The 71,268-nt window shown below is 46.3% G+C and overlaps 3 protein-coding genes and 1 long non-coding RNA gene across 8 annotated transcripts; 3 read left to right on the top strand and 1 right to left on the bottom strand.

Moving 5' to 3' along the window:
• Window positions 1–30,664: 30,664 nt before the first annotated feature.
• On the bottom strand, window positions 30,665–35,939 carry LOC117864501 (uncharacterized). 2 transcript variants are annotated; one of them, XM_034748628.2, is made up of 18 exons: window positions 35,634–35,939; window positions 34,778–35,556; window positions 34,550–34,694; window positions 34,028–34,078; window positions 33,765–33,940; window positions 33,585–33,662; window positions 33,378–33,489; window positions 33,155–33,239; window positions 33,031–33,082; window positions 32,887–32,948; window positions 32,683–32,798; window positions 32,447–32,568; window positions 32,188–32,250; window positions 32,042–32,099; window positions 31,705–31,778; window positions 31,545–31,593; window positions 31,333–31,412; window positions 30,665–31,089 (listed from the first exon to the last, which is right to left on the bottom strand). In XM_034748628.2, exons 3-18 carry the CDS (start codon window positions 34,668–34,670, stop codon window positions 31,027–31,029), a joined length of 1,362 nt encoding a protein of 453 aa, XP_034604519.1. In that variant the 5' UTR covers window positions 34,671–34,694; window positions 34,778–35,556; window positions 35,634–35,939; the 3' UTR covers window positions 30,665–31,026. The 2 variants fall into 2 exon arrangements, with proteins under 2 accessions (XP_034604519.1, XP_034604520.1); XM_034748629.2 differs by having other exon boundaries at window positions 35,448–35,556.
• A 7,581-nt stretch (window positions 35,940–43,520) lies between these two features.
• Window positions 43,521–44,300, top strand: LOC140223420 (bZIP transcription factor 60-like). Its single transcript, XM_072295258.1, has one exon. The coding sequence runs from the start codon at window positions 43,521–43,523 to the stop codon at window positions 44,298–44,300; it is 780 nt and encodes a 259-aa protein (XP_072151359.1).
• Window positions 44,301–46,183: 1,883 nt separating this feature from the next.
• On the top strand, window positions 46,184–60,328 carry LOC117863535 (NAD-dependent protein deacetylase SRT1). 4 transcript variants are annotated; one of them, XM_034747308.2, is made up of 15 exons: window positions 46,184–46,274; window positions 50,243–50,385; window positions 51,351–51,380; window positions 51,458–51,550; window positions 52,143–52,262; window positions 52,534–52,634; window positions 52,755–52,863; window positions 54,655–54,734; window positions 55,050–55,128; window positions 55,576–55,629; window positions 56,626–56,719; window positions 58,116–58,195; window positions 58,388–58,455; window positions 58,548–58,650; window positions 59,610–60,328. In XM_034747308.2, the coding sequence occupies exons 2-15, from the start codon at window positions 50,287–50,289 to the stop codon at window positions 59,928–59,930; spliced, it is 1,431 nt and encodes a 476-aa protein (XP_034603199.1). In that variant the 5' UTR covers window positions 46,184–46,274; window positions 50,243–50,286; the 3' UTR covers window positions 59,931–60,328. The 4 variants fall into 4 exon arrangements, with proteins under 4 accessions (XP_034603199.1, XP_034603200.1, XP_034603198.1 ...); XM_034747309.2 differs by lacking the exon at window positions 46,184–46,274 and adding an exon at window positions 49,504–49,772 and having other exon boundaries at window positions 51,351–51,371; XM_034747307.2 differs by lacking the exon at window positions 46,184–46,274 and adding an exon at window positions 49,505–49,772.
• A 3,352-nt stretch (window positions 60,329–63,680) lies between these two features.
• On the top strand, window positions 63,681–64,317 carry LOC117865870 (uncharacterized). Its single transcript, XR_004642659.2, has 2 exons — window positions 63,681–63,955; window positions 64,078–64,317. It is a non-coding gene; the product is annotated as an uncharacterized lncRNA (long non-coding RNA).
• The last annotated feature ends 6,951 nt before the right edge of the window (window positions 64,318–71,268 follow it).

Here is a 71,268-nt window from a genome sequence, read left to right as displayed (position 1 = left end):
CGGGCGACATCGGGCTCTGGGGCCGGGATCTGGCGGCGTGATGATGGGCGCGGGAGGCGAGGTTCTGCAGAAAGGTTGCAGGGGGCTTCCGCTGCCATTGGGGAAGGGGGCGCGAGAACCCACTTGGTCGCTCGCCAGAGACAAAATTGAACGGCGGGCATCGGAGAAGACGAGCCACGCGGCAGGAAGACTCTGAAGCGGGCATGCAACTCGAGTGCGCCTGTCACGGAGGATCTGGGAAAAGATCTTGCGGGTCCACCGGGCGGATAGAACGGTGTTTGAGGAAGATTTAGAAGGATCCGACGGTGGGCTATGTTTGCCGGGGTCGGGAGAGGGGCGAAACGGAGAGGGGTCGGGTCTCCGGGGTCGGAACTGGACGGAAGGCTGAGCACTCAGGCACGGTAAACAAGATAGATGACTAGGATCCAGGGTTCCGGTTAAGATTAACTCGGGAGATTTAGGGGTCGGTCGTCACAGCCTACCCCTCTTAAAAAGAATCTCGTCCCGAGATTCAGGCATCAAAAGCAGGATGACGTTTTTACCTCCTTGACGAGATAGAAAACCTGGAAAGCGCTTGTTCAGATATTCGTCCGTTTCCCATGTTGCTTCATCTTCGGTGTGGTTTCTCCAGAGGATCTTGTACATCTTCACCACTTGGCTTCGGGTGTGCCTTTCCTTCTGGTCAAGAACTCGATCTGGGTACTCGGCGTAGGTCAGGTCGGGCTCTACTTGAAGCTGTTCTTGCTCTAAGATTTCTGCTGGAACTCGGACACATTTCTTCAGTTGAGACACATGGAAAACATCGTGTATGGCCGATAGCTGTTCTGGGAGTTGGATCCGGTAAGCAACGGGTCCACATATCTCCACAATCTCATAAGGGCCAATATAGCGGGGAGCTAACTTGCCTTTTACTCCAAACCGTTGCACTCCTTTGGTTGGGGAGACTCTAAGGTACACATGATCACCAAGGTCGAACTGCAGGGGCTTCTCCGCCGGTCGGAGTAACTCTTCTGTCGAGATTGGGCAGCCCTGAGATTAGCTTGAATTACCTTTACTTGCTCTTCGGCTTCTGCCACTAAGTCAGGGCCATAGACCTGTCTTTCTCCTGGTTGGGACCAGTTCAAGGGGGTCCGGCATCTCCGGCCATACAGGGCTTCAAACGGTGCCATCTTCAAACTGGCCTGGTAGCTGTTATTGTAGGAGAATTCTGCTAAGGGCAGACACTTGTCCCAATTCTTGTCATAGTGGATAACACAAGCTCTTAACATGTCTTCAAGAATCTGGTTGACTCTCTCGGTTTGGCCATCGGTTTGAGGATGATAGGTTGAGATTCGGATGAGCTTGGTGCCCATAGATGCTTGTAGTTGCTCCCAAAAATGTGCCACAAACTGAACTCCTCGATCAGAGACGATAGTCTTGGGTACACCATGTAGGGAAACTATGCGGTCGAGGTACAACTCTGCATACTGCTTGACAGTGTAGGTGGTGCGAACAGGAAGGAAGTGGGCGGTCTTGGTCAAACGGTCCACTATAACCCAGATGGAATCATATCGTTGCGTTGTAAGGGGTAATCCAACTATGAAATCCATGCTGATGTCTTCCCATTTCCAAGAGGGAATAGGTAGCGGTTGCAGGGTACCTGCTACCTTTAAATGACTGGCTTTGACACGTTGACAGGTGTCACATTCTGAAACATACCGAGCAATCTCTGGTTTCATTCCACTCCACCAAAAGGTTTGACGGAGATCATGATACATCTTATTGCTGCCAGGATGGATTGAGAACTTGGAGAGATGAGCTTCATCTAGGATTTGCTTCCTCAGCTCGGGGTCGGCTGGTACTACTAGTCGGTTTCCATAATGCACACCTCCCGTTTTGTCCTGCCGGAATTGCTTGTATCCCTCGTTCTTTACTGAGATCTTACTGATGATCCGTTGTATTTCCTTATCTCTTACTTGTGCTGACCGAATTTAGTCTTCCAAAACTGAGTCAAGGATGATGTGACCAAGGGTTCCATGAGGAATAAGCTCCAGACTGAGTTTTCCCATCTCGTGACACAGAGTCTTGGTAGAGGCTGTTGACAACAAGCAGTTGCAATGGTGTTTGCGACTGAGGGCATCGGCTACCACATTGGCTTTGCCGGGATGATAGTGCACTTCCAATTCATAATCCTTTATCAACTCCAGCCATCTTCTCTAGCGCATGTTGAGGTCGGCTTGAGTGAAGATGTACTTGAGGCTCTTGTGGTCGGTGTAGATGTTGCAGTGAGCTCCCATTAGGTAGTGCCTCCATATCTTCAAGGCATGTATCACTGCTGCCAACTCGAGGTCATGGGTTGGGTAGCTTAGCTCATGAGGTCGTAACGCCCGTGAGGCATAGGCAATAACTCGGTTGTCTTGCATAAGAACACACCCAAGTCCAGTGCCAGAGGCGTCACAGTATACGTCATACGGCCTAGAGGGGTCGGGCTGAGCCAAAACTGGGGCTGTGGTCAGCAAGTGCTTCAGGGTCTTGAAGGCTTCTTCACACTTGCTGTCCCACACAAATTTGACCTCTTTCTTCAACAACTCGGTCATCGGCTTAGTTATCTTGGAGAAATCCGGTATGAAACGCCGATAGTAGCCGACCAGTCCAAGGAAACTTCTGATCTGGTGTACTGAGGCAGGAGGCTTCCATTCCATGACTTCCTGCACCTTACTGGGGTCAACGGCGATACCATCCTTGGAGATAGTGTGTCCCAAAAACTTGACACTATCTAACCAAAACTCACACTTGGAGAACTTGGCATAGAGTTGGTGATCTCTTAGCCGTTGGAGAACTACACGAAGATGGTCGACATGCTCTTCTTCGCTCTTCGAGTACACTAGAATATCATCAATGAACACCACTACAAACTTGTCCAGCTCGGGCATGAACACCGAGTTCATGAGGTACATGAAATAGGCGGGTGCATTGGTGAGTCCAAAGGACATGACTAGGTACTCGTACAGTCCATATCTGGAGGAGAAAGCTGTCTTGGGTATGTCGCAGGGTCGAATCTTGATTTGGTGATAACCAGAACGAAGATCGATCTTGGAGAACACCTTTGCTCCGGCTAACTGATCAAACAAGACATCAATGCGTGGCAGTGGATACTTGTTCTTGACGGTCACAGCATTGAGGGGTCGGTAATCCACACACATATGTAGACTGCCATCCTTCTTCTTCACAAACAGGGTAGGGCAACCCCAAGATGAGGTACTGGGTCGGATGAAGCCTTTTTCCAACAGATCATGCAACTGGGTCTTCAACTCGGCTAACTCAGCAGGTGGCATCCGATAGGGTCTCTTAGATATTGGGGCTATGCCAGGAATCAACTCTATGGAAAACTCCACTTCTCTGTCAGGTGGCATACCCGGCAAGTCTTCTAGAAACACGTCAGGGTACTCACAGATAACAGGGAGGCCTTCTAGACGAGCTCCCGGTAGAGGGTAGGCACAAGGAAGTGCAGACTCAGGATGGGTCAAGGATATGGTAGAACTACCATGGAAGGGTGAGCTGATGTAGAGGGATCGGGCTGCTGTATCTAGAGCCACATGATGTCGGGCCAGCCAATCCATACCAAGGATGACATCTATGCCTTCTAGGTCAAGGATGATAAGGTTTTCCTTGAAGAGGGTGGGGCCTAGCTGGAGGGGTACAAGAGTAACAATCTGATCCGACGTTATCCTTCCTCCAGGAGTGGCGATCACATAAGGTTCTTTAGTGTGACCGACATCTAGCCCACATCTTTCCCTAGCCTTACTCCCGACAAAGCTATGAGAGGCTCCCGAGTCAAACAACACAACAACAGCTTGATTTAAAACAAGGAAAGTACCCGTCATTACTAGCGCACCTTCGGGGAGCTCGGTCAAGCTGGTGTAGTTGAGTCGGCCTTGTCGGACTTGCACCTTGGGCCTTCTTCCTCTGGCTGCCATGAGGTTCGGACCTTGCTGTTGATTCTTGTTCCTGGGGCAGTCCTTTGCAAAATGCCCTTCGTTGCCGCAGGTAAAACAACGGTTACTAGCTGCCGGGCGGGGTGGCGTTGGCAGGGTCAGCCGGGGCACTTGCGGTTGGAAGCCTGGAAAACGAGGCATTGTTACTGGCGGGGGGTCGGGCGATCCACCTTCCTGACTGCTGGGGTCGGCCAGGGGCTTGTGGAGGAACCATCCGGAACCTTCGAGTCGGCGGACTCAGAAATGCCACAGAGGCTTTCCTCTTCTGGTCGGCCTTGAGGGCTTGCATGCAGTCCTCCTGAGAGATGGCCAGGTTGACCAACTCATTGTAGGTGTCCACCTTGATGGGGTTCAACCTTTCCCTGAGCTCCAAGCTCAGCCCTCGGCGGAATTTGTCCCGCTTCTTCTCATCTGTGTCCGCATGATAGCCGGCATAACGGCACAGGTCGTTGAAGGCTTGAGCGTAATGCAGCACATCTCGGGTTCCTTGGGTAAGGGCCAGAAACTCATTGAGCTTGCGCTCCAAGAGACCTTCTGGAATGTGATGCGCCTTGAACGCCGTCTTGAACTCATTCCAACTGACCACGTGGCCAACCGGCAGCATGGCATGGTAGTGATCCCACCAAAGCCACGCGGAGACACGCAGCTGCTGAGCTGCAAACCGAGCCTTGTTGTTGTTGGGGCATGGAGCGGTGAGAAGCTCAAACTTGGATTCGATTGTACGAACCCAGGCGTCAGGATCGAGCGGTTCTTGTGTCTTTTGGAACAGAGGGGGCTGTGTCCCCAGAAAGTCCTCATACCGAGCGATATGCGGCTGCTGTTGAGCTCTTCCACCATGTGGCGGTTGCTGTTGCCCTTGCACCAGATGCTTTAGCAGCTCGGTTTGAGTTGCTAGGATTGCCTCCAGTGGAGATGAAGGTGGGGGTGGGGGAAGATCCTGTCGCTGATCGCTACTGCCGGGCACAGAACCAGACCTAGTGCGATGCGCCATCTGCAAGAGTTAACGCTCCATTAAATTCATAACCTTAGATGTACTCCAACAAATGGAACGTATAAATTAAATCCTTTAATGCGACTCTTGCCAATGGTGCAACACACGTCCTCATAGGGAAAACACACTTTTCCCATTCTCAGAGTAGATAACACTTATCTTGACCTGGTACTCAACTTCAGGCAACACATGTCATATACAGACTCCTATGATCCAACTCAAGCCAAGGGGTCGGGCAACGGTCCATACTTAAAAAGGGTCGGACGAGGCGGAAACTGCCTCCAAGGGTCGGCACACTCGGTCTCACAAGCTGGGGTCGGCCAACTGAACAGGCTCTCAGAACACAGCATATGATCATGGCGCAACTTACTTAGCCTAGCATCCACACCATGCACAGATGAAAAAGCCAGGCACCAGCATTAACTTTATATACAACGGTGTTTCAGACACAGGAAGTACTCAACTCTAGGCTAACCTATTACAACTTTTCCAAAATTTAGGCTGCCGAGGAGTACAACAAAAGAATGGTTCCCTGAGAACCCTTAATCTACCAATGGACACTATGAGTAGGAGAAGGGGCGCCATCTTCCTCGATATCCATGCTGGACGCTCTTTCGTCTTCCTCAGGGTCCTCTTGAGCTTCGAGCTGCATGTTGAGGGCATGCATATCCTCGAGCTCAGCTTGATGCTCCCCCAAATGAGCATTGGCAACTGCCAATTCCATTTCCACCTCCATCTTTTCCTCCGATAGCTCTATCATGCCGTCCACGAGGTTGGCGACTTCTCCTTCAAGCTCGGAGATCCGGTCTTGCATGTCGTGGATCTGGATACCCCGTTGAATCAGCTGGTAGGTTTGGCCTACCCTATCTCTTCTCGCGGACTGGAGGTACCCGTGAGCATCTGCTGCCGTCCGGACGAAGAGGGTCATGGCTCTCCCCTGAAGCTCTATCAGCCGGTAAAGAGCTGCCATGCACCGGATATTGGTGGAGATGGTGACCATGGCGCATGTGGTGGCTAACACTTCAATGTTCCCGACGCGGTCGAGCCATGCCGGGTCCAGCCGGTTCCTGACGGGGAAAAGGCCGATCGGGTCGAGCGTGATCTCCACAGGATGCAGCTGACAGAACTGGGTGAGGAGCTGAAGGGCGGCAGATTCCCATGTATCCTCAGGAGCAAGGCCATAGGCTATTATGCCGAAAGAGGGCCAGTCGGGCCGCACAGGGGGAGGAGGTACCACCGCCTGTACTTGGCACGTCTGGATACCCTGCTCCAGATATAACCGTCCGGCATACAAGGGTGGGGACTGGTACCCAAACCACTTCAACGTATCCCACAGAATCGCAGGGAATCCCTCGAAATGCAGGCACGTCGACTGGAAGGTACCGTCCGCTCCAAAAAGAACATGCCCGGGAACAGCCATCTGGAACCAAGAAACCGAAACCACGTGAGATAGACTCCAAGGGTCAGGGGTCAGATAGACAAGCATTCGGTTTTGGACCGAGAGCAACTAAAAGAAACTAGAAATCCTTAGATCCAAAAGAACTCTTCCGAACAAGGTTGCTGTTGAGAAGGAAACCTTACAGCTTTTTAGGTATGACGCATGCACGGCCTACCTTACTCTTAACCAAAAACAACTGCCCGAAACTTTGGGTCTTACGTGGTCAGTGCCGGTGACAAGGCAACACTTACGTCTCTCCCTATAATAACTAGTCGGTTCTACAACGTGTCTTAAACGAACGCGGTTAGCGTACCTGCAGAAAAACACCAACACACAAACATTTCATGCCAGCACCCACGAAAGCGTTCCCAAACATTACCGCTCACTATAGGAACGGCACCCATGCGTTTAAGGCTGCATGGACAGCACTCAACCGTGGAAATAGGTTCCCTTTGAATGGAACCATATAACCCTTCGCATACTCGTGATGCGGAATCGGCACACGTATGACAAACGTGGCGAACCAACCGTGCTGATAGGTTCGTTGGAATCGAACCGTACCAACCTTCGTATGGAGCACATACGGAACCTGCGCACGTGTGATAGACGTGGGCGAAAACAACCACGAAGATAGGGTCCTTTGAATAGAACTCCCTATCAACCTTCGCATGCTCGCGATGCAGAACTCGGCACACGTATGATAGACGTGGCGAAGTGCTGGAAGAGTTAGCAAAATAACCAAGTAATTATTAGTCACCTAAAACAACCCCAAAATCCCCTAGGGCCTCTCACACTAAAGCCATCCTTAACGAGCGTACGAGATTTTTTTTTTCAAAAGTTTCTTGCAACTTTTATCCTTCCAAAGAAGTGTTTAGGGCTTGTTGTGTTCTCTGTATTGCTAAACCTCACTCTGATACCAGCTATGGCGGATCCACTTCGGATTAGCTTGATTAGACAGGGTTAAGCCGCCTAATATGCGACACCCATGCTTAAGTCAAGTTAACACGAAGTGCCGTCGGATTTCATCCGATTTAACCACTTGAACAGGATCGAGTTTAGCAGACTCACACGAAGGTAAGTGGTTCCAGAGAATACAACGAGTCCACTGAGTTAACCGATTTAACCTTTTAGTTCGGCCATAAAATCAACATCAGAGTTTTTACAAGGTTCAAAGGAAACAACAAAAGCAAAACCACTAGCGGAAGAAATCGTCAGGGTCGGATGTCCCTGGTGAGGCCAACCGGGACATCACTGGTTCCTCTCCTCGCCGTCCGAGGATGGATCCCACTCGACCGTCCAGCCTGGCGGAAGCTGGGGCGGCCAAGTGCCAGCAAGAGAGGGGTCGGGAGCAGCAACTTCACCTGAAAAACAGGAGCCACAACAAGGCTGAGCTACTAAGCTCAACAAGACTTAACCGATAGGAGTAAAAACTACTCCTCCCTCTGGACATGCAGGGCTTTTTGGCTGAGGGGTTTGTTTGCCAAAAGCACTAAGTAACCCTATTTTCAAGTTTTAGCTCCGGTTCTAGGTTCATTTACCAGTCTAGGTTTTGCAACCTATTCTAAGCAATCATAGAACCAAACAAGATGTATAGATATATCAACGAACATGTCATCATCAGATTCCTCATTTACTCAGGGTGACATAGCGATCAAGCAATCTCAAACTGTGAGAGGCAGACGAATCGATTCGAGTTCTTTAACCATGCATGGTGAACCTAGCCCCACGACATCCGCGCACCCGGAGGTCGCTTCCTGTGTCGGCCTTCCCCATCAATCCCCTAACCCGTGTCGGGCCCATTTCCTTTGGTGTAAGGTTCCACAGACCCGGCCTCTGCCGTCCTGTGACCACGCTTACCACCACGTGCGACAACCAGCAGGGGAAACTCCGTTCCAAGAACAATGGGGCGACCGCTCACATCTAGGTTCAATCAGGTACTAGGCTTCCTCATCCCATACTAAGTATGAGGCTAGTACTTTCAAACACTTGATCACGAACACCACCACTGTCGGGCCTTAACAAGATTTCATAGACAGACGGGGCAACCATCCATCCACCAAAGAGTTACCAAAACCCTGCCCCGTCCATCGTCCTTATAGTTGTAACAGAAAGATAGACATCCAGCTCCTACAACTCGCGAGTGACAGGAAAAGCTCTCGATGGAAGCTTTCCTCAGCAAAAAATAGGGGATTTTTTCAAGAAAAGCCAAATTTTCAAAGTCAGCGACACCAAGTTCGACTACGCTTCGAACTCGAACCCCAGCTCAGATTAATCGACACAAGTCGAAGCCCAGTCACTTCACAAGTCGACTTCAACTCAAAAACAATTCCCATGCGGACTCCGCAATACAGCTGAAGTCTACCAAGGTCTCCTCACTCGAACTCAACTCGAACACAAGGAAGACAAGGACTGCGACTCCGACTCGGACTACGTCCAAGAAATTCCATTATCAGGGCCAGCCCAAGGTTTGGTAGTAACTTCAACGCCGCAGGGTAGATTCGTTCACTGGCCAGGAATGAGGCCATCTCTCCTTACCCGCGACTATGAGTCGCACCTTGTCGCTCACATAGACAACCTCCTGTACCAAGAAGGTGTCCCGCTCACTTCAAGCCGCGAGGAGAGCACTACAGAAATCGCAACATCAAGCTCCGGAAGCTACTACTACAAAACAATGCCATTTGGATTAAGAAACGCGTGCGCAACATACCAGCGCGCTATACATATGTACTTCGAGAAACAATTGCATCGCAACATAGAAGCTTACGTGGATGATGTAGTTGTCAAAACAAGAAACCAGGAGGACCTAATCATCGATTTGGAGGAAACCTTCTTGATGAGGACATCAACACCAACGATACATCCACACCTACACAAGTACCAGTTTCTAGTCTGATAACTCGCGCCCGTGCTCATCAACTTAATCATCAAGTAAGTTCCCTCTTGAGTTCCTGTCCATCCTATTTAGACCATGGAGACGCGTGCACTCTTGTTTTGGTTAGGAATCATGGAGAAGACCGAAAGGGAAACGGACTCGCGCAGGCTGGATTCGGACTCCAGAACAGTACCAATTTGTGATGGTCACCACGGTCGCATACGGACACGGATTGGGGTGATCAAGTACTTCACGGATTTTTTATGAAGTCTATTTTCATATGGATCTGGACTCAAGTCTATATCTGGTCTGAGGCGGTCGCAATGACCAATTTACTACCGATAGGTTTTCTGGTGCTGCGTCACCTTATTTTGGCCCAATGGGCCGTGTATCAAGTTGGGTCCATTAGGGACATGTCCTAGGGTTGGGGCACGACCCCAACACCCTCCTGGTCGTCCTCCTAGGCATTAATAAGGATTAGAGCCGCCACAAACAGATTGGGTTTTGTTTAGATCAAGTTTAGCTCTCGCTACTTGCTTGTAAGCGCGCGTGCTGGATCAGCCGCCCGTCTTGCTGTCTTCGGAACCCCACCGTATTGAGATTGAGTTGGAAACCTTCATCTTCATCTAGTAAATTCAGTACTTGTTATACTTGTTCTTGCTAGTTCTTCGATTGCTTGCAGGACGAGTGCCCTAGTGGCCGGGTGACGCGCTCCACAAGATCGCGGCAGCCATTGGAGGTGGTGTATCGGTTGCTAAGGCGCAGCTTGGAAGGCTGTAGTCGGGCCGTGAACGTCATCTCCATCGACCAATCGAGTTATCCCACGCCTCTCATCGAAAGATCGGGAATCAACCCTAGCGGGTTCATATCACTTCTCAAGCCTGCGAGCTTTCCGCTGGAAACTTAACCCTACCAAATACGTTTTTTGTGTTCCTTCCGGCAAACTACTCGGGTTAATCATTAGCCATCGCGGCATTGAGGCCAACCCAGAGAAAATATCTGCCATCACAAATATGTAAGCACCAACTAGCATCAAGGATGTGCAGAAACTCACGGGCTGCATGGCAGCCCTTAATCGATTCATCTTGAGACTTGGAGAATGAGTACTACCCTTCTTCAAGCTTCTCAAACGACAGGACAAGTTTAAATGGATAGAAGAGGTAGACAAAGCATTGACACAACTCAGAGACTTTCTGTCAAAACCACCAATCCTCACCACTCCATCCCCAAACGAGGACTTGCTCCTATACATAGCGGCTGCTACTCACGTCATCAGCACTGCAGTAGTAGTCGAACGGTCTAAAACAGGCCACGCTTATAAAGTCCAGAGACCCATTTACTTCGTCTGCGAAGTACTCTCAGACTCCAAAACTCGGTACCCGCCAATACAAAAGCTGCTCTACACAATTTTGCTCACCTCACAGAAGTTGCGACATTATTTTCAAGAACACAACATTTCAGTCATCACCGACTTCCCGCTCAGCGAAATCCTTCACAACAGAGATGCCACGGGTAGAATTTCCAAATGGGCAGTAGAACTCAGAGCTCTATCTTTAGACTTTAAACCAAGAACAGCTATCAAATCTCAGGCTTTGGTCAACTTCATGGCTGAATGGACAAAAAACCAAGTACCAACACCAGTCGAGAGGCCAGAGCACTGGGTTATGTACTTCGACGGTTCCCTCAAGCTCGAAGGAGCCGGCGCAGGAGTACTCTTAATTTCTCCAAAAGGAGACCAACTCAAATATGTACTCCAAATCTTTTGAGAAGTCTCAAACAACGAAGCCGAGTACGAAGCACTACTACACGGTCTTCGCCTCGTGATCTCCCTCGGAATCAAACGACTACTAGTATACGGCGACTCGTTAGTCGTTATTAACCAAGTCAATGACAAATGGGATCGAAACAAGGAAAATATGGACTCCTATTGCAAAAAAGTCCGTAAGCTAGAAAACAAGTTCTCCGGCTTGGAATTTCATCATGTTGTCCACGACAACAATGTAGCCGCTGACGTATTATCAAAAATGGGCTCAACTCGTGCAGAAGTTCCAGCAGGAATTTTTGTACACGAACAACATAAACCGTCCATACCAGAACAAATCACACCACCAGTCGTCAAGACTACTGAAACTAATCGGGAGATCATGATGATAGAGGTCGACTGGAGGTCACCCTTCATCGAGTACATCAAGGACCACAAGTTACCGTCTGACAAAAATCAAGCCGAGAAAATTTCCCGACGAGGAAAAAATTATGTTCTAGTCGGAGACAAGCTATACAGAAAAAGCGCATCATCAGGAGTACTCATGAAATGCGTCACCCGAGAAGATGGCCAAGAAATCTTGGAAGACATACACAAAGGGATCTGTGGTAACCACGCATCTTCACGAACAATCGTAGGCAAAGCTTTCAGAGCAGGCTTCTACTAGCCCATGGCGTTGGCCGATGCAAAACAATTGGTCCAAAAATGCCAAGGCTGTCAATTTTTCACTAAACAGCAACATGTCCCCCCTACAAGTTAATCACAATCCCTCCAACATGGCCCTTTGCTTGCTGGGGACTAGATATGATATGACCACTACCAACTACGCCAGGAGGTTTCAACCGAGTACTCATGGCGATCGACAAATTCACCAAATGGATCGAAGTCAAGCCCGTCACTTGCCTCAAGGCAGACCGAGTCCTCAACTTCCTGGACGAAATCGTACACCGTTACGGTTTTCCAAATAGAATAATCACCGACCTGGGATCCAACTTCAACAACCACAATTTCTGAGAATACTGCTAGAATAGTGGAATTGACGTCCGATACGTCTCAGTTGCTCACCCACGAGCCAATGGACAAGTCGAGCGTGCCAACGGCATGATACTCGAAGCACTCAAGAAAAGGCTACACGACATCGGCAACACAAAAGGAGGCAAATGGCTCAAAGAACTACCTAATGCCCTGTGGGGACTACGAACCCAACCATGCAAATCTACCGGGTTCTCCCCCTATTTCCTTGTATATGGGTCAGAAGCTATCCTCCCCGCAGATGTCATGTGACACTCTCCTGCAGTTCAACAATACGATGAAGGAATAGCAGAAGAAACAAGACAACTGGATCTGGATAGTCTAGAAGAAGCAAGATGCACAGCCCTAATACAATCAGCCAGATACCTCGATGGGTTAAGACGTTACCACGACCACAATATCAAAGAGCGATCCTTTAACTTAGGCGACATGGTCCTCAAACAAATCCAGGACACATCAGGGTTACACAAACTCAACTCGCCATGGGAAGGTCCCTACATCATATCCAAGGTCACACGACCCAGATCATACACACTACAAGAACTCACAAGCGAACAAATACCAAATTCCTAGAATATATAACATCTCTATCGCTACTACCCATAGCAGACATTGTACTTAGGCCTTCGCCCCAAGTCTCTCAAACAAACATTTATTGTCAGCTACTCGGAGCCTACAACCCAACTCCGACTACTGATGCTCTACTTGACTATCAGAACCAGTTCAGGCACCGAAGCCTCAGTACGAGTTCCAAAACTTCAAAAGACAAAGCAATTTTTTACTCAAGATTGCTTCAAACAAGATAAATTTTGAAGTTACATGTGACTATTCATAACGAGAGTAAGCGTACTACAAATACAATATAGCAGCACAACAAAGACTACAAGCAACTGCCTACTGGTAGTCTGCACATAAGCCTCAGGCTTTTGCTATATCACAAGGATACACAGGCCTGGCGACTACTAAAACAACAAAAGTGTAAGCAGCATCAAAAGAAAGGGCCTGCATGCAAGGAAGCTGCGCAAAACACAGCCACATCTAGGTCCTCCTCCAAAGCAACACCAGGTACTCTGTCACCGCCGCTACCTCGACCGCGGCAATGATGAATCCCGAGCGCAGCATAAAGGAGAAGAAGACCAAGACTGCTCCCTTGCTAGCTTCGGCAAGCCGTCCCACACTGCATGCCACACCTCCACCTCTAATAAGAGAGCCGGATAAAGACCACGGCACTCCTCACCCATCACTCGTGAGTTCCAGCACGAACTTAGCTGGATCACGAGCTGCAAGATGAGGCACATGACTACACCTCCTACGAGGATTCTTCTAGCATCGCGGCTATCCCTACGAGCGCTAGAGTCTGTGGAGGGAATGTGGATCTAATCTACGAGGAATCTTCTAACACCGGAGTACTCTTTGAAGGTTTTCTACAATCAAAAAATAGCAACCGAAAACAATCCATCGCTACTCAAGCCTGACCTTGATCGACCTCCATGGCAGTCTATTTATAGCCAAACGCCACAACCACTACCCACTCGGGAGTTACTATTCGCTTGTGTCAACGAGCCTTAAAAGCACTGACGAGTCAGCAAGTTGCTCTCTGACTCCATTCACGTGAAGACATTCACACCACAATAGACAAAAGAGTACAGTACACCCGTGCACCTCTCTCAGAAAGTAAAGGGACACTATTTTCAAAACAGCAACAACAATAATTGACGACCACATGACACCTCGGCTGGCACTCAGACTTACTCCCACCAACAACAAACATTGACGAAGACGATCATTCATTGGACTTCGAACAAAATTCAGAGATTGTTTCGAGTAAACCAAATACTCGGCAAATTACAACTCGAAGACTATACAAGCCTAAGGCTCTTCCAAAGATACAAACTCGGACATCTTCGAAGCAATTGGCTCAGCCTTGTCGAGATATTGCGCATAAGCATCCTCTGTATAGTTCTGAGCAACACTGTCACCAGCCGTTGTCAAATCTGCCCTCGGGTAATATGACTTGACCACCGCAAGGACTTGTTTACAAACAGCCTTGTAGAGGCCAGCAACCTTACCTGGAGCAGTCTTTAGCCGCTCGACTAGTGAACGAGGCTCAGCATTGTCCTCAAGAGGAGCAATGGCATTTACCATGTTCTGCGCAGCATCAGTCAACTCTTGGAGCTCACCTTGAAGGCTTCCTATGGTCCTGCCATGACCTCTACAGGCCACCATGGCCATAGCAAGCATAACTCCATTCTGATTTTTTTCAATCCCTCTTATGCTCACATTCAGCCTGAGCTTCAGCTAGTGATGACCGGAGATGATCAGCCTCGTCAGCTACTCGGTCATGAGCATTCCTCCAGTCAAGAAGTTGGCTACTCGCAACAGCCTCTTTTCCCTTGAGCTCTGCAACAAAGAGACAGATCAGAACCCTCAACTATAGTCAAAAACACTCAAAAATCACAAGTAATCACCTTGATACTTCTTATTCAAGGACTTATAGTGATTCTCCAAATTCTCTTGCAACACTTCATGGTCCCTCCGCTCCACGGCAAAAGACTTCGCAGCCTCCTCATGAACCTTCAAGGACTCGGTGAGACGGCAGCACTCTTGCTCCAGTTGCAGCAATCGTTGCACAGAATCATTCCGCTCTTGGAGGGCCCGAGCATTCCTTTGACCTCTGTCATAAAGATCCTAAAACCAAAAGCAAGTCGTCAAGTTTTCGGCAAAAAAAATAGTTAATCAAAAAAAATAACACACCTGAAAGCTCTAGATAGCTCTCCGAAACTCTGACTCCGACGGCAGCCCGAGCACTGGACCTTCAGTATTTTTAATAATCTGAGGCTCTGAAGCTCCACCCAAAATAGCACCTGAAAAAAATACACACACTAGTCATTATAGGATACAACACACCGAATTCAAAACGAATACCTATAATCCGGCTACATACCCGGTGCACCAACATCACCCGCTTTAGTCATATCAACTAAAGCTAGGGTGCCACCAACAGACAATGAAGACGGCACACCTCCAGAACCTGAAGGGACCGCAGGGCTCTCCGCTGAACGGATGACTTCTTGAAGCATGAAGATAGTGGCACCAAGACGATTCGTATCAACCTCGGGCGCGTCATCCATCATCAAATCAACCAAGGGACTAGAGAGTGTAGTCGAAGGACCAGAATCCACTCCTGTGTCCACAGGGATAGTATCCTTCGCGTCCCTGTATCAAAACACGAAGTCATCACACGTCCTTCAGAAGCTCAAAAACACGATACAAAGAAAGACTTATCCAAAACTTACCAAGATGACCGCGGCGGCAACCGAACATGTTTCCTTTCAGTAACAGACGGATGAGTACTCGGCACCACAGGGTCAGCAGGAGGAACGATATTCTCACCAAGGCCTACAAAAACAAATCAAGGATAAAGACTATGAAAGCTTCAGACTACCAAAAATAGTCAGAAAAACTCACCACTAGCAATAACATCGGATAACAAAGCGCCGGCAGCAATCACCGATGACTTTGCGACGTCTGTCACCATAGAAGATGCACCAACGATAGCCTATTCAAGGACTGGCAACTCGGTAGCTGACGGTGCTGGGGCTGCTCCTGAGTCTACAAGCGGCACCCCCACCGACAACTCTTCAAAAGCGGCGACGCTGACCACAACATCCTTGGCAATGGCGACTACCTCAGCAGAAGTAGCCTCGTCGATGCCAGGAGCAGACTCGATAGCCTTCCCAAACTAAGATTATCAAAGATTCCAGACAACTATACAGAAATTACCAAGAACAACGACTATGTACCTTGGTACTCCGCGACCCTTCAGGGGTCAAACTCAACATCGAAACAGACTGCACAACAGCCCTCTTTCAAACTACTCGTCGTTTTTTCGCAGGAGGAGAAGGCTCATCTTCAGAGTCAGCCATGACTATCTCCTCCCCCTCAGACTGCGATAGATAGCCAAAAAGAACCCGGGACTGCAAACAAATTGTTACTCGAAGATATCCCAACATCTCAAAAAATACAAGTCAAGCAAAAGAACATACCTCTTTCGGCCCATACCAACTGTCAAATTGATGAAGGACTCCGGGAATAACTGGTACCCCCTGATAGTTCCTGAAGCAGGGTCATGATTCCCAATATAAAACCATCTTCTCTTCCAGCCACCATGCGAGTCAGTCAAATTGTAGTCAATATAAGCACCCGAGTTCCTAAGCTGAAACCCGGCACCTCCAAAAACTTCCGTCCTAATCGCACCAGGTTGTGGCTTACAGCGAAACAGCCTCCTAAAAAGCTCAAGACTGGGAGGGACATCCAGGTATACTTCACACAAGTGTACAAAGATAGACATATGAAGCACACCATTGGGGTTCAAGTGAACCAACTAAAGTTTTTAATACGCAAGAATCCCTCTGAAGAAGTCGGAAGTAGGCACTACCAGTCCTCTCTCGACAAAGTGTGCAAGCATGACAGTCTTATTTGGGTGCTCCTCAAACTGCCACGCATTGCCAAAAGTAGGCCTCCACTCGAGTTCAAGCTTTGACTGAAGAAGCTTAGCATCAACCAAAGCCTGAACAGCCATTTCCTTCATCACAGAGTTCAGCCAGGTGATCCCAAGCGGTGGTGGTGTAGTCTGGTTCGTCGGGCCATACTTTGGTGCCAGCATCGCAAGCTCTTTCCCCTTCTTTGATTTGGATCTCACCTTACTGGCGGCTGCAACTTGACCCTATGTTTTCTTTGGTTTCTTCCCCATCTTCTTGACACGCATCAGTCAGCCTCAGGAAAAGGGAAGAACAGAAGGATCAGCGGCAGATCTCACTCAAACATAAGGAGAAAGCAACAATGGCGGTGGCGACACTGGACATCACAACGGCTCAAAGATGAACAAGAACAATGGGGGGGACAAAATAGATCTGCTAAAAAAGAATGTAACCCTAATCATAAGCGGGGCCACCGTTATATTCCCATCACCTCCGGATTCCAAGCGTCAATTAAGCAACGGTCAGATATAAACTGGATTTATCACCATAAATATCCAATGGCTACTCAAATCAAGAGGTTTGACCACTTCATCAACCACGGAAAATCGCCTAAGTGCTCGGGGGCTACGGATACTGTACCCGCTGGACGAAGTTTTCTTTTTTCTGAAGACTACTAAAGCTAGAATAATCAGAACACCGGATTGACCCTCAGCCTGATTCTTTGATTCAAACTAAGGCTCGAGGGCTACTCCATATGGAGTGCGATTGTCATCACACTACCATATAATTTCTCAAGGAAGAAACAACTCGAAGCAAAAATGGATGAAGAGTACCTTCCAGCCACACGACAATATTTGAGTACTCGAAAACACTAACCACTGCACTCAGAACTACTCTGGTACTCGGAACTGTTCCGCTCAACTACAAAGTACTCGGGGGCTTGTCGGGCATGCATCCCAGGCCCACGAGTAGGCCCTGTGCGGCCCACTTGTAACACCTCTGCCTTAATTAGGTGTAATTAAACCTAAATAAGTCATTAGTCATTAAGCAAAAGAGGTGAAATGTCCATTTTGACCCTAAAAATCTCTATTTGGAGTTAAAAATAAAACTTGAGTTTTTATATACAAACTTGAAATTTTCCCCAAATAAGAGTTGTTAAACTTTTAATTTAAAATAACTTTTGTTAATAACATTTTGGCTAATTCGAAGTGGGAGGAGGTCAAAAACAAGAAGCAAACCAGGAGTATATTAAATCTAGGTAGTACCAAGATGTAGCACACCTTTCCAAGTTTTCGATTCTCTCGGGTAGTACCAAGATGTACCACGATCTCCGACAAAAATTTTGGTGGAGTGGGATGAAACCAGATATTGCACGGTACATTTCAGAGTGTGATACGTGTCAACGAGTTAAAGCAAGCCACTTGAAGGTAGCTGGCACTTTGCAACTGCTACCTATTCCCTCGTGGAAGTGGAAGGACATAAGCATGGACTTTATAGTCGGATTACCCAATACCTCTCGCAAGCATGACTCCATATGGGTTATAGTGGACCGACTAACCAAAACAGCGCATTTCCTTCCCGTACACACGACTCACACCATACAGAAATATGCAGAGCTGTATCTTTACCGAATTGTTTCCCTACATGGTGTGCCTAAAACGATTATCTCTGATCGAGGTAGTCAGTTTGTAGCACGCTTTTGGGAACAATTGCAATCTTCACTTGGCACTAAGCTGATTTGTAGCTCCACATAGCACCCTCAAATCGATGGACAAACTGAAAGAGTCAACCAAATATTGGAAGATATTCTACGCGCTTGTATCCTTCATTATGACAAGAATTGGGATAAATGTTTGCCATTAGTAGAATTCTCATACAACAATAGCTACCAAGCTAGGTTGAAAATGGCACCTTTTGAAGCCTTGTATGGATGTAGATGTCGAACCCTGCTAAGTTGGTCGCAACCAGGAGAACGAACAGTGTATGGACCCGACTTGGTAATGAAGGTCGAAGAAAAAGTGCGAGTTATTCAAGAAAACCTTAAGGCCGCCCAGTCTCGAAAAAAGAGCTATTCCGATCAGAGGAGAAGACCTATCCAATTCGAGGTTGGGGATTTTGTATACCTCCGAGTATCACCGACCAAAGGCGTACAACGCTTTGGAGTTAAAGGAAAGTTGGCTCCACGTTATATTGGTCCATATGAGATTGTGGAAATTTGTGGACCTGTAGCGTACCGAGTTAAACTTCCAGAGAAGATTGCTGCGATACAGGATTTTTTCCATGTCTCGCAACTTAAGAAGTGTATTCGAGTTCCAACAGAAATTCTTACACCGGAAGAATTGGAGATCGAACCCGATTTATCTTACAAGGAGTATCCTATGAAGATCCTCAACCAGAAAGAAAGACATACTCATAGACAAATGGTGAAAATATTCAAGATTCAGTGGAGTAACTATACGGAAGATGAAGCGACTTGGGAAACAGAAGAATACCTCCACTAATTTCCGCGATTTTCTTTTCAATCAGGGAGGTACGTTGTACCAGCCACACTAGTTCGTTTCTTTACTTGAATCTCGGGATAAGATTCCTTTAAGGGGGGTAGGCTGTAACACCTCTGCCTTAATTAGGTGTAATTAAACCTAAACAAGTCATTAGTCATTAAGCAAAAGAGGTGAAATGTCCATTTTGACTCTAAAAAGCTCTTTTTGGAGTTAAAAATAAAACTTAAGTTTTTATATACAAACTTGAAATTTTGCCCAAATAAGAGTTGTAAAAATTTTAATTTCAAACAACTTTGGTTAATAACATTTTGGCTAATTCAGAGGGGAGGTCAAAAATAAGAAGCAAACCAGGAGGATATTAAACCCTACAAACAATTTCATATCTAACCTCAAGTCAGACCTTTAATAAAAGTTGTAGTCCCTTGAGTGTGTTCCAACTTTGTTACACTGACTCAGGTCCAAATCGTAACTGAACCTGCTCAAAATCATGGTCAAAGTTAGGAAAACAGTCAACTCAACCATCTGGGCATTCCAGCTCTAAGTCTGGAGACCATCCAGAGTGCACCTCTTGGCGAGTGTACTCCTCCAAATTTTTGAACTAAACTCGAGAAAAACCCTTAATAGAAGTTGAAGTACTAAGATAGAAGAGCAATTCCTTCAATATCACCTTGGTCTAATTCAACTCAGAAGCTAACTAAAATTCGAGTCAAAGACAGCCAAACTCCTGAAATTCCTCCAAATCGGCTGAAATGACTTAAGTTTGAGATCTCCAGCTTTTAGCAAACTTTGGCTCGAGTTATCTCCAAATCCTTTCAAAATCTGAACAAACACCCTTAATAAAGTTTGAGCTACGACCACAGTACTACAAGTTTGCAAAAGGGATATTCAAACATTTAGTTTGAAAATCTTGAGTGGTGGGCCCCCAAAGTTGATCTTGTGCGCTGCCCAGCCTTGCCTCGACGCCAGCACGCCCAGGCATGCTCGCCCATGCGCCGCCCGCCACATGCCGCTGTCCACCGGCGAGCTCGCCATCGCCCTACCCGTGCCCACGACAAGACGGGATGAGCGTTGTGCTGGCCAACCGCCGCTGAGGCCATCTCCCTCCCCCTAAACAAGATCCGCTCTGCCCAACCGGCGCCCACGCCGTCTTCCCCCACGCACGCCACGCCACCGCCAGGCACTGGCCGTGCCGCCACCCCCAATCTGGCGCTTGACGTGACAAGACGCATGCTCGTCCTCGCCAATCCTCCCACCCGGCAAAACCGCGCTTGCCTAACCCGATCTTCCACGGCCAATGGGGCCTCCGGCCAATGGCCGCCTCGCCCGCGCACCAGCTCTCCCCAGCCTTATCCTCCCGCGCCCGGAGCTCCGCCTCGACCCTCTACTCCACCTCTACCCCACAAAAAGGCCAAGCCTGCCATCAGCGCCACCCTTCGCCACCTCCCCTACGCCGCACCCCTATTTTCCATTGCGCCGCCGCTGAGGCTCCCGTGGAGCTCCCACCTCCGCGCCGCCCCGCACTCTGACGACCTCTCCACCTGCTTCGCCACCCCTCCGCGCACGTCCCCGAGCTGCTCGTTGCCCTCCCGACACCACCCGCACCGCCACCCGCTAAGCCAAGTCGCCGCCGCCGCGTTCCGACCCTCGTCGGCCATCTCCGTCACCCCAACTCTGCCAAATCGAGCTTAGGTGAGCCCCTACGCATCCCCGGCCACTTGTTGCCCGATCCCGGCTGGCGAACCGCCGAGGATTTCACCGCCGCCGCCGTCCGCGCCCCCGGGGACGACATTGCATCTTCCCCAATCCTTTCAGGGGCCTAGGTGAAAAACTCAGGGACCCCTACGTGAATAAACCGTACACGTAAGGGGTAGAGTGCAAGTTTGCCTCGGTTTATTGTTTTAAATCGGCAGAAAATGGTTTAAACTTTGGAAATGCCCAGTAAATCATAGAAAAATCGGAAAAATGCCAAATCACTTTTGTTGGAATCCTTGTTCTGTCTAGTTTCTTACAAAAATAAGTTTGCTCATGTTACTATGGTAAATAATATCTTATGGTTTTATTTCTTTCTTAGGCCTTTTAAATCATAGTAAATAGAAGAAAAGTGAGAAAAATGTAAATTCAGCTCTGTGGTGCATATTGCTACGAGTCGAAGCTCAGAAAAATAATTAGGGCCCTGGAGTAGAACTTAATGTCACTGCTTTAACCTTATATTAGAAATCTAGGGTTAAATCTTCCTTTTTGCATAAGTTTTGATTCAGACTGAGAAAAATGTAAAACTAGTAGGGTTGAGTTTGTTTTGCAGTATAGTTTACAGGAAAAATATGGGTTGTGGTTGGAATCAGAAAGAAACCCACCTTCCTTATAGAACTTGTTTGTATATAAGATAAATGTGGGAAATAGTTGTCCTTCTCTAAAAATCATGACAAATTCACCAAAGCATCTGTAACACACCTTCAACCTACTGGTAAAATTTCACCTTTAAAATCATTGTAGGTTAGGAGATAAAAATAATTAAGTGCATGCTACCTTTGGTAGTAAGATGCGTTTAATTCCTTTTGTGGTAATCCAATGGCTCCCAAATTTTTACAGTAAATTTATAATAACTTAAGTAAGGTGCTATATTTTTTTCTCAATGCCTTTTGTTGCTGTTTGCTTAAGGAACCACTGTTGGCTAAGAAATCGGTTAGAAGGAATAAAAGGAAATATAAATCCTAATAAGCTAAATAAGTAATTTTTGGAGAGGTACAAAAAACATTCAGAAATAAATAACTCTTAAATTGCATCCCGAGCAACCTTATAAATGACCCTACCTTCTTTATGCAACTCTCGGTATAAGAATTTCTATATGTACACAATCACCATCAAAAGCTTAGAAAGCTGACTCCTTGCATGTGCATGTCGTGTAGAAGCTAATCTCGCTGACGGAACCTACGAGCTCCAACCTACGCTGGAGGAAGAACCTGCTGCGGAACTTCATCACGTGGAGGTTGAGCCCGAGCTAGATCAAGACCCTGAGGAACCACTGACTTTTCCTAAAGGCAAGCCTCGGAGCATATCCCAGTTTTCTAAACTTCTGCAATGATTTATGATTGATTATGATTGTGCATTTAAGTTACTAGGCTTTGTCTGAAACCGTAGATGCATGAACTTAGTACCTTGATCTGAATATTAGTTGCTAAGGTCGAATAGTTGCAATGCTTAATAGGTCTCGGTAAAAGTCGAGAGATTTTCTGTCACTCGCGAGTTGTAGGAGTTGAGTGCTTTATTTATGTTGCAACTATAAGGATGATGGACGGGGTCGGGTTTTTGTTCGGTACTTAGTGGTTTACCCTGTTTGTCTACATGAAATGGACTAAGGTCGAAACATGTCAGCGCTCGTGATCAAGTATTTGAAAGTACTAATCTCATACCTAGTATGGGATAGGGAAGCCTAGTACCTGATTGAACTGGAGCATGGCATACCCCCCGACTGTCCTTGGAACGTCATTCCCATGGTGCATCATGCGGGTGCAAGTGCGGTCATAGTACGACAGAGGCCGGGATTATGGAGCACTGCATGCCAAAGGAAGTTGGCCCTGACACATGCCTAAGGGATCGATGGGGACGGCTAACAAATGAAGCGACCCTTCGTGGTGCGCAGATGTCGTGAGATTAGGTTCACCATGCATGGTTAATAAATTTGAATCGATTCGTCTGCCTCTCACAGTTTGGGACTGCTTGATCGCTATTCTGCACTGAGTAAATATGAAACATGATGAAGATATTAATCTTGATGCTTGTTCTTTAATTGTTTGGAAACCATACTTGCTTAGTATAAGTTGCTAATCTAGATTGGTTAATGAACTTAGAATCTGAGCTAAAATATTGAAAGTAAGGACCAACTTAGGCGCTTTTGGCAAAAACAAACCCACCACCAAAAAGCCTTGCATTTTTAGGGGTCGGTGAAAGTATTCATCACCTATCGGGTCAGTCTTGCTGAGTATTAGTTGCTCAGCCTGGTTGTGGCTTAACTTTTCAGGTAATGCCGATATTTTGGTTGCCAGCCTCACTTGGCCTACCCAGCTCCCTCCGAGCTGGACAGTTGAGTGGGATCCCTTCTCGAACGGCGAGAGCAGGGATCATTGATGTCATGATCGACTTCGTCATGATGTCTTGTATTGACATTTAGCTTCCGCTGGTTTTACTTCGTCTTTGTAAACCTTGCAAACTTGTTTGACTTTCGAAATACTGATGTAATAAAATTTTTGAACTATGTTAATGTGATGGGAATATTGTAATCTCTGTGCTACTCACCTTCGAGTGAGCAATGCTTCTCAATCCTGCGTAAATGGTTTATCGGATGAAATCCGACGGACGATCAAGTTAACTTGCTTAAAGTGCATAATCGCGTGACAGGCGACTTAAGTGCATTTTAGTCAGGTTAATTTGGGCGGTTCCGCCACAGCTGGCATCAAAGCTTGAAGCACGGTATGGAGAACAGTAGACCTTAAAAACACCTTTTCCAAATAAAACTTGCAAGAAACTAGTTGAAAAATTCATAAGCTCGTTAAGGATGAGTTTAGTATAAGAAGCCCTAGGGGAATTTTGGGGTCATTTGAGGTGGCTAGTAACTATTGGTTATTGTACTGACTTCCAGCACTCGTCGTCACATTTATCATATGTGTGCAGAGTTCCGCATCGCGAGTATGCGAAGGGTGATAGGAATTCGATTCCATCGAGCCTATCATCACGGTTGTTTTCACCCACGTTTATTATACGTGCGCAGGTTTTGTATGTTAACTCATGCGAAGGATGGTATGGTTCGATTCCAACGAGCCTATCGTCACGGTTGTTCGCCCACGTCTATTATACGTGCGCAAGATTCCGCATCACGAGTATGCGAAGGGTTATATGGTTCTATTCAAAGGAACCTATTACCACGGTTGTTGCACTGTCCATGCAGCGTTAAACGCATGGGTGTTGTTTCTATAGTGAATGGTAATGATTGTGGACGCTTTCGTGTGTGCTGGCATGAAAGGTTCAAAGTGTGATGTGATTTTCTGCAGGTACACTAACCACGTTTACATACGAAACGATGCTTAGCAACTCGACTAGTTATTATAGTGAGAGTCGTATTGTTGCCTTGCCACCGGCACTAACTACGTAAGTCCAAAGCTTTTGGCGATTGTTTTGGTTGTGAGGATGACTAGGACGTGCATGCATTGTGAAATAAAAATTGCAACCTAAAAAGAAAGAAATTTGAGCTCGTGTATGTCGTAAAAGAAGTACCCCGCGATAAGGATTTTGCAGCTGTCCTTTTTCCACCATGCAAGTCTTGATAAAAATCTTTCGGGTGGTTCCAAGTGATAAATCCAAAAACTGTGTATAAGAAAGTTGTGTTAAATATCCTAAATAACTTGCTGTTTGGCTGATAACACTGAGTGTACACCAGTTGGAGTTTTACTGTTTTGACAACCTTAAGGACTTTTTCTACTAGGATTCCTTTAATTAAAGTTTCTAAGAACTTATTGAAGAACTTGGTGGCAAAAATTCAGCTTCATCGGGTCTCTGGTTTCGGAGTTATGCTCAGTTTACTTCAGCTCGGTTTGAAAAATTCCAGCATGTGTCACTTAGTAGAAACCTGAGCTTATCACCCTGTTAAGTTCTGTTTTAGCTCTACCTTTAAATATCAAACTTGTCACACACTACCACAGCTCCTATTGAGAAAGGAATGTACGAATAGAATGGCAAAACTTAACGAGATATTGGAACCAAGCGTCCGACTAGGATAGCTAACAAGTACCATTAGATGATCCTCGAGATTAGAATGTGCACAGTTTGCATCAAATTCCCTAAAGAAAGTATGCCAATCTTCACATCCTGATCAAGCGAATACCTCTATGATCCCATATCCACCACAGATGATTTATTATCCATCAGAATCATTACTAATTCTCCGATGAAGCAAGCATGAAGCAAGATTCTAACAACTCTAGCTCCCCATTTGAACATCACAACACACATTTCCACTATTGTGCCAAAATCACTGACGAAGACATTGAGAAAAACATATCCACAAATCCTCACCTTGAAGTACCTGAACAAGGGAAACTTGACGAGTTCCTGTAGGATCGGATGCAGGACCTCCTCATTGATGGAGTCCACTGTCTCATATTCGCAGCAGCAGCCCTCACCATCCCCGTGTACTTCCTCGCAGCCTGAAACGAACCACACCACCACCTCAGAAGTCAGGACCACATCAACCAAATCAAAACCCCCCAAAACAAGCCAACCAAATCGCACAAATCAAAACATAAATCATTACAGGGCAGCCGCATTGTGGCGGATCCACCTCGGATTAGCCTAATTAAGGCACGGTTAAGTCGCATAACATGCGACACTCGGCCTTAATCGTGCTAACTCGAGATGCCGTCGGATTTTATCCGATTTAACCACTTTGACAGGACCGAGTTAGCAAACTCACACGAAGGTGAGCGGTTCCAGAGAATACAACAAGTCCACTGAGTTGAATAAAAAAATGACCATTTAGTTCAACAACAAAACAACATCAGAGTTTTACAAGATTCAAGGAAAACAACAGAAGGTAAAACAAGCGGAAGCTACTTCGTCGGGGTCGAACATCCCTGGTGAGGCCAGCCAGGATAGCAGTGATCCCCCTCCTCACCGTCCGAGGAGGGATCCCACTCGACCGTCCAACCCGGAGGGAGTTGGGGCGGCCAAGTGCCAACAGAAGAAAACTCGGGAGCAGCGACTTCACCTGAAAAAGAAAGTCACAACAAGGCTGAGCTACTAAGCTCGACAAGACTTAACCAACCGGGAGTAAACTACTCCACTACTTCTAGACATGCAAGGCTCTTTGGCTGAGGGTTTTGTTTGCCAAAAGCACTAAGTAGATCCTTATTTTCAAAGTTTTTAGCTCAGATTCTAAGTTCATTATCCGGTCTAAGTTAGCAACCTACTCTAAGCAAACATAGAACCAACCAGAGGGTATATAACAGCATCAAGACCATGTCACCATCAGATTCCTTTATTACTCAGTGTAGCATAGCGATCAAGTAGTCTCAAACTGTGAGAGGCAGACGAATCAATTCGAGTTCTTTAACCATGCATGGTGAACCTAACCTCACGACATCCGCGCACCACCGAGGGTCGCTTCCTGTGTCGGCCTTCCCCATCAGTTCCCTAACCCGTGTCGGGCCCATTTCCTTTGGTGCAAGGTTCCACAGACCCGGCCTCTGCCGTTCTGTGACCACACTTGCCACCACGTGCGGCCGCAGGGGAACTCCGTTCCAAGGACAATGGGGCGACCGCTCACGTCTAGGTTCAATCTGGTACTAGGCTTCCTCATCCCATACTGAGTATGAGGTTAGTACTTTCAAACACTTGATCATGAACACCACCACTGTTGGGCCTTAACAAGTTCCATAGACAGACGGGCGATCAGCCGACCACCAAAAATTAACCAGGACCATGCCCCGTCCATCGTCCTTATAGTTGCAACAGAAGGAGAAACAACCAACTCCTATAAACTCGCAAGTGACAGGAAATCACTCGGCTTTTACCGCTTCCTATTTAAGCATAGCAACTACTCGATCCAACAAACTAGTGTTCAGATCAAGGAACTAAGTCATGCATCTACGGTTGCAATCAACTCCTATACGTAAAAGCACAAACAAGATGAAGAAGGCATGCGCAAGTTTGGGAAACTGGGGTTCATGCTCCGGGGCTTGCCTTCAAGAGAGGAGGAAGGGAACGGGTCTTCTGCTGGGGTGGCTTCGGCTTCAGGAAGCGGGAGCTCGGCTACAGCTTCGTCTTCTGGCGCCGGGTACAGCTCGTAGACGCCGTCGGCGAGATTCAACTCTACACGAATGCAAATGCAGGGGGTTAGCACTTAGATGGTCATTTCAACAGCATCACTTGCAAGTTAAAGCGCGGACACTAGTAGCAAAGCTACAGAAAAGGTGGGGAAGTGTACTTGGGTTGGTGGAGAGCAAGGTAAAAGGGTCGGATGGGAAGAAACTTATGATCTGACCCTTAGACTAGAGGAATAGTTGTGCTGGGGGTCCTCAGACTTGGCGCAGAGAAGTCCCTCAATTTTACACATATACCCTCGGGTCAAGGAAAAAGATACAGCGGAGTCCTCGGGCGAGGCGGAGAAAGGGTCGGCGAAACAGACAGGGTCGGATGAGGCGGACAAGGGGTCGGACGAACAGAAGGGGTCGGACGAGGCGAAAAAAGGGTCGGCAGCTTACCTTCGGTTCACAGGTGAAGCTTGGGGTTAGGAAGGCGCAGACTTGGGCGGAAGGATGGAAGCACTAGGACTTGGGCAGGCGACGAGGTCTGGCGGTGCTCCGGCGGCGGCGGTGCTTCTTTTGGACCACAAGCAAGCTCTTGCGCAGCGCGGAGGAGCAAGCGGCTGGGTGGATTGGGAAAGGTGGTGTTGGGCGGGGAGGAGAGTTCCTCAGGAACTTAGGCGGTAGCGCTCGAGCACGAAACAGGGAGCAAGGTGGGAGGGCAGCGATGGCGAAGGGGACTCCGACGGGGCTCTGGCATTCCCTTTTATAGCTACGCGGAAGAGAGAGGGTTGGAGCGGCACGAAGACCGGGAAGAAGCGATGGAGTGCGCTATCGGGGCGGCGATTGAGCAGCGGGGCGGCGGAGCAGGACTTCGGGGATGACACCGTCGGCCATTGGGCACCAGCGACAGGGCGGCGCAGACACGGTTTTGCCGGTGGTTGAGATTCGGCGGAGGCGGGCGTTGTCGTGCGACGGATCTAATGGATGTGACTGGGGGAACGGCGTTAGAAGCGAGGTTGCTCAGGTGAGAAGACAAGCGAGCTGCGGTCGCGCGGGCGAGCGCGAAGCAACAGTCTGTCGGGGCGCAGCTCTGGCAAGGCGGAAAAGGGGCTGTCACTGCCGGGGTCGGGGTTGGCGAAGGAGGAATCGTCACATAGCACGGACCGGGGCGGCACGACTGTGGAGGGGCGGCGGAAAAGTCGGGAGGCATCGGGCTTTGCAGCCGGGGGTCCGGCGAGGTGATGATGGGCGCGAGCTGCGAGGCACTGCGGAAAGGGTAGCAGAGGAGCTTCCGCTGCGATTGGGGGAAGGGGCGCGGGAATCCATCCGGTCGCGGCCGGTGACGGGGCGGAGCGGCAGGGGTCGAAGAAGTTGAGCCACGCGGCAGAGAAGCTCTGAAGCGGGCATGCCACTCGAGTGCATCTGTCTCGGGAGATCTGGGGAAAGATTTTGGGTGGGTCCACCGGTCAGTCTCGGTTGGTCCACTGCTCAGATTGAAAAGAGACACTGTGGGAAGACTTAGAAGGATCCGACAGGATCGGTTGGGGTCGGCAGGGGTCGGAGCTGGGAACCAGCGGAGAGGGGTCGGATTCTCAGGGGTCGGGACCGGAACTGGAGGTTGAGCACTTAACTTGGGGAAGCTGAGATAGGGGATCAGGGACTCGGATTAGACTAACTCGAGAGATTTGGGGTCGGTCGTCACACGCATCTTCCTTGCGATGAGGAGGGGATGCCCGGGAAGCTGCGGGAGCTCACGGCCACGGCGAGAAGCGCCACGAGGAGGGCACCCGCGGCCGCATACCACAACCGGCCGCCCCGTCGGCGCTTGGCCTCGCCGGCGCCGGCCGCGGCATCGTTCGCCGCTGGGGCGGGCTTTGTAGTCATCAGCCGCGCCGGCGGGGAAGCTTCCAGAAGCGAGATCTGAGAGGACTCGGAAGGAATTTTCACCCCGTGTTCGAGTCGAAGCAATGGCGGTCTGATGTGGGGACGGACAGGGGAGTTGGAATTTAACGGGTAGTGGTGGTACACTGGTGGGGACATTATACAGGGTGGATTAGGGGAATCCGGGTGTAGCTGTTATTTAGGTAGCAATTGCTAGTGCACTAGATGTGTTGTTGTATTTCTTGTGATGGAATCTATTCACTAAGGTTCGAGTCCTACGCTCGATACTGATGTTTGCATTTTTTTTTATCTTTTTATGTGTCTAAACATATCATTAGAACATACTATTAGCATTTTCTATGTGCATATTGTTCACCAATATCGATAAAATAAAATTAGTTCTACATAGGTAGAGATAATTAATACTCTCGTTCAGTTATAGCTCATTTTAGATTTAACTAACGTCTAACGTTACTAACTTTGACCAATTATGTTCACTATATATGTTAATATATTCTTTCAAAGCCATACTCAAAGCTAAAATCTAACTAAAACGAACTATAGTTTAAAAGTAAGAGAGAAGTAGTCAAATATAATATTTTTTCTTTTGCAAAGCATTAGTGCATCGCTATGTCGGCCGGGCCTTCCTTGTGTATCCTTTTCCCCAGCCGCCGTGTGCACGTAGCCTTTCGCGACGGGATTAAGCGAGGGAACACGTGCGGGGCATGCTGCAAACCGCCATTTCCCGAAGAACGGACAGGGATCCGACGGCCAGCGTCAGCCTACAGCTGATCGGACAGCTAGGGACGTCCCATTTGACGTGGCACTGGACCGTGGGCCGCAGCTTTGACTATTGGCGTTGACCCACACCCACTACCCCTCTACGTCAAGTGCTTTGCCTTTTGCCTATGCGTACGTCGCACGGAGCACTGACGGTGAGATTTATTTCGCGGGCTCCGCGAGCATTCATAGCATCTAGAAGAAGCAAAGATATCAGGAGTCGGAAATCTTCTTCTGTACAGCGGGCAATTCAGCATTGTACGCATTATAAGTCAATTTTGCTGGCTGCTAAAGGGTATAATAATGTATCAGCAACTTATGGGGTATTTGGATACGAGATACTAAGGGCATGTTTGGGAGACAGGAGCTAAACTTTAGTCCTATCACATCGGATGTTCGGATGCTAATTAGGACGACTGAATATGAGCTAATTACAAAATTAATAGCAAAACCGCTAGACTAAATCGCGAGATAAATTTATTAAACTTAATTAATCCATCATTAGCGAATGGTTACTCCATCATTAGCGAATGGTTACTGTACCATCACATTGTCAAATCATGAACTAATTAGGTTTAATAGATTCGTCTCGCAATTTAGCAAGAGGTTGTGCAATTAGTTTTGTAATTAATCACTATTTAATACTCCTAATTAGTATCAAACATCCGATGTGACTGGGGCTAAATTTTAACCCCTGTGTGCCAAACAGCCCCTAAACTTTAACACGATCGAATGTTCGGATACTAATTAGGAGGACTAAACATGAGCCAATTACAAAACTAATTGTACAAATTAATCCATCTATTAAGATTAATTAACATGATCGAATACTAATCAGGACTAAAATTGTACAGATTAATCCATCTATTAAGATTAATTAATCTATCATTAGCAAATAGTTACCATCTATTAAGATTAATTAATCTATCATTAGCAAATAGTTACCGTAGCGCCACATTATCAAATCATGACCTAATTAGGCTTCATCTCGCGAATCCATGAATCCATCTGTTCAATTATTTTTATAATTAAACTATATTTAATACTTCCAATTATTTTTATAATTAAACTATATTTAATACTTCCTATTAGTATCAACCATCCGATGGTGCTAAAATTTAGTGGGATGTATAACACCCCTTTAATACCCAAAACATGCATCTGGATTCTCTCTTTAAATTTAATTGCTCAACATATATATAGCCCAAGTTACAGGGTATAGCTTTGGCACCGTCGACCAGCAATGAAACCCACATATGCCTACAGGTAGGCATCAGCAAATCCTCACAAGTACAAGAAAACTCTGATCGCACTCGATGGCTATAGCTTGGAACTGACATGGTACAATTTCGGGACGCACAACACCAACTGGCAGCATCATGGAATAATCGACTATTCTTCCATGCAAAGAGCTTCGTGTTCAGTTGAAATACTCTTGGTGGGTGCTGATTGAGGTCGCACAGGTGGAAATATGGGTTACTGGCCTACCGAGTTGTGGTGTGCCTGCACATGTAGATTTTACCAATTCAAGGAATTCTTGGACTGCTGGAGCTTTGCATTGTACGTGCTTTCCAGTTCCTCCTGCAAAATTTCATGGCCAGATAAAATTCAGACACGTGGCTTTGTAAATGTCCTGGATACCGATATAGCAAAGCGTTAATTTCTTGGTAAGAATATGTTCAAGCTCAAGATCAAATGGTTTCAAGCATAGCTTTAACTTTTGAGGAGAAGTTATGTTATATTTGCCTAAGATATTACCGCCAAAGATCTTTTGCAAGGTTTCAATTATCCACATACTTGCTATGAATGAACTGCCACTCATACCTTGCACGCTTTCAGCAGCGGTTGCAGAAACGAAGTTCTGAAAAACCTGATGGATTTCTCAAGGGACGTTCTTTCCCAATCTGTAACTCATACAAGGATTATGCAAAGAGGGTGTATTAGGCAAGGTTGCATGGTACTACAATGCTCTTTTTTGCAATTACAAATAATACACTTTAATACAAATCACGGAAGGTGCATACATAATCACTTACTATTTTCAGAATCTGTCTGAAAACTAGCAGCATTGAGCTCTCCTAAAAGCTGTATAAGTAAGCTTTCACAGATCAGCATTGTACCATGATGCTCAGAAGAATATGAAATGTCAGGGCACGGTCTTAATTCATGCTAGGCATATGGAGTTATGGACCATACTTGTGATAGAGTAGGAACAGCTGTAGGATCAAAATCCTCGCAGTTATTGGGATCAATTGGAACACAAACACGACCTAAAAAAGAAACAACAATCATTTATCAGCAATAAGGTGCATTGTGTGACAAAAATTTCCAGCAGTTCTTAGAATAGTAAAGTTGACTCATCAAAATAAACTAAATTTGTTTCTTAGAATAGTTCAGTTAAGTGCCCCATTTGTTCTGCAGTCTAGAGGTTTCAAATGGACATGTATGTATAACCTTCTCTTGAGATGAGAGATGCCACCTTATTACCACATTACAAACTAAAACAGGAATTGAATGCATTATGACTTTTTACCTGTCTTTGGGTGTATACAAAAGGGAGCTTTTAGTAAATGATTCATGTGCTTTGATACCTGGCACATGTATAAAGTTGATTAGGAGTGAGAACAACCTTCGATAGTTATATTACTGCAAACACATACAACTGATGAATTTCCTTACCTCCATGTCAAGTCTAGGATATGTGTATAAGAAGACAATCTCTTCCACACATCTCCGAAGCCCCTGAGCATGAAGCATATAACAATTAGTAATATAGAACATAATAGCATGAATCAGCAGATGCAACTGTAATTGAAAATGTGGAATATTACACAATATGATGAAATAAAAAGAAATAAATAGTGATTGATAAACAGACATTTAAACAGACAAATGTCCAAACAAAAGTGAATAGGACTGCAGGAGATTAAACATGAACCTTGTGCTTTCCTGACTGTAAGGTCGTCTTCAATTGCTTCCATCTGGCTGCATTGACATCTTCCTTTGAAATAGATGTTGATCTATTTCTCTGCCACTTGTCATGGAGCTCACTAGCAACATCTAGAAATGAAATCCACTTCAGAATGATGAACATATTTATGCCATGCAAAACAAGAAATGGTAGATTTCATCTATATCAGACAAATGTTCATTTCTTATGGCGCATTTTCTTACTTTCATCAGGGATGAGATCAAGTATCTTCTGACATCTATCCTCTGACGCAAAGAGTTGTTGGCTAAGTAGCAACTTATCTTCAAAGAAGCTTTCAAGAACATCCGTGTACGACTGTCTGCAGGCACATAATTACATAATAATCAACTTAGCTCTTCTATTTGTGTTGGTAGAACAAACAAATTGACGAGACAATTAAGACATACGCAAGGAAAGGATGGAGGACAGGCCCAGCCAAGGATACTTTCTTCAGTGCGTTTTCACCACCCTAAGATAGATTCATAGAGTTAAATATATTTCCATAGGGGGATAACAAATGGCATCTAAAGTCATGAATGATGAAGCATCACCTTGTAGACTCGAAAGTAGTCAGCAACCGCAGCCCTTTGTTCATTGCTGAGCCTAACGGGAGAGCACAGGTGTATTTTAGGATCATTAGACATAAGAAACAGATAGAAGTTAATTCAAACATACTTTCTTGCTCTGCTATCACAGACCCAGCAATGGACACCACGACGGCCACTGTATACCCACAATATGTGATTGAAACCAAAATCATCTGCAAATAACAATTATAGTTAGTAAACAAATTATACTACAGTAGAAGTAAACCAACTGCAAATATGAACGTCGTGCAGATAAATCTGCAAAAGTGGGTAGTTCATGTTATGACTCATTGCATGATAAAATGACATGCCTCTAAGCGAAGTATCCAGAATTTTGATAGCAATGGTCATTAAGGGCCAGCAGTCCAAGCAGACATCAGCTCCAGAGCAGCAGTAGCGAACATCATCATAATCAGATATATCCTGGGATGAATAAAAATGTTGACAGCTTGCAGTTGCACAAGAAAGCGTGCACAGATAGAATGAAAAGGGAAAGAAAAGAAATGCAAGATTCTTACAATGTCAAAAATTAGTTCCCTTTCCACAGGTACAAAGACATTATTGCCAGATTGGGCATAAGCATGACGCTTTGCAGGCTACACAAAAACCACAATTCATCAGGAAGTAGCAAACAGAGGGTAAGGTAGGAAATTAGAATGAAGGAAAAAAATGATATGTTCAGTGATGTTGCATCATACATCTACGCTGTAGACAGGCCCAATATCAATCTTGAAAGGGCACTTCTCCTTAATAGAACTCTCCAATTCAGAAGCACTATCAAAGGACTGGAACCGCAGGTAGATGTCATTCTCTAGTGTAAATGAAAACTCCCGACGTCCAACATATGACTGATCACATCCAGGGTGCTTTCCATCTATAGAGAAACAAAATTTGGGTTAATCAAGACATAGACAGAGAGTAAGCCTAACCCTAACCAAAGAACCAGGATGTGAGCACGAACCATTTCCATAGCAGAGCCATTTAAAGAAATCACCGTATGGGAACAGCTTTCCTGCAATCGTATCACTGGTTGTTAGCAGTTAGCACAAGCAATAGCAAAAAATTGAAGACTTAACTAGTATCCTTACATAGTTGAGTAGGTTTCTAAATGCAAAGCCTCAATCAGGTAAAGAGCATGTCTAATTACACAAGATGAATTACAAAATGTGCTAGGTCTGAAGGAAAGGGGTATGGAAACAATTGCAAGAAAGTGGAAGGAGTTAAAGAACAATTCTTGTAGCAAGCAACTATTAGACATTGCTTCCACATCTTTCAGACGCCTCAATCACAGACAACAGGGAAAAAAACACAAATTCATTAAAAGAAACACACAGATCCTCTACAGTGAGATGCAAGATCACAACCTTGTGCAGAATTAACAACAACAAAAGAAAACACATGGTTATGGACATATAGGAGGTACGGATCCTGTTTCAGTTTATCTTCCCCATTCCACGCTTTAAAAGGGAACGAATCACTTTACCATAGTAGACTCGGAGGTAGTCGGCATTGAACCCCTCCGGCACGGCAGTGGAGGCTTCTACCTGTAGCTTCTGCTGGCAGTCAATCTCCATTGGGTCAACCTGCTCATCGTCCCTTCCCATCCTCAGATCAAAAACTGCCCGTGCCTAACAAAACAGAGAAATTCAGGTTAGATAAAAAGAAGCATGGACTGCATTTGCGGGCGGAAATGTCAGGAAAACCGAAGGACCTCAGCTGACAGGGTTGGAGGCGGGGGTGGAGACGTGGAGTTCGCGTTCCAGGCGCCAGCGGCTTCGGATCCACGAGGCGGCAAAAGGAAGGGACGGCGCACGAGACCGAGTGGAGAGAACAAGGCGAGGTGCTGGTGGGTGGAGCGGGGCTGTGGCGCGGTGCGGGCGCTAGCGGCACGGTGTTCGTTCCTCGAGTTGTGCCAAGGATGCGGAACAGAAGAAGGGGAAAAGAGGAGGGGGAATGGTGGGAAGGAGGGCGCCACTCCCGCCAAAAAGCCGCCACTGGCACTCTGGTTCTGGGCCTCGCTTAGGATCTGGGCCTTGTTGTCTTAGTTTTGTTTTCTAACTAAAGCAATGTTTTCATGCATTATCGGCCCAGCCCATCAACACCTCAGCGTGAAATACGCGATTTGACCAGAGTTCCAGGATTGTACTCCCACATATGGACAGAGCCATCAGGATTGTACTTGAGTTGGAAACATAGATCAATCTTACAGAGCACAACACATAGATCAATCACAAGTAGTAGTATTATCAGAGGCTCAGAGCACAAAACATAGATCAATCTTACAGAGCATAAGACATAGATCAAGTAGTAGTAGTAGTAGTAAAACAGAGCGCAAGCCATAGATCAAGACAGGACACAGGAGCTCAGATGCTCACGCTCACCTCGCCCTCGACCTCGAGCACACCCGGACCACACCCTCGAGCCCGGCGCCGTTGACGTCGTCGCCTCGGCGGCTCCGTTCCTCAACGACGCGCGGCCCCCTTAGGAGACCTGCAAGAGGAGAAAAGTGAGGGAGGCGGATCTGCGAGGGGTCGGAAGAAGAAGAGGAAAGAGAGAAGGTTGTTTACCTGCGCAGCCGGAGCCCGGAGCCGGAGAAGGCGAACCGCAACGGTCGGGAACCAGAGAGTGGCGGATCTGCGAGGGGTCGGGGGGAGGAGCCGGGGAGGGAGGCGGAGGGGCTAGGGGAGGAGCGGGGTTACGGGGAGGGAGGCGGAGGGGCGACCGGCGAGCCGGCGGCGGGCGAGGACGCCGGATCTGAGAGGGGAGGAGGCGCCGAGGTGGAGGCGTCGAGGGAGGAGGCGACGAGCCGGGGGGAGCGCTGCGGGGAGAGGCCGAGAGAGACTGAGAGAGGGCGAGGGCGGCGAGGCAGCTCGATGCGGGAGGCGGGGACGCGGGGGGTAGGGTTTTGGCCGGGGTTTTACACGGCCTGCGGACGACGGGCCGAGGCAGGCCTTAACAGGCCGTGCCGGCCGTTGCTGGCCCACGGGCCTATGGGCCAGGCCGTGCCCGTGCCAGCCCACGGGCTGAGGCAGCGGCCCAGGCCTGGCCCGTGGTGTAGGCCGGGCCGGCCCCGCCTGCAAGGCTGCTGTGGCGGGCCGTGCTTGGACCGGGCCAAAAACCCGTACCGTGGGCCGACCCACGGGCCGCGGGCCAAATGGCTCACTATCTGGGACTCGCTCTGTTAAATGGCCTACCGAATTGTCTGTTAAACGGCCTACCGAATTGTCGTGGAAGCAGTGACAGGATATTATCTTGGTGCAGCCACGTCGTTCAGTATTTTGACATCTATAGCAGATGCATGACGCAGGGATGAACAATCCAGATCGACCCGTACGACCACCATGTCCGATGCTGCTCTCAGTTTCAGTGCCTCGTAGGGCCGGGGATCCACTTGTCGTCTCTCCTTCCGGTGCGCTGCGAGGCAAGGGACGCCACCGACAGCCAGGCGCGCACTTGTCGTCAGAGCTCGAGGTTAACAGCTTCGGGATAGCTAACTGCTTCGGGCACGAACGAGGGAGCTCGACCTTTGGTCTGTGTCAGGATAAGAACAAGCAGTGTAGCAGTACCCTGCATGTACGTGGGCGGGCTTGTAGGCCAGGGCAGACAATTCCCTTTCGTGCCAACAGAAAGGAGACAAGGAAAACTCTGGTGGTGATCTGCAGTCCAAACTATGAATTGACGAATCCCCTGAAGTGGCCCAAAGGGCGATGAACACTTGAATCCTTTGCAGGTTGGTCAGTTAGTACATGCTACACGGTGGAGCTGGGCTTGCCGTCCTTCAGTGGGTCGCTCCGGCGCGGGGAGTCTCTCTCATTCACGCTTCCAAGTGCAGGACACCGACAGCCCCGCCGTCTCGGTCAGCCTGTGCCCGTGGCTTATCTCGAAACCGATGGCCTCCGTGGGCTTCGGCTGCCTTCAAGTGCATCTGCTTGCAACTCTTGGTGTGCTTGCATGCGTGCCTGGCTTCGTGACGCAACTTCGGGACGCTGGTATGCGTGCTTGCATGTGTGCCTGCCTGCATGCATGTGCCTAGCTTCGATAGAGTTCAACTTCAGTCGATGGCTTGGAACTCGAGGTTAACAATTTCGTGACGCTGGCACGTCGCGAGAGCTTACAGCTTCAGGCTGCCGACTTGAGTTGCTCAGTATTTCGATGCTGCTGAGTGACGTCGTGTCACTCTGGGTAGCTTTAGGCAAAATACAAAGTGGACTGTCAGTTTCGCTTCAATCGGTTATAATCTCTTTGTTTCTTATGGTGTTCGTGAATTTTATTTCATATCGAAACATGGTGGGCGCCAAATGTTGGGATCTGGTCTCGGGAAGAGTAAGATCACAACACAGAATGAGCTCTTTCTTAGCTTCGGACTAGAGAAAGATAACCAGTTGAGACAAGTGACCGAATGAGCAAATGGCCAAGAGTCCTTCCTCCCACCCCTTGGGCTTCTTTTATAGGGTGAAGGAGGTGAAGGTTATTTACATTTATTCCATTAGTGGGGTTTAATATTAGGTCCTTAGGCGTCACAAATGAGTCCCTAATCCTTACAATCAGGCCCTTAGCCCCCCTTTTCGGGTATCTTCTACACACAATGGGGGTCTCTAGCCTTAGTCCACCTAAGGCGCACCCCCAACAAGTATAATCATTTAGATGGAAATATTCTCAAATCAAATAAATATATGAACTGTGAGATAGTAAATTAAGAATCTTTTTGTGCCTAGTCTTCCACATTGAGGAACTTAAAATTATGAATAAAAAGATCATTAAGGGAAAGAAGAATCTTCGTCTTTGTTTGCAGTTGTTTGCTCTCTGAATTGGGATTCTAAAAGAAAGAGAACCTTCAACGACTGAAAACAGGATCAGATCAGAGCTTTGTTTACCTTTTCAGACGTAGCTGAAGTTTTTTCTTTTCCTGTCACACTATAGTATAACACGTTCTCTTTGAGAAAGGCATAATGGATCTGGAAAAAGAAACCTGTCCTATCTGAGTCCACAGAAGGAAGTCACATTTATGCACAATTCAACTTTGGAAACGGTTCCTCCCATTTTGTCTCCCTTATTAGCCAGTATGACATGATCTCTTTTGTTTTTTTGCAATATTACCATGACTTGATCGATGTTTCTTGTTCCTCATTTAAAGTTGGGTGCAACCACCGTTTAACGTTTGTGAAACTTGTGGTTGATGTTGATCTTTTGATGCATTGGAATCTGAGAACCGGTCGAGGTCGATACAGTACTTGTGGTGTTGTGGCTCCAAGTGGGTCTGAGTCATTCGTTTGAGATAAAGAACAATAATACGCAGAAAATGTTAGCCAAGACCCGAGATTCTCTTATTGGTATGGTAGTTTGTAGGAAGTACTATATTCCCAACAGAAGTTGAAGCAAAGTGTAGTCTGACCTCTTCCTAGTTTTTTGCCCCTGGGGCAATGACTCATCTTCATATCTATTTGTCTTGCAGCTGATGTTTAACATTTTTTTTCCATGCCTACTGGATCTATCCGCCTCGCCTCACCGCTTATGTACACCTTGGAATCATCTCAACCGTGGTGCTCGAACATGGCTCCAGCTGAGTAGTTGTGCTGCAAAAGTGGCTATGTATCTGACACGAAGGTTTCTTCGTGGAACTTTACTAGGATCTTGACATGAAACATAATGGTAACCAGAAAAAAGATAGCCTTACTCCCGTAGTTAAATGTAGTTTACCGAGTAATATATTACCAGCAGAAGTAGAAGCAAAAGGGTGCCCTGCCTCTGTTTATTTGTTTATGCTGTTGTTCAGCCGACGTTTCAGGTCGTTCTCCATGTTCGCTTTTGCTCTGCTTCGCCTCGCCACTTACATGCACCATGGAAGATGGAACCACCTCATCTACGGCTTCGAATTGGTCCAAATTCTATCTCAATTTGTAGGGTATTACAAAAATCACCATATGTATCATATTGTTACTCCCTCCATCTATGTTTATAAGCTATGGTACGATTGGCATGATTTTCCAAATAACACTTTGACCATTTATGTATTTTATATTATATTGTTTATGGTTATAAAGCTATAATTATGGTCAAATTATTATAGAGTTTATATTATAAAAAAATAATAGTCAAATTATTGGTCAAAAATATTGATATGCGTGTGCACCTTATAAATAAAAATGGAGGGAGTATTTGGATTCGATCATGTACTCCCTCGATCCTCCATGTGAACACCGTGCTTTGACTAGTTGAAACCGCGATGACCACTTTTGTGGATGCCATTTTTCTTGCTGATGACATCGTTGTGAAGGATCCCTTATCGATGTTGTGTGGCGGTTAGGCTATGGTTGTGGGGTTGGCATGCTTGCCCGTCCTTGGGATGTTGAAGCTGTTGCATCGCCATGGCAGAATTCTGGCAGAGGTTGTTCAGTGGGTGTGATGAGAGGTTTCTTGAGGCCATGATCAATATCGACTCAATGCTGTTTCTATGCGATATGGATCGTCAAGCATCAAATAACTGTTTTCTTGCAGGACATTTCGGACATCAAGAGTTTCTAACTAGACAAGTGACGTGGAAATTTGTTGATGGACAAGTATAAAGCAAATTTGAAGCAAGGACATAGAAGAAGTTTGAAATTTAGCATTTCTAACTCTTTCTTAGTCTTCTAGCTTTCTATTTTGTTTTTTTGTCTCCTAGCTTTATATCTTGTTTTTTTTTCTTGTGTTCCCTTATTTTGAAATTTAGATTCTATGAATTCCTGTAACTTTTGGCTATGTATATCCACGTGTTGATATAGAGGTAGGATGTCTATCCATTATTTAAAAAATATACTCCCTAAAAAGAATATAATTCTAATTTCTTCCTAAGTCAAACTATTCCAAGTTTGATCAAATTGATAACGAATGATATCAACTTTTATGACAGAACTTTTATGACACAAAATGGTTATACTATGAAAATATATTTTTTAACCTATCTAGTGGTACTTAATTGTAGTGGTACTTAATTGGTATCATAAGTCTATATATATTTTTGTATTAACTCAGTCAAACTTGAGATTATTTGACTTAGGATAAAATTAGAATTGTAATCTTTTATGAATGGAGGAGTATGTTATTTTTTTAACAGCCCACCCTAACAACCTTACCACACGTGCACTAAGATGATTCTACTCGCCTATTAGCCGTTGATGTAGTCTTTTCTCAAATATATATATTTCTATCGGTGTCTAACATTTTTGTATGGTTTTCACCGGAATAATCATATATGAAAAGCTTAGGCACAGTAGTAACATAAAATAATTTCAACACAAACATGATGACTAAGCATACTCCAACAACCAGAATAAACTTAACTCAGATAACATGGGTTGCAGTGGTTTCATGTTAGCGGGGATCCCAGATGAGGGAAGCCTAGGAGAACCGCCTACTCCAACTATAGTACATACTAGATCTGACTAACAGCCCATCCTACCTCCTCTACCTGATATGACTAATAATACCGAATCCAGGCAGAATGAGAATATACACCTCTGGATGACCGAAGAACCAAAAGAGATGCTGCGGAAAAAGGGTAAATAAGTTGAGCAAATGTGAGGCAGGTGGTTTTTGCGACAAAGTCTAATAGGAGTAGGCATTTGCCAGGTAATACTTTGAAATCGTAAAATCCAAGTGGAGTGGTCAAATAATTTTTTGAGCGGATTTTACAATTTTTTTCATGTTAACTTAGTAAAGTGCACGTGCGACACGCACATGTTTTTTTAAAATCTATTAAACATGCCTTTTATTTTCATAGAACACACGTAGTAGGGGAAAAAAAGGACTTAGTCAACTTATACGTAGAAGAAAACAATTAAACCCATCCAGATATCATGATAAGATAATAATTAAAATTCCAATATAACATGAAGTAGCAGAATTAATCGAACAAAAGGAAATAAATGATCGAAACAGTCATAAAAAGTGCGCAAAAATTGGCTAAATATCTGAAAGAGTTATAGTCAGGTACAAAACTTAGGAGGCAGCGAAAAATTCTGCATCATCATCGTTTCAGCATCCCCACGCAGTCTCCTTCGGCGTCCCCAAAAACTATAGGAAGCTTCCATTTCTCCTTCTGCAGGTGGCATGCAGTCAAACATTCTCTCTTGCTTCCACCATCCCAAGCAAAGTATGCATATATCACAAAGAGCCTATTGTAACATCGTATCACTACTAGAGAACTGACCTTCCATCCTACCCCTTTTGTCATGGTTAACATTGGATCCGTGATTAAAGTGGCTTTAGTTCCGGGTCAAAAAAGAGGAACTGGAAGAACAACGATAGGAGAGGCTTTAATTCCGGTTGAAAAGATCTGGCACGGACGCCCCCTTTTGTCCCGGTTAAAAATTCCAACCGGGAGGCTTTTGTCTCGGTTGGACCAACCTGGACAAAAGGGGCCACGCGGCCCTCGAGGCATCGCCCTTGACCTTCTTATCCTCCCTACCAGCGTCTTCCTTATCCACCCACTCTTTCTCTCCACTGTGCTCTCCTCATCTCCTCATCCCTCTCCTCTTCTCTCCACTACTCTCCTCCACTGCTTCTCCACCGCCGCCCCCTCCCCCTCTACTACCCCTCCCCTTCCCCCACTACTCGCCTCGCACTGGCAGTGAGGAGCGGCAGTGGGATGAGGGCAGGTGGCGGCGCGCGAGCGTAGGTGGGAGGCCAAGCGGCGGGCGGCGGGCGGAGGCCAAGCGGAGAGCGGCGGCAGAGGCCAAGCGGCGGGCGGCGTGGAGGTGGGCGCGGGAGGAGGCTGGTGGCAGCGGGGCGGAGGGGCGTGTGGCGGCGGCGGGCAGTGGCGGGGCGGAGGGGCGGGGGTGGGCTGCCGGCACGGTGTTTTTTATTTTTTTTCCCAATCGGGACTAAAGGACCCAGGACTAAAGGACCTCCTTTTGTCTCGAATAATTAGTTCCAGTTAGGCATTGGAGAGATATGCTCCTTCCCAATCGAGACTAATAGTTAGTTTTCTACTGGTTTATGTTTGTTTAAGTAGAGTTTAATAGACAACATAAGTTCTCTACCTAAGGGAAAAGTTAGACGCACTCCACCAATACTACTTAAGTTTATATCTATATCTGTACTATTAAAAAAATGAAAAGGCCATGTTTTTTCGTACGTCGTGCCTTTCGGTCTGCTTCGTCCCACCATAAATTAATTTTTAGTCGTCCGATACACTCCTCCCTCCTCTCCCTCTCTCTCCTCCCTCCGCTCGCTTCCTCTCCTCCCCACTCTGCCTCACCCACGCCCCAAACTAGCCGCCGCACCTACCGCCCTCCAGTCCCCAGATCCATCCATCCCCCACCGGCTGTCGCTTCTCCTCCTCCTTGCCATGACCTCCCCTGACCTTCTGCAAGCGCGCGTGGACCCGCGCCGCGCACTCGCTCGACACGCCGCTGGCTCCCTCGCCATCTCCCCCGATGGCTCCATCTCCGCTGAGCTCTCCCACTCGACCCGCTCGCGGCCTCTCCTGCTCCTCCTCTCCATACTGCCCCTGCACGCACTGCATCTCCAGATCCCAAACGTCCTCCTCTCCCCACCAGGCAGGCGCGCTGCGTGGCCGAACAGAGCGAGGCGGTGTAGTAGTGCCGGTTTGCCCTGAGGAGGCGGCACGGCTGGGACAAAGTGCATCCATGACCATGCCGGGTTGTTGGACCAAGGCTGTAGGGGCGACCTCTTTGTGCTAGCCTCCCTCCAGCTGCATCGGCTTAGTGGCGGCAGCGGCACACGGGGCCAAGAGGAGGCGGGCAGCCGCTGGGCCTTGGCAATGTGGCCTCTGTGCGCTGGCCCCTTCCGGTGTCCCATAGATCCTCTTGCTACCGGCAGCGCTCATGGCGGAAGGGCACGGCCACGCGGTCGGTGATGCACCAAGAGGATGCGACTGTGGCGGTGTGGCCCCACCTCGGTGCATCGTCATCCCTGTCCCCATCTCATATACAATGCTACTACTACCGCGGGATATTTAACTATTTGCTATCCTTACAGATGTCACCTCTCCATTTGCCATCCTTACGGATGCATTTACATATTTGCCATCCCTCTATAAACGAAGCAACATATTTGCTATTTTCACTGATGTGGCATACCAACTCACCCGTGCCAGCGTGAATCAGGATGGAAAAAGACCAAATGCCTTTCTCCTGCCATCCGCGCGCCCAAGCCCCACTGCTCGCGCCAAGTGCTCCCTGCCCGGCCCCCACCACGCCCGGCCCCCACAGATTCCGATGACCAATTCCCCTAGTCCCTACTTTTTTTCTGGCGAACCCTGCATGCTTCCGCAACCACGATCTGACCCAATGAGACCCAACACCGCAACTTCCTCGGCGTCGTGTATGCGCATACGTCAGCCGTGATCTGATCGGCGAAGGCGAAGCCAATGGTGGAGCCGACCCTCCTCGCGTCGGCCATGCCGGACCCCTTTGCGGACCTCCCCTTCCCCGAATTTCAGGTGCCTGTTGATGGTGACAACTTCGTCTTTGAGGAGGGCGAGCGGTACGGATGGCATCAGCAAGGAGAAAGGGGAGGAGGACGAAATGAAGCAGCGCGCGCGGCTGGTGCGCAACCGCGAGAGCGCACACCTGTTACGGCAAAGGAAGAAGGAATACATGGAGGAGCTGGAGGGTAAGGTGAAGGCCATGCAGGCCACCATCGCCGACCTCTGCACCAGGATCTCCTGCATCACCGCTGAGAACGCCGCTCTCAAGCAGCAGCTGGGTGGTGCCGGAGCCGCCCCGCCGCCGCCGATGCCATTGTACCCCGCCGTGTACCCTTTGCCGATGCCATGGATGCACCCGGCGTATGCCATGCATGGATCGCAGATACCACTCATGCCAATCCCTCGGCTGAAACCCCAGCAGCCAGCACCTGCTGTAGCAAAGCCACCTGCCAAGAAGGCTAGGAAGGCAAACAAGGTTGCAAGTGTCAGCCTCCTGGGATTGCTGTGCCTTGTGATGCTTTGTGGGTGTTTAATTCCTACAGTAAATCGGATGAATGGCTCAGTTGATGCCAGAGAAGGTGCTAGATTTGGTCCATCTCATCATGGGAGGGTTCTGGCTGTTGAGGGTCCTCGTGATAGTGCAAATTGGATGTCAAAATCCAGTGCGCATATTGAGTGTCAAATATCAAAATTTCTCGGAGAGGAGCGAGGCGGGGAGGACTTCCGACGAGGGCAGAGGGGAGCACAGTGGGGAGGAGTCCGGTGGCGCGACGGCAGGGAGCGGGGGTCAGGGAGAATGTGAGTATAGCAGTGGGTAAGGAGCACTCGCGGTGAAAAAAAGTAATTGGTTTTCGGCAGAAACATCCCCCATCTCGCGATTTTGATGGGTCTGCACCCTATCATCTTTCTTAAATACATGACACGTGGGTGCGGCATAAGGAGTACGGTGGTCCCGATTCGAGTGAGAAAAGTTTTCAAATGTTTTCGATCTTTATAGTAATCTATACCTATACCTAATATTAAAGTGCGGTTGTTTCTTTCAACCGTCATGGTTATTTTGCAAAAAAAGTCCCTTAACTTTTTCGTAATCAACCCGCAATCCTAGGAGTTAAGCTGCCGTAGTTCATTTTTCTCTCTCTTGTTGTCTTCTTTCTTTCTCGTCCTGCACTCCCTTCGTGAGCCCAAGCCAAGCAAAACCGGCAAGCGGCGAGCCTACCGCTCCTCTTTCTGGCAGCCCCTTTGCTTCCAGTGCAAATTGCTGCAGGTGACGGCGGCTGAAGGCACTGGTGACGATTCCCCCTCCCTCAACTCCCCCAGTGATGCAGGATACAAGAAATCTATGGTGCAAGGCCATGGCTGCAGTGGCTGCAGAGCGCAAGCGTTGAGGGAGTTGCCACTTCCTCTTCCTGCGCCGACGCCGCGGGCGGCGGTAGTTGTGCCCTTCTAGTCCATCCTCACAGGTAGCGGGGAGCTCAAGCTTGGCATCCGAAAGATCGATTTGGGAAGCGAAGAGCTCGAGCTTTGTGTCTGAAGCTCAGTTTGGGTTGCAGGGAGCTCACGCTCGGCATCAGGAAGCTTGATTTGTGCTGTTCTTCGTCGTCAACCCGGTCATGTTCACCATGACCAACACTAGTGGTGACGACTGCGAGCTGCGGCACCACGGACGTGCGGGCTGCAGCATGAAGCACGTGCGGAGGCAGCACTAGAGATGCACGGGCCGTAGTGGGAGCTTGAGGGGTAGCATAGGTCAGGGGCAAGGTTTAGGCGGGCGGTGGCACGACAAAGGTGAGCTCGAGGAGTAGCGTTGGGAGGTTGGGCGAAGTCGTTGCGGCGTGGCCATGGCGAGCTCGAGGGGCGGCAACCCCTCCTGTTCACGTCCCGTCCTATGGCGGCCATGCAAGGCTAGGGGCGTGGCGGCAGGAAGGTGCCGGCCGGCGGCCGCCATGGATTGCCAGCCTGATGTGAGTCCCACAAAAAAATCTGGGAAGAAACGATCGAATGCTCCAACAGGGATTTGGCCAAGTCTTTGTAGGTAGAACATTCAGTCATCATGGACTATATTATGAGAAGCAAATTGCAGAAGAATACTTGCATTGGTTGATTGCTCATGTTTTTTGGAGCAACTAGACCATGATGTCAGGCTGTCAGGCTCATGCATGAATTATTGAACATATATAATCAAGGACTGAACATTTATTTTAGCCTTGCAGTTTTTTTATAGGTTGGAAATTTTATGGATAATCTCTTATGTTCATAATAACTTGTATATTCATAAAAGCTAAGACAGAAGTTGCATTAGTACTGAATCTTACCAGAAATTTTAATTCATGTTTGAACCAGATGTAGAACACATTACATATGTATAAAAATTGAGATTCCACCGTTCAAATAGGCCATGCAGAATTCAAAGGAGTTGTCTGCTTATTATTATCAGAGATATATACAAATATTATGAAACATTCTAAACCAGATTAGGAAGTGAAGCAAGAGAACTAGGAGCTAGTGGATGACAACTTGGAAGCTAAGAAACCATTGCAACGTACTGGTATTTATACTAGTAGATTATAATATAGATAATGTGTAAGGGTCGAAGCGCTATGGGCCGAGCCCACCGTGAAATCAAGACCGGCCCAAAACCGTCGTCTCCTCCATCTAGAAAAAAAAAGACGCCGTCTCCTCCCGTCAGGCCGTCACCGTCTTCCCCGGCGGCCGCCAGATCCTTTTGCCGGCACCCTCTCCAGTGGCGCGCGCCTCTCTCGACGCCGTCCTCAGCCGAGTAAGTGCCTCTTCGCCCGCGCCACGGTTGAGCACTGCAGTTCTTGTATGCTTCCCGGTGAAATCTCGAATCTCTTCATGTGGCCGCTCCTAGGTATTCGTGGATCTTTTGTACGAACGATGCTCTCATGGAACTGGGGTTCCGGTATCAGATCTGCTGTAAATTCTCACCCGTCCGGGTTTAGTAATGCTTTTTGTAGTCCAGCTTGTGACAAATGCCAGGCAATACATTCCATTACCGAATAACCGTGTAGCATCTTGTTGAACTATGAACACGGCCCACTAGAGTTTTTTGTGTGATTGCTTGAAATCTAGTCTGCAATATCAGAAAGGGAAAATACATCTTCTGAGACAGTAGTATAATGGTTTTAATTATTAATATTTGATGCCAAATCACTGACCTATGGTCAATAACTTACATATTCAAAAATGAAGCATGAAGGAAGCTAGTCTTAACTAGCAGATGTTTCAATAATTTATAAAGTTAGAAAATGGATGGTAAATGTCTGTGATGAATCTTGATCAAATTCACCCAGTAGGGGTACAATCACAACCATTTGAGCCATCGTATATGACTATATTGTATTGTATGGAAGGGTGCTAATGCTTTGTAGGACCATAATATGCCACATTTCGTAGTTCATGTGAACCGAGCAACCCAGACGCAGACTTGTCAGAGGCTTGGAGCACTCATCATGTCAGCATGATGCGTTTGGCTGTGGCATTGTACCAGCTAGATGCTAAATCGTTTTCTTTTTTCTGTCGCGACAATATCTGGCTGTCAGTGATCACCATTTGGTTTAGATTTGGTTCCACGGACTAAAGTTTAGTCCTTGTCACATCGAATGTTTAGATACTAATTAGGAGTATTAAACATATACTAATTATAAGACCAATTGCACAGATGGAGGCTAATTCGCGAGACGAATCTATTAAGCCTAATTAATTCATGAGTAGCTCCTATTTACTGTAGCATCACATTGTCAAATCATGGACTAATTAGGCTTAATAGATTCATCTCGCGAATTAGCCTCCATCTGTGCAATTGGTTTTATAATTAGCTCATGTTTAGTCCTAATTAGTATCTAAATATTCGATGTGACAGGGACTAAACTTTAGTCCGTGGAACCAAACACCCCCGCAATGCCTATAGCTCGACCTTTACCCTTCATGTATTCATGTAAATAACCTTTTTTAGCACATGGATAATGACACATTTTGTTTCGGTACTCCTCTAGCCTAGACTGTATTAGTGACCCAAGCATTGTGCATGGAAATAGCAGTTTGTTTAGATACTAATTAGGAGGACTGAACATAAGTTTGAGCAATGTTCATCTTCTTGGAGGCATTATCATAGCCAGGATCCACTTCCTCTGGTAGACCTGACAAGGGTTGAAAGAGAAAATGTGAGTGGCAAGAGTAAAGAATATTCATATTATAATATCAAGCTTCACATGGTAATTCACCAATTCCTGGAGGGACTTAACCTACCTATCATTCTGATGCCTGAAATTCCAAATGGAGCCTAGTATCTTAACTGGATCAGCGGTCACCTTACTGATGTGCTTCTTCTGTTCTTTCTGTATATTATGCTGACAATGTGACTGCGGAATAAAACCCTGTAAATGGTATAGTCTGAATAATGATTTGGGGATACTGGTAAATCTTCTGCTTTGACTGATGTCGAGATACCTAAGGTGCACCAGATGCTCAATATTGTCTGGTAGAATACCATCTGGATGTTGTAGTACCAATACTCATAAGCTTAGCGCACATAGCGTTTCTTTAAGAACTTTGTTGAAGTTATCTGGGGGGATTCTTTCCCCGGAAGGAGCATCATGCTTGCATATTATTAGGCTCAGGTTTTTCTTCAAATCCTGGGATTCTACCAAACTCATGCACACCTTAGAAATATTGGTTGCATTGACATATAGGTGGCGGACATTCCTTGGAATACTAACATGGAAATCATCTTCAATTCGGAACTGTTCTCCATTAGATACTGATTCTGCCATCTCATACAGCAAATCATGAACTATATAATGGTTATCATGATTATGTGCTTTCTTAATGAATGAAAGCTGTTAAGAAATCATTGATGTAACGATATGCATTTTCATCTGATGTTTCCTTTTGAATGTAACCATGCTAAGAAATTTATAGTTGACGAGATTGTCACCGGCTCCGGTCAAAAAGAAAAAATGCTGCCGGAAAGAAATTAAATTTTAAGAAACGAGAATGGGGAAAAGCTGGGAAAAAAATGCGTATTGGGCCTAGTACTAGTACGCCGCGTCACTCTGGGCCTAACGAGTGCACGTTCCTTGTTCACGCACACCCGACGGGATAGTGGCAGGGCTGAACGAAAAGCTCGTGGCTCGTTAGCTCGCTCGGCTCGTTACTTGCTCGGCTCGGCTCGGCTCGGCTAGGCTCGTTACAATTTCATCCAGCGGACTAGCCTAATTTCCATCGGTACCTTAGCCATCCCTGAGCCTGCAACTGCGATCCTCTTTGCTCACTTCCACCTTCTCGCGGAACACAAGCCACGGAGGCGGTGCCAGAGCACTGGATCTCGTGTGCGCTCGTCCTACTTAATTCGCCTCCCCTTTCCTCCTCTGCTATCGTAGCCTGTCTTCTTTGGAGTCTAGATTTGAATAACTCGAGGCAGTCCCAACTCCCAAGTATCGCTACTGCTCCCCGCTTTCTCCTTCTGATCGACGTTCGGCTTAGTTTTTGCTTAAGATTTTTGGTGGCCTCGACCGGAAGTTTCTTGGTTATGGAAATTTGGGTCATGGCGTATCAATGGATTGTATCGTGATGTGCATGCTGTTTTTACTAGTTGCGAGCTTGGGACTTGATTTTTTGAATGAAGATTCTACAAGCCTCAAGTTTTAATTTCTCATCCATTCTCGCTTGAGAAATTCACGCAGTTTTTTCCCATTTCCTTGCTTGCAGCGACGGCCGAATGAGGTGGCCTCTTGACCTCCGCCTTCACGCCGTCGCTCGTGGGGCCTGCCGGCCATAGCCACTGTGGCCTCACGTCTTTGTCCCTCTAGCTCGCAAACCAAACCGAGCTGGCTCGAGCTGCTAACGAGCCGAGCTGAGCAGCGTTTTCTGCTCGTTTAGATAACGAACCGAGCCGAGCCAGCTCGTTATCTAAACGGGCTGGAGCGAGCCGAGCCGAGCCGAGTCGAGCCAGCTCGATATCCGCCTAGATACTGGCCTCATTTCCTCCCTCCCGTCTCCTCCGGTCCTCCCCCGTCGCCGTTGCCCTGCTCGTGCAGAGGGGGAGGCGCAGAGCCTTCACCGACCAATCCCGCGCAACCCTAACTCGCACTACAGTGGAGAGCTCGGGGTCCAGCCAAGTCCCCAGAGGCGGTGCCCAGCGGCACGTCGCAGTGCAGTGGGGCCGCGAGGCGAAGTCGCGCAGGGCGGCAGGCGGCAGGGCTCCGCACCTGCGGCAAAATCGGAGCAGGCTGGCCAGTACGGTGGTTGGCGGCAGGTAGTTATCTATCCATCTTCCCCCTAATAATTGCTTGGTTTAGGAATTGGCGGGTTGGGGATTTGGATCAGTGAAAAAGCAACCGAATGGGGAATGGGGAATGGGGTTTTCTAAATGGTCGTCTTGCATCGGCGATTCAGTGCTGAACTAGTATTGGTTTTTTCTGCCATGAATATTTTGAATTAGGAGCTTTAACCAATTGATAGGCCTGTTTGCTGAGTGGCACATTTTCCCTGAAGGTTAGCAATGACAAATATAATCAACCGTGTCAATATGAGCGTGATGCTAGAATTAATCTTTTGTTTATGCGAGTGTAATGCTCTTTTAATTGTTTGAATCGTGGTGGAATTGTGACACTATGAGTCTACTGTGTGAGACATTGGACTTATGGGTCCCGCCTAGCATACACCCTATTGCAATTTTATCTACATCATCCCCTGACTAATGGACCAAATTATATGGTGTCTTAGACTGAACAAAAAGGCAGCAAAGGAAGCTTGAAAAGGTTTGAGAGATGTCATTGGGTTACGCGAAGAAGCTGTCCTACCGGGAGGAATTGGGTACTGTGGGAATGCCCGAGATCTTCGATCCACCTGAACTAGTCCAGAATAAGGTTAATTTCTCTGGCTCAATTTTGTCCTATTTACTTAGATTTATGGATACAAATGCTTCAATATGCCACGGTGCAAGCAAAATATTAGTACTTCTTTTTTGCCCTTTGTGAGTCTCTTACCATTGGTACACTTTAGTTTATGATAGTAACTTCTAGGCACTTGTTACCTTGGGGCTATAAAATGAGCTATTGAAAATGCTTTACTGATGATAGGCTTTGGTGTAATTATGTAATTGAGTGTTTCTAAATCATATGAGAATAGGTGATGTTTTGGAGCAAGAAGGTTGCTTGGAACATATATGGAACATTATGATGTTCATACGAGAAAAACATGCTAGGTTGTGTTTTCTCACCCTCGGAGTTGTTGGGGATTGTATAGCTATTTGATATAAGGTGATATTCGATATATTCTATCAACAAATGTCGTAAGTGGAGAATGATGATGACACAGCAGAACCATAGTGTTTGGGAGTCGAATGGTTATATACCATCTGCAGACGCTGGAAGGAAAAGCCGTTCCAAGGCTGAGCTGAAGCTGCTATTTAGAATTTTATGGAAAACTGAACATAAAATTTAGATGCTAAACTTTCCATGTCATCCTATTCCTTCAACATAAGCCATAAGTGGTTCTAAGGCTGTGCTGTTATTTATTGATCGGAATAGGATTTATGGAAAGTTTAGAAGGGAACGTTAGTTGTCCTATGTGGGAATTTTCTGGTAAGGCTGCTGCTCATGCACCAGAGTTACTGCTCTATTGTCATCAGTGATGACAATGTCATGGCTCCAACTAGAGCACTTCTGTTCATAGGCCATACTATGACACCCTTTTTTTAAAAGATGTTGTAAAATGAACTCATAATGGTACAAAGTTCATGTTGTGTTAATTATTTTGTATAATGATGGAGGGAAATCAAATAATTTCTGTATTTTGATATTTTTCTCTTTTCCCTGGATTGTTGGTGCAGATAGAAGAGCTTGCAGTCATGGTACAAAAGGTTGTGCTAACTTTTGGGTACTCATTTAAACTCAATCATGATTTCTGAACCTCAATTGCATTGCCTTCCCAATGTAGAGTAAGCATTTAGTGGTGTTTACCGGAGCAGGGATATCAACTTCATCAGGTATACCTGATTTTCGAGGGCCCAAGGGTGTCTGGACCATGCAGGTAGTACTGGTGTCTATGTTACTTGCTCTCAGTATGGACCTCTTTAGCACATGAATCTATTTATTTTACATGATTTTGTGATGCTTGGTTGCTAGCTAAACATCGCTGCATTGCATGCCATGCAATCCACATTTGTGTGCATGACAGATAGAATATGTGGAATGTGTTCCTGTATGGTTATGATATCTGACTTAGGTACCTGCCAAAAAGTTATACTCTTCTGGTTACAAATACTTGATGTTTTGGATAATATTCAGTCAAGCTTCTGAAACTTTTACAATTAATAACTTTTCAAATTTTAGGCTGGAGACTCGCAAGTCATATATGCAGTTTTGTCTTGAGTTTGTTGGATTATATAAATATATTCTAACATAAAGTAGTGATCCGAGGCGCTCATTGGAAACCATCTAATATTCAAAACATCAGTTATTTTGGGTTTTTTACCAGAGAAAGTACATTATGAAATGCTTGCTGTTTGACAATGTTAACAAACCACACTTACAATTTTTCATACCTTCCCCCATGTGAATATACTACATTTGTTGACAAACCATTATTTGAAAAAACAATTTCAATTTTATATATGTTATAGCGTGCAGGCAAAGGTGTTCCTGATGCATCACTCCCTTTCCATCGAGCTGTTCCAAGCTTGACTCATATGGCACTCGTTGAATTGGAAAGAGCAGGACTTCTAAAGTTTGTCATAAGCCAGGTGTGCACTAGGTGTAGTGCTTCATTGATTTGGTACCTATTTCCAATGTGTGATGAGAAGAACTTCTGCTCCGTTGAAAGATCAGTAGGAGCTGCAGATATTCTTCATTCTTTCATCATACTGCTAAGGAGTTTGACATATCAAAATCTTAAATATATACAATATACCAATGCGCTCTTATTCATTTTGTTTATTGCAGTTTTTTTCTATGTGAATGTTGGATCACTTCTGACACCCATTTAATCTGAGTCTCTAATTCTGTATCTTCCAGAATGTTGACAGCCTACATCTCCGTTCTGGTTTCCCAAGGGAGAAGCTGTCTGAATTACATGGAAATTCTTTCAAGGAGATCTGCCCATGCTGCAAAACTGAGTATGGTTTACTTTTACTTTTATAGTACACCTTATTTGGGAGTATATATCTGTTGCCCAAGTAGTTGCATTTTCTTTTCTTGGTTAGTTGGTTTATTCAAGGGACAATCTTCTTTTTAAGGTACCTTCGTGATTTTGAGATTGAGACAATAGGACTGAAGGATACTCCGAGACGTTGTTCTGATAAAAATTGTGGAGCTAGATTGAAAGATACAGTTCTTGATTGGGAGGTAAGTACTACATCTTCAACCTGTTAAGCTACAAAATTTCTATCTAACTAAAATGTTTTGTTTGTCAGAAGTAACCTTTGGCAACTGGAGGTTGCATGAAACAATACAAATTCTGTTCTTATAATGTTGTACTTGCTTAGTCCCTGCTATAGAAATTGGGTTGCGTATTTCTTTTGTTATGGACCTTAGAGCATCTCTAGTAGCATATGTACATTTGGATACCTAAAACTTGTTTTAGGTATAGGAGAGAGAAGATTTTCAGAAATTTTTTGTGCTCTTCTCCAGCAGAATACCTAAAACTGGATACCTATAAAGCTTCTAGGGACTAATTCGTAAGTGGGGATCATTCTTGAGGACTAATCCGCAAATGACAAAGAGCCCTCTATCTTCTTCCTGCAGCGTGTCCTCTCCCTGTCCAAGCTCACCTGCATCCATGGCTTGCTCCTCTTCTTCTCCCCCCAATCGAATCGAGCCTCTTTCTCGCTGAACCAACCTTCTTTTATGCTGAATCGGCGGAGGGCGTGCGCATCGACGCTCGTCGGCCCCTCGCAGTGCCCGTCCCACAGGGAGATCCTCGCCTGCCCGCGTGCGGCGGAGCTCGGCCTCCCGTGGCAGTGCACGCCTGCCCGCATGCGCCGGCGCGCGGCCCACGCGGCGGAGCCTGGACCCGGTGGCGGTGTTCGCCCTGCCGCATGTGCAAGTGCCCGCCCATGTGGTGGAGCTTGGACCCAGTGGCGGTGCTCACGTGCACTGGTGCTCACCCCCTCGAGGCGGAGCTCGCCGGCCCCTCGCGGCCCCCGGCGAATGTGCAGATGGGACGCAACGCCCTCGGAAGTAGGGTCCGCCGGCTGGAGGCGGAGCAATCAGAGCAGGTCGCGGCGGCGAGTCAGCGTGGAAACATCCGGTACATGGCAGTTGCGCTTCCCGCCTCCAGTTGCAAGTTTTAGGCTATGACCCATTTTGGCTGCTTGGATTGGTATATTTGGGTCAAGGAGAGAGAAATTTAGGTCATAGCCTAAAATAGCAATGCATATAGGTCATCCGCTGGAGCTGTTTTTTTGCTAGTTTTTAGGTATTCTGGCAGTTTATAGGGATAGCAATCCATTATACCAATTCTACTGGAGATGCTCTTAATGGTTATTGTTTGATTAATGCCGAACCCTAGCCATCACTGAAGCCATTAGTACCTGAAAGTTACTTCATAATCCATAGTTGACACAATATTTGATGAGGTCACTGGAATTCTTGAAATATTATCAATTCACGTTGTGTTTTCATATGTTTGCAAATGTAAACATTTTTTGTTGCAACAGAAAGCATTTTGAGTGGTACTTAAATAGTTCTATGTCTCTAGGAAGGTTAAAAGTACATTGATGACTTAAGTTGCAAAAGTCACTGCTGCAAATACTCTAAATACTTCTTCAGGGATTGTGTTTTTGGGTTCAGGTGTGCATAGCAGCAGTACTTGTGTTTTCTTGTGATAAAAAATATTATGCATTACCACTAAGTTTTACTTGTAGTTACAGTGGACCACTCTGTTGCTTCGTAAGGATCAGAATTCTAGAATAGTGGCATGCTTAGCATTATATTTATTTGAGAAGTGTCAATTTATTTTCTGTGAACTCCATACATGTTCCCTTAGCTACGTGTTTTATAAGAACTTGTATGTTCCACCCAGTAGTAGGTTGGCTTTCATCAGTTTAGTGATGGTTTGCTGAATGCCATCTTGTATATTCTTTGAAGTTTTGTAATTTCATCAATTATATTGGATGGGTAAACACCTTTTTACAGGATGCTTTACCTCCTGAGGAGATGAATTCTGCCAAGGAGCATTGTCGATCAGCTGATCTTGTCCTATGTCTAGGAACTAGGTATTGACCTTACTACTATCATGTTATTGTGGGAACTGTTTTTGCAGGTTCCTTTGTTGAAATTATTATCTTTGCAAACTTTTTGACCTAGTAATTAATGTTGATACTTTGGTGATAATTGATACTTGTAGTTTCGTTTTCCCATGCCCGAACACTCTTTGACCAATTTTATTAATTTGTTCCACATCAATTCATTATGCTACTTTGGTTCAGTTATTTAGGTTAGCAAATATCCAATCACCTTTGCTTGCTGAATGATTTCATGCCAATATGCCTTCCATTCTTGTTTTCATTCCTATATCCAACACTATGCAGCTTGCAAATTACTCCTGCATGTAATATGCCTCTGATGTCAATCAAGAATGGGGGGAGGGTGGCTATTGTAAATCTTCAGGTGCATGCAACTAATTCATTCTTGATTATCTTTTATATACAGAACATAAGCACTAAATTACATGCCTAACTCAGTATACATTTTAAACTTTCCTTTCATAAAGTAAGAAATTTTCTTTGTATCACTAGACTCCACCTGAACTCGTAGGTTCCATTATTTACCATTGATTAAATTTGAACCATTGGAATATATGTTTCTTCATTTGAGAATTCTGATTGTTGCTCCATCAAGAAAACCATGGAAATCTAATGGCTCAAAACCTATCATATTAAACACTAAAATAAATATTTTCACTGTTGATTCTGGGAAGTTAGAATTAGGTGACATGCAATTTAGGTTTGGTTCTATTCCAAAGCTAGAAATTAAAAATATGATACTACTATGTTATTATTGCCGACAAATGCATTTTTCAATGGTCTTAAAATGTTATTTCCCCTTCACTTTCAGGCAACTCCAAAGGATAAAAAGGCAAGCCTTGTCATCCATGGTCTTGTAGATAAGGTAGCTGTTGTTACCTTGTCATTGAGGACTTGAGGTTCCATTGTTCCTATCACTGTTTTCCATGGGGTAAACAACACACAAAGGAGAGCTGGAGTGACGACTGTAAAATTCTTACTTAGTGATAATAGTTTTACATTCCCACAAAAATATCTTTGGACCAAATATTATTTCTTACTACCTCCGTCCCAGAATATGTTGGCCCAAAATGATCTTCTATTCCATTAACCACGCCATACATGGCAGTTTGGGTACATATATATAGCCAACCTTGGGTAGGTGGCTTAGAGGCTAAGCAAAGCATCTAAAGAATAAGATCACCTAAAGAAGCTGAAAAGTACATAGATGATAAGATGCTCATAGGCATCACCCCAAAGTGCTCACAGGCACTAAGTGCACATAGGCACTACTAACAGATTATTCTATCACCATCAGGACTTAAACTATCACAGTATAGCTACGTTAAGAGATTTTCAGACAGATTAAGAGGGAGGTTAAAAGGTCTAATTTACCCTTAGCTAATCACATTCTGGTACAGGTGTGCATGTCCCGCTTAATCACCGAGCATCCAGCATTTGCATGCAGCCATGCACCAACGAAGAAAAAAAGCCACTATGTGTTTTTGCCTTGCCATCAACACTTGCATGCAGGTGAAAGTGAAAAAGAAGAAAAAAAGGAAAAGATTGTAGAGGCCGCTCATCCATTTGCATGGCGCCAATGCATATGCAACAACAATTCCGCCAAAACGAGCCGCATTGGCTGGTTCGTCAGCTCTTAGGGTGAAAGGTCTAATAAGGGGCACTTTGGTCAGTTCACAGGGAAAAAGTGGGATGGGAACTCTAAACGTAGTTATATTTGGAACAAATTTTGAATCCTTAAATGTTGCTATATTTTGGGACGGAGGGAATACTTATCCTAAATAAACATAGACTTCTTATAATCAAACTCTTAAATCTGGCAGCTTATCTCCTGACAATAATTTAACTGTGCTGAAAACAGGTCATTGCTGGAGTCATGACCAAGTTGAATCTGCGAATTCCTCCATACATACGTACTGACCTCGTTCAGCTTACTCTCCGGCATTCACTAAAAAGTGAGCTCATCTTACTGTTTCTCACAACGTTGTTCTTATCCAACTTTTAAAAATGCCTTAACTGCGTAAAATAAATCAATTTAGTGAATAACATGGAATGACTAGTGCATAATCACAAGAAATGGGTTCGTGCCTGCGTTCCACGACCTAGGCGTAAAATAAATCAATTTAGTGAATAACATGGAATGGCTAGCACATAATCACAAGAAATGGGTTCGTGCCTGCGTTCCACGACCTAGGAACTTCATCCTGATTTGTGGATCGACGAGGGTCGACGCCCCATTTCATACAGGTTTGCCACACTGTTGCTGCAGGATTGACTTGTGAGATAGAATGAAAAGTGCAATACGAATCTCCCTTTACAAACTAGGTGAAGTTTTCGCAGGTCGAGAGAGTTCCCTTGAGCTTCCATTTTCGATGAGAAGCCATGAACTCCGGCTAAGGCTCGACCATTCTCCAGCGAAGGGATGAGAAGAGTAAGTTGGAGGGGATATTGCAACCAAGGTCGAACGGTGACCTGTGGTCGCATATTTGGGAGTGACTGAAGTAGTATTCTGGAGGTGGAGGGAAGGAATGAAAGGGAGGGTGGTGGTTCCATTGTGCCGGGAGGCGGTGCTTTTTGGAAGGACAAAGGACTGAAGGAGAGAGAATGATAACTGCTAGCTCCATTTTTGGGACATGTTGGGTTAGGGCAACTGATGGGTTGTGATGAGCCAATATGGTTCCTTTTCCTTCTCTTTTCTGGTGGCGGTTTCATTGTGACGGGAGGCGGCACTGTGTGGAAGGACAAAGGACTTCAGGAGAGAGAATGATAACTGCTAGCTCCATTTTTTGGACATGTTGGGTTACGGCAACTTATGGGTTGTAGTGGGCTGGATGAGCCGATATGGTTCCTTTTCCTTCTCTTTTCCTTTTTAAATATGCTATAAATTACTTGTTAATCTGATTACACATATATATGTGCATCAACCCCGCTCTTTGTACTGGGTTGTCGACTCGGATTCCTTAGTGTCGCGTACCACATTGCAAATGAAGTGTCGGCGCGCATCCCATGATCCGATGCCTTGACCTGATGGACCTGGATTGGTGACTCCACATGGCCAAAGTGATCTACTGACATGATTTTGAGCAAGAGGAGATTTCGATATTTTCTTTTGGAAACTCTGTAGTCTTGGAGCACATTTGAAAGGCACTACAAATTGTGGTAGTAACTTGTATTATTTTTTCACCCGTGATTTGAAAATGATTTTTTTGTCTGCAAGATATTTCTGTTCATTTATCAACACCATTTGACTAACCTACTCCGAGAATTAAACGTTTTAACTTCTTTATCTTATGCAAATGCGTACCAGTTGCATTCCCCCATATATTGCATTATCATTTCTATGTTTTGCAGAGAAATGTGTTAGATGGACTCTCCGAGTAACCAGTACTCATGGCCTCCGAGCACCATTACCATTTATTCAGTCAATTGAGGTTGTGGCATCATGACACCTGTAATTTATAAACATTCTTATCATCTTATGTTGCAGTGTTCTTTGTGCACTTTGTTGACATTAAAAGCTTGAGTAAGCAGATATAGCCTATGAAGTTTATGGAAACCTGGCACTATAGGATCCCAGCATATATCTGTGTTTAACTGATTAAAATTTTCTACTCTATCAACAGGTTTCCTTTCCAGAAAGACCTGACATGAAGCCTGTAGTGCTTAAGGAGCAACCATTTTCTTTGCAGAGGTAAACTAGATGGGAAAAATTTCCAATCAATGTATTGCTCCAGTATGTTTTATATGGTGTGATTCAGAGAGGTGATTTGCCTACTTTTGTAGGGAAACATCAATGAATAGATCATTTTTCATGATGTTGAAATTGAACTTCAGTGATGGCTGCAGCTGCTTGAGCTCATCAATTGGATGGCCTGTTGATTTTCAGGTGAGTAGCTACTGTACACTCTGTCTTCCAGTTTCTATTGGCATAGTTGGCACTCTGTCTTCAGTTTCTATTGGCATAGTTGGCATTGCAATTATAATATGTGATTTTTCTCGAATGTGATTTACCGTAATTGGTAACTCTTGCATTGGAGGGCGTAGTCTTAGAAAAATTTAACAGCCAGCTAGGTGTTGCTGCCTGTAACTACTAATTCTGCCAGTAGGTACCATATTTTTTAACAGCCATCCTGAAGTCCCTTTCTGTTCAGTTATTGCCGTGTAGCCCTTAGTGTGACAAACAAAAAGATAATTGCATAAGCCATGGGTGCACTATTGCAAATATAGTACAAATTTGATGATCCAAATTGCATTATGATACATAAGTAAAACAGACTGGTGTGTCAGTGAGGGAGCTAGGATTAGAAAATTAGGGAAGCTAATTGAGTTAATTGATACAATTTCTGAATAACAAGAGCCAAATACTAGCATATGTACCAAAATTCTTCATAATATTAATGGCTCCAACAGGAAAAAGGGAGCATGAGGGATGCCATGGCTCCTGCCAACCTACTAGCTGTGTACCTCAGTAGTGTGTTCATGTGGACTAGTATAGGTGCACCTATGGATTAAGTTTTCTTTTTTCATACGCGCATGACCACACATGTATGTAGTGCATCCCTTACTTTATCATATTTAACACTAATGTGTCATGCATGTGCTGAAGTTGGGTAGCCAGGTATAGTGTAGCAATTGCTTCCTTCTTAAATGAAAGTGGGGGTGCTGTGTGCACCTTCCCGTCTCATTTTAGCAATTCGGTTGTGCCTCCTGTCCTCGATTGTTTGGTACCTGCTACATTTTACATTTTTTACTAGTACATGATTATCTTATGAAGGTTTTGATTATCACTACGTTGATCTGTTGTTTTGTGCAACGTAGATTTGACAAGAAATTTTATCAATGCAGAAGCAAAAAGACAGCTTTGTCAGAGATAGAACTCTAGTCATGCGAGAGTTGCAATGTGCTGCGGAGCACAAGTCTTGTGCCGGGCAACAAGAGATTCTGGAAAGGGAGAGCCTGCCAAGAGCCGAGACTGCTATCCATGCAATCGTGACAGATATTGTTACTTACGACATGGGAGATGACAAGGTGCTGCTACCCAGGGACAATGGAATGAACAGCGGGAGCAGCAACACTGCCAAACGAAACTTGGAAGGAACTGGTTGCTACCCAGCAGCGCCTAAGAAGCTCAAGTACTTTCTGAAAGATGAGAAGCTGAACTGCTAGAAAGTTAAAAGCATAGAGCATGGATGTTTGTTTTGGTTGTTAGATGGGTTAGATAGCATAGATGCATGAGAAGTTAACTAGCAAAGAGTAGATTAAGAAACGGTTGAACATATCTTTTGTTGCATAGGAAAGTTGGCAGACATTTTGTATGATACAACTAGCGTAGGTTACCTACCTCCGGTTGGGAACTCGGGCGAAACACTTGGTATCATGTTGTAGAGTGTTAAGATGTTTGCGAATCGAGTACTGCGGATGCTAATCCTCATATTTTGGGTGGTGGCTATCGATGAACTTATGAAGCGTCCTAGGATGTGTTTGGATGAGTGAACCAAATTGATCATGTATGAGATAGTTCACCTGGATGGAATGGTTCTGAATTAAATGATACAATTATTTTATTTGGTTGGCTGTATATGCAATTGCATGAGTTGGTACACCTTCATGTTTGATTGCCTGAACCTGAATGGCAACGACGATTCGGCAAAAGGGCAGCACCGTTCTCCTCTCGACCGCGCTCGGCCCGTCCTGGACGGCATGGTTCGGTGGTTCGGGAGTTTTGGACGCACGGGATGGTTCAGCATCTGGACGGCATATTCCTGTAGCCTGGATGAATGTGTCCTGGATGATCTGGTTCGATGCAGGAAATCAAACACGCGGACGGCCACTCATCCGGGATGGTATCGTGCATGTACGTATTGATTCAGTAAAACAAACATACGCCTAGTCTTCTATCCCTTGTGCGGTGTTCAATTATGCACATTTTTCTTACCGAGAAACCTATCTTATAATGAAGGAATAGGCATGTGTGCTGTGTGCAGAAGTGAACGTTGGCGTTCTTCGTGAGCTCGTGCATTGTGCGATCGCAGCTCCGACTGATCAGACATCGAGTAAATGCGCAAGAACACTCTTGCAATTTTTGTCTTCATTCTGTACTGCGGGATATTCATCGTGATGAGCACAAAAAGTCAGAAGAAAACGATGTTCGAGTACATGGCCTTGTCCGTCGACTGAAATTTGTTGAAGTTTCAGTTGTGTGGTGAGACGCCAAAAGAACCGAACAGCCCACGTAGGAACAAGAAAATTAACCACAAAGTGCGAATTGAGCGTAGCTTAACTGGTAAGGATCCTAGCAATCCCGACGAATGGTTGATCGCGTTGAATCTACGTAACCTGCACCTACTCAGTTACGCATGAGTCATGTTACGTGGCACAACCGCCTTGGTTACACGCACTGCCCTAGACATGGCTAGGAGAGAGACGCGCACAGTCCGGGTTACACATGCACCAGCCCGAGATACGGCTGGGAGGGACGTGCATAGAGGGCTAGAGGCATGCGTAACCTGCACCAACTCGTTTACGCATGAGCCATGTTGCATACAAGGTAATAAATAGTGAATAGCGGGTTGGTAGTGGATTGACGTCGAGGTAACGGATTGTGGATAGCGGGCGATATTGCAAACGATAAGTTCTAATTATATATATATATAATGATAATCTCACATAATTTCAATTATATATATATCATGAATAATAAGTATAAATAGATATTTAATTGCATACAAATAACTGATGTCTCGCATGCTTAAATTAAGAAAACAAACATGTTCCACATATTAAATCATCACGTATAGTTTGCAAAGAAACATATTATGAGCCATAAAATAGTTCACAAGACTATCATTCGTTGTCACCATAGCAATCCCGAGGAACGGCTGGTCGTGTCAAATCTGCATAACCTGCACTCACTCGGTTCTGCATGAGCCATGTTATGTGGCACAACCGACTGGGTTACACGCACCGCCTAATACACGACTGCGAGAGGGACACACACAGCCCGAGTTACGCATGCACCTGCTTGAGATACCACTGGGAGGGGAGGAATGTGCACAGCCCAGGTCTCCCAAGGCATGCGTAACCTGCACAACTCAGTTCTGCACGAGCCATGTTGCGTGGTACAATCGACTAGGTTACATGGCATGCTGCCATCTATGGTAGATTGGCTTACCACCCATTTGTATCTACCTCTCCCGAGGCACAGAACATGTCGAATCTACTTGCGTAACTCGGTTATGCACGAGCCATGTTGTGTGGTACAACCGCCTGGGTTACACGGCATGCTACCATCTAAGGCAGATTGGGTTACCGCAATAGCAATCCCGAGGAATGGCAGGTCGTGTTAAATCTGCGTAGTTTGCACCAACCCGGTTACGCATGAGCCATGTTACGTGGTACAACCGCCTAGGTTACACATGCCACCATAGACACGATTGGGAGAGTGACGCGCATAGCCCGGGTTACGCATGTATTATGCGTAACCTGCCCGAGATACGGCTAGGAGGGGAGGGACACGCATAGCTTCGGTCTCCCGAGGCATGTATAACCTGCACCAACTCGGTGACGCACGAGCCATGTTGCATGCTACAACCGCCTAGGTTACATGGCATGCTATCATCTAAAGCAAATTGGGTTACCACCATAGCAATGCCAACAAACAGCTGGTTGTGTTGAATCTGCGTAACCTGCACCCAATCAGATACGCTCTCATCCTGCAGTCGGCGGCATACATGCAAGTTGCACCTTTCGGTTACATCGGTGCTGTCCCCCTGTGCCTACATCGGTTGCAGCAGGCTCAGAATGGGCACCCTGACCGTGGAAATGGTGTAAGCCAAGCTACTAGTCGCAATGAGAGAGAGAGGAGAGAGAGATTTGGTGAGCAGTTACGCTCGCGTGAGTCTTGGTTACGAACGCCATGTGCATGCGGAATTTGTTTAGATGCGAGTTTGTGCTTGACAAGTAGGTAAACACGGGATGCACCCGCAACATGTCATGCCGGGTTAGGCCGTGTTTGGATCGTGCCACTGATATGGGCGTGGCATCTTGCACTTACTCGTAACCTTTCTTGGAGTACCACGTAAGATGGCTTATGGCTACCTACAATCCTCAAGGTCGTAACATGGCAACCCTGAATGTGTAACCACGTCCCGGGTTACCACCATGGTCGAGGATCTGGTGACTTTACATTCTCCTCAACTTTCCTGGCAGGAAGGAAAGGCTATGGAGCTCACAACGCTATAAACGATGGGCCCTCGACTGGGATTTCACGGAAACAAGAAACGAAACCAAGCCTTTTTTCCATTCAATTCAGTGAATTAACTTGCATTATTATTTCTCAACAGAATTGCAAAGGAAAAAGTTTAAAGTTTATTTTACTCCCCTCACCTATTTACTTTGTCTGCTTAACCTTCAGAACGAAATTTAGACTCACTTTACTCCCCCAAACTATTTCATTTGGTTCAATCTAGCCCCTAATTAGATTTATCTTTTTCTATTTCTTCATGTAAAAGTTGAGTTTTAATTTCATACTTTGTCGGTTAACTTATAACATAATGCTCGACATTAGAAAAAGATATTAGAATTTTTTTATGATAACTTTTCATACAGTTTTATATATCTAAGATCAATTTTGCATTAAATATTCCTAACCTATGAAAATAATCATGAAAAATTCTTAGTATAATTTTTTTAACATAAACCGTCATGTTTTGCCTCTGCTCACAAAATTGAACTCAAAATTCAACTCATGCATAAAGAAACAAAAAAGAGAAATCTAATTAGGGGGTAGATTGGACAAATGAAATAGTTTATGGGAGTAAAGTGAGTCAAAATTTTGTTCAGAAGGTTAAGTGGATAAAGTGGAACGGTGAGGGGAATAAAATGGACTTTTTTCTATTGCAAAAGCAAGCTCTATGATGATCCTCATTACAATGATTGCGAATCTGTCCGCACAGTTGTTTAATAAAAAAATTCAGCGAAAGTAGTGTCCAAAGTACAGTAAACGCCTAAATACATTATGATATGCTACTCACTAATGAAACGAATGAAAACAGCCACTGGATTATGCACTACTAGCATGTATCATCAAGTTGTCGTTGCTGCTCTTTTAATTGGTCGCATCTTATTTGGACTCTGACGACCTCCACTATATCCAGATTTCTCTTCCGACGCTGGTCGCAGAAGTTGTATAGGTCCTTTGTTGTAAAGCCTACTCTGTCATATCTGCCGTGCTGCTTGTTCATGACGTCCATAATCTGTTTTTTCTTGAGCCCTGCTATTTCATAGGAGCTGATTTCTGCCATTTGTGTAGCAGTGATACCGCGGTGCCCATGGAGGAAGCAGGTGAGAGCAGGTGTGGATAGATCATGGCCATGTTCAACGACGAAACTGCTCACTGCCCACTTGCTCGTTTCTCTAGCTTGACGATCAGTTTGGCCATGCAGCCAGTCCTGGTAATGCTCCTGTGCTTCTTGGACAGATCTTGCAGATTCAAATCCATGTACTTCTCATCACGCCACCCTTGACGGGAGCGAAGAAAAGTTCTTGATCCACAGACTCGGTCATCATCGTTCTTCATTCATGATTTCCTTACACCGAAACCTTTGGCATCAGCATAACTTTTGTAGAACTGAAACTCTTTGTCCTCGCTGTCGAAAGTCTGGCTAGTAACATAATCGCGTTCAAGTTGTTGATCGCCGGCGTGGATGTCAACGCCAACCATGATCCGCGTTGGAAAGGAGACGTACAGGTGAAGGTGAAGCAGATCCAATAGTAAATTACTAGCAGAAATGCCCGTGCGTTGCTACGGGTCATTACTTGCTCACGTGTTGGCGTTGATGGAGGTGATCTCTGCGCGTGTTGCTGAGCAGTTTCTCGATGGCGAGGAGGTCCTGGACTCCTGGCCACAACCCCGCAGCTACGGCAGATTCATTGGGCAACGGTGCGAGTGACGACGGAGGTGGGGTGGGATGAGGTGCACGAAAATGGGAGCTTTCCTCTTCACCATGCCATCACCCTAACCGCGGCGGCACCAGCCGCGCCGCTCGGTGGCCGGCGCCCAGAGGCCCACGGCCGGCGTGGGCGCGGTGGCATGGCGGCTGGAGCGGCACGGGCCCATGCGGCAGTGCACGGGGCTCACAGCAGCCGACGCCGCGCACAGGAGCATCGGGCCGGCATGGCCAGACGCAGCGCATGGCCCCACGGCGGCCGGCGCGGTGCACGGCCCCATGGTTGATCTTATATGAACAACAATTATACTGGGGAATTTACTGAAAAATACCAGATGCGATCTATTGTTTTGACCTGCATAACTATTTAAATTACTTACTTAAATCAAAGCATTACAACATAAAACATAAGTTTCTTCTTCATCAGTAACATGAGCATATGATTTTGCCTTCTTTCCCACCCCTCGATGTAGTTCTCCCAACATATGAATCATAAGTTTTGACAGAGCATGGGATCCTAGCACGCGATCAACAATTACTCTGAATCGCATGACCTCAATAGCAAAATTCACTATGCAAAGTGGCCAGCATCAACAGTTTGCAATATAATCAAACCTAAACTACATTGGGAGAAGCTCATCAAGCAAACACTTCCATTTCAATCACACAAATCAAGCTTAAAACACTTCCATTTCTAACAAACAGGGCTTAAAACCCACAACTATGACTGTAACCGGCTTAAAACCCACAACTATGACTGTAACTGCATACAGAACTAAAATTCTAAGACATGAGAATTTCAAACCAACATATAATATTTCCCTACATGATTCTGAAATAAAATGCAAAGGGAGATGATAAATGCATTGAGTGATTTGTGTTTTCCATTACCACCCAATTTTTTAGAGCAGAATTCTTTTTATCTTTCCCACCGCGCCTCTGAAGCCCCCTCAAATATGGGAATTATCAGGTCCACCTCTTAGTGAAAAACTAAGCTGATTCACCTTATCAATCTGCTTATGTTTCCCACTTGGATATTTGGGGTGGCAGGTGGCTATCCCTTCACAAGCACAGAATGAATAATTCATATTGACAATGTCATCTGGATCCTAGAAATAAACTTTAAAGGAATTACAAGTTGTGCTTGGCTGATATTAAACCTTCTTAAGTAATGCTACAGATAGCAACCACCAACATTTTAAGTATGAAATTTGGTCATAATTTTAGCATGTATCACAAAATAACTATAGAACGGTATTAAAATAAAAAGGAATATGAAGTAACTTTGACATGTAGAGGACAAAAACTATGGACCAATCCTTAGAGCTACTAAATCTTCAGCCAACTGAAACGGCAGAAACTGATTTGCTAACAAAAGTAATGTGCAGACATACAAATCTACAGTTTTAGCCTTAAAGTAAATATACCAGATTCTGAACTTACAACAGAATGCCCTTAAATCCAATAATCACATGGAGAACCTACAGGAGTCATCTATACCTTCAATGGTTGATGGCCTAACGCTTGACCAGAGGAAGATAATGTTTTGCACATTCCATAGGAACTTAATTAGTAAATAAAGAAATCCTGACCGAGACCTTAGAAAGGCATATAATCAGTGAATATGGAACATCTGTCATATATGGAACCGATGCACCAGAAAAATTAAGGTAAGAGAGCACCAAAGGATTACCTCTTCTGCAGTTGGACGATTCTTTGGATGAACAGCTAGTAGCTTTTCCAATAGTATGCATGACAGAACAAGGAAAAGGAGAATTATATCTCTACCTAAGAAAGGACAGAGATTCCAAGACAATAATGGTACTATCTGAAAACAACTAAAGGAATCAATCAGCAACATGTCCAAATATGAGTATTCCTAGGACCAGATATTCTTCACATTATCTACCACACATATTCAGAAATCATATTAATCATATTCAGGTGAACTTATTATCATATTCAGTCCAGGGCATACATCCTTAATTTGGTCATATTCAGACGTGTTGCATATACAATGAGAAGCTATCAAGACTCGATCAAATAGTATGAACCTTTAGTCACAAATATAACATCCCCCCCTGAATATTAAACCAAGTTGATTCTGTTAATGATGTATGGCAGTCTGAGGCATAAATGCAATGACTATTATTTCAGGGCGATAAAAGCATACTTTTCAAAGATGTATGATCATTGATTGCATTACCAATAAAAACACTGTTCTTATCATATAAAAATTTTGTAAAAAGAAAACAATATGATGTAAAACATAGCTTCTATTATTATGAATTTTCAAGCTTAATCAAACTCCTCCAGCATCAACATGAGAACAGGTTGCAATAGCTGCCAATACAGCATAAGGATCCTATCCTTTGAAGTTCGCAATGTTAAAACGGGAACAAGAGTTCCATCATACATCAAGTTTGAATATAGTCAATTTACTTTCACATCCAAGCAACACAGAATCTGAGAGGTGTCAAAGAAATTACTTTCACCTCTCAGGTACTAAATCCTAGCATGCTTTCTAATGTAAGGGGAAAAACAACAACAGTATCTGAGAGGTGTCAAAGACTAACACACCACTGGCCAGAATATGTTAACGCAGGAAGCCAGCACTGATTCATCAAACCTTTTTATATATACACATGCACATCAAATGAGAGTTCGATTTGAAGGCCCAACGCTGACCTAGCTTAGGTCAAAGAATGTATCACTGAGAAGGTTTCATTGCAGCTGTATCTATACAACCTAAAATATTGACTATTCTCAAAAACATTCTATATGAACAGGTTGCTCCTTTTTTTTATCAGACAAGCAACATATATAGCTACACTTGATCAGTACCACTTGAGAACATTAGGTAAAAAATGTCAGCTACAAGCATAGTATTAGAACATCACCTCATAGTGAGTGAGTGTTAGATAAGTATAGATTCATCACCTTAAATCGACTGGCCAAACTAATTGAAGTGCAGCTGCACTCCTCGTAGTACAACAAACAACACCTCACTGCACATTAATATCCTGTTGTAGCAACCTGAGAATTGAACATAGTCAATTAATAAAGAAAAAGATTTGGCATTAGCATGTTATGGCACATTCGCTCTAACTCTCAAAAGTTCACAGTTCAGCTCAGGAAAGATCAGATGGTGTTAACTAACCTTCAACTGCAGTTTGTGGTTTTCAAACGACAACCATTTAGCTTTGCAGTTTGCAGTTTGTGGATCTAGTTGTAATGTATTCCCCATATACTCTGTCCTCGGCCCCCTTCCATTGCAGCAGCCTTTGAATTCCTTGGTGTCCAGGCAATTTATGATTCTTCATTTCAGATAACATATGTGCAGTGGTAATTTAATCGAGCACCTAGCATGCATCACAAGTGGTGTACGTCAGGAGCTAGTTAACCAGATCCAACTGCTGCTACACACCTGCTCATCTTCACGATCTGAATCATCAGTCAAGCACTGGAATCAAGGTTCCACATGACGAATGGTGGATTCCTGGGAGATTGATGGCAACCAAAGACCAAGAGAAATCGACCAGAAGCTCACCTCACCAGAGATTATCGTCGTCCACGATGGCCGTGGTGGCCGCAATAATGTCTCCCGCAAATTGACGCGGTGTACCGCCGGCTGGCAGTTCGCCCGAGCAATGTCGCCCCGGTGCTCAAGTGCATGAGCTCCGCCTCGCGGCGTCAGCGTCTGCGCTCCGCCCACATTGGAGACATTACCCGTATCCGTATCCCGGGTTTTAAGCACGTGATTTCGGGTGCAAATTGGCGAGGTGGGATTATACCTGGGTGGGCGGCTTGCAATCCCCGCCGCCTCCGGGCGCACGACGCTCCGGCCGCCACTCCGTCTCCGTTGCCCCGCCGTCGCCATGCTCTGCCCCCGGCCCCGCGCATGCGCCCCTACCACCACACTCCGCCCCAACCCCATGCGTGCGTCGCCGCCGCCTTGCTCGTGCGCCGGCGGCCGGGCTCCGACCTCGACCCCGCTCGTGCGCCGGCGGTCGGGCTCCGACCTCGACCCCGCTCGTGTGCCGCTGGCCGGGCTCCTACCTCGACCTCGCTCGTGGACCGCCGCCCGCCCTCGCTCCCCGCCGCCCCTCCCTGCTCCCGCCGGATCTAGATCCGGCGCATGGCGCGGCTCGGAGGGAGCGGGAAGCGAGCGGCCGTGGCGGGCGGGCGGGCAGCTGTAGCCTAGCAGTGCCTGGCAGGGAGGGGGCCGCCGACCGCCCGCTCCGCTGGCTGCCGCGAGGCCGCTCCGCCGCCCGCCCTCGCTCCCCGCCGCCCCTCCCTGCTCCCGCCGGATCTGGATCCGGCGCAGGGCGCGGCTCGGAGGGAGGGGGAAGCGAGCGGCCGTGGCGGGCGGCGCGGCACGGCCGTGAAGGGTGGGCGCGCGGCCTGAGCAGCCGAGGCCAAGGTCGGGGAGAAGTTTTTCCCCTTTAACCCCCTCCCTTCCCTCCTTTTTCCATCCGACACCCAGTCTCTTCATAATAATGGACTGCGGGTTGATTTCACGAAACGTTAGGGTTTTTTTTGCAAAATGACCACGACGTACGAAAACCCAGGCAGAGACGTTACTTGCTTTAATAATAGGTAAAGAATAGGGATGGTCGGGAATTGTAAGATTTATGAATCACATTGGCAGAGAAAGGGTACTCGAGGCGAGAACTGACCAACCACCAGACGTTGGTCGATCGTCGGGGCAAATCAGATCCCGGGGGCCGGCGTTTGCGATATGGCCAAGGGAGAGAGAGGTAGTGGGTGTGCTGGGAGAGGGAGGGGCACGACGAGGCCCCGACCATAGGAATCGTCGCGTCCTCTTCTCTTTCCCCATTTATTTGTTACGTGGACGGCATCACGGATGACGGATCCCATCCGTCTCGCCGCATTGTGCGTACTGTAGTGCCCAACTGCCATATACTACTAGCCGACCTTGGTTACATACGCACCATCTTCACGCGGCTAATGGCAATGCTCCCGACGCGTTGCACGCACCTATGCAACGGGAACCTGCCCGGGTTACGCATGCATTCTGCGTAACCTTACCTGCTCTAGACATGGCTGGGAGGGACGCACACAGCCTGAGTTACCACCGTAACCATCCCGAGGAACAGCTGGTCGTGTCAAATCTATGTAACCTGCACCCCATAGTTATGCATGAGCCATGTTACGTGGTACAACCATTTGGGTTATGCACACCGCCCGAGATCTGACTAGGAGAGGGATGCGCACAGCCTGGGTCACGAATGCATTCTGCGTAACCTGCCCAAGATACGGCTGGGAGGGGAGGGACGGGCACAACTCGGATCTCCTGAGGCATGCGTAACCTGCACTAACACGGTTACGCACGAGCCATGTTGTGTGGTACAATCTCCTGGGTTACACGGTATGCTGCCATATAAGGCAGATTGGATTACCACCATAACAATCCCGATGAACGGTTGGTCGTATCGAATCTACATAACCTGCACCCACTCAGTTCCGTATGAGTCATGTTATGTGGTACAGCCACCTAGGTTACGTGCACCGCCTGAGACATGGCTGGGAGAGGGACGCACACAGCCCGGGTTACGCCATGCATTCTGTGTAACCTGACTGAGATACAGTTAGGAAGGTAGGGACGCGCACAACCCGTGTCTCCCGAGGCATGCGTAACCTGCACCAACTCGGTTACGCACGAGCCATGTTGCGTGGTACAACCGCCTGAGTTACACGGCATGCTGCCATCTAAAGCAGGTTGGGTTACCACCATAGCAATCCCGACGAATGGCTGGTCGTGTCGAATTTGTGTAACCTATACCCACTCGGTTACGCATGAGCCATGTTATGTGGCACAACCGCTGGGTTACGCGCACCGCGCTGAGACACGGCTAGGAGATGAATGCGCCCAGCCCGGGTTACGCATGCACCTGCCCAACATACGGCTATGAGGGACGCGCAGACCTTTAAAGGCATGCGTAACCTATACCAACTCTTTTACACACGAGCCATTTTGCGTGCTACAATCGCTTGGGTTACACGGCATGCTGCCATCTACGACAAATTGGGTTACCACCATAGCAATCCCAAGGAACGGCTTGTCGTGTCGAATCTGCGTAACCTGCACCAACTCGGTTACGCATAAGCCATGTTATGTGGCACAACCTCTTGGGTTATACGCACCGCCCGAGACATGGCTGAGAGAGGGACACGCACGCCACGCCCCGAGTTACTTATGCATTCTGCATAAGCTGCCCAAGATATGGCTGGGTGGGGAGGGACACGCACAGCCCAGGTCTCCCGTGGCATGAGTAACCTGCAGCCACTCCGTTACGCATGATCCATGTTGCATGGTACAATCGCCTAGGTTACACAGCATGCTATCATCTAAGAAAGATTGGGTTATCACCGTAGCAATCTCGAGGAACGGCTGGTCGTGTCAAATCTGCATAACATGCGCCCACTCAGTTATGCATGAGCCATGTTACGTGGCCCAACCGCATGCACCTGCCCGACATACCGCTGGGAGGGGAGGGACGTGCACAACCCAGGTCTCCCGAGGCACGCATAAC

Source organism: Setaria viridis, chromosome 7 (assembly GCF_005286985.2).
Source record: "Setaria viridis chromosome 7, Setaria_viridis_v4.0, whole genome shotgun sequence".
Lineage (NCBI taxonomy): Eukaryota > Viridiplantae > Streptophyta > Magnoliopsida > Poales > Poaceae > Setaria > Setaria viridis.
Note: the sequence above shows the minus strand (reverse complement) of the source record. Positions and strands in the feature narration are given on the sequence as shown.

Bases quoted from the DNA above. Each gene is read 5' to 3' on its own strand.
- LOC117864501 (XM_034748628.2), bottom strand. From the start codon at position 34,670: ATGGGAAGGGACGATGAGCAGGTTGACCCAATGGAGATTGACTGCCAG. The intron at 33,941-34,027 runs GTTCGTGCTCAC...GTTTCTCTATAG, and splicing joins ATGGCTCTGCTATGGAAATG to ATGGAAAGCACCCTGGATGT. The intron at 33,663-33,764 runs GTATGATGCAAC...GTTTTTGTGTAG, and splicing joins GGCCTGTCTACAGCGTAGAT to CCTGCAAAGCGTCATGCTTA.
- LOC140223420 (XM_072295258.1), top strand. From the start codon at position 43,521: ATGGTGACAACTTCGTCTTTGAGGAGGGCGAGCGGTACGGATGGCATC.
- LOC117863535 (XM_034747308.2), top strand. From the start codon at position 50,287: ATGTCATTGGGTTACGCGAAGAAGCTGTCCTACCGGGAGGAATTGGGT. The intron at 54,735-55,049 runs GTATTGACCTTA...AACACTATGCAG, and splicing joins GTCCTATGTCTAGGAACTAG to CTTGCAAATTACTCCTGCAT. The intron at 58,456-58,547 runs GTAAACTAGATG...CTACTTTTGTAG, and splicing joins CAACCATTTTCTTTGCAGAG to GGAAACATCAATGAATAGAT.